Source organism: Lactuca sativa, chromosome 9, assembly GCF_002870075.4.
Source record: "Lactuca sativa cultivar Salinas chromosome 9, Lsat_Salinas_v11, whole genome shotgun sequence".
Lineage (NCBI taxonomy): Eukaryota > Viridiplantae > Streptophyta > Magnoliopsida > Asterales > Asteraceae > Lactuca > Lactuca sativa.
Genome location: NC_056631.2, coordinates 120431993 through 120504081, shown reverse-complemented (window position 1 = coordinate 120504081; position 72089 = coordinate 120431993). Strand labels below are relative to the sequence as shown.

The 72089-nt window shown below is 39.0% G+C and overlaps 3 protein-coding genes across 3 annotated transcripts; all 3 read right to left on the bottom strand.

Annotated features, from left to right (window-relative positions):
• Positions 1-639: 639 nt before the first annotated feature.
• On the bottom strand, positions 640-2036 carry LOC111896580 (delta(12) fatty acid desaturase DES8.11). Its single transcript, XM_023892550.3, has 2 exons — positions 2026-2036; positions 640-1912 (listed from the first exon to the last, which is right to left on the bottom strand). The coding sequence occupies exon 2, from the start codon at positions 1888-1890 to the stop codon at positions 754-756; it is 1137 nt and encodes a 378-aa protein (XP_023748318.1). The 5' UTR covers positions 1891-1912; positions 2026-2036; the 3' UTR covers positions 640-753.
• A 40154-nt stretch (positions 2037-42190) lies between these two features.
• Positions 42191-44294, bottom strand: LOC111896567 (uncharacterized). Its single transcript, XM_023892535.1, has 3 exons — positions 44185-44294; positions 42908-43249; positions 42191-42839 (listed from the first exon to the last, which is right to left on the bottom strand). The coding sequence occupies exons 1-3, from the start codon at positions 44292-44294 to the stop codon at positions 42191-42193; spliced, it is 1101 nt and encodes a 366-aa protein (XP_023748303.1).
• A 6819-nt stretch (positions 44295-51113) lies between these two features.
• Positions 51114-52605, bottom strand: LOC111896578 (delta(12) fatty acid desaturase DES8.11). Its single transcript, XM_023892547.3, has 2 exons — positions 52458-52605; positions 51114-52356 (listed from the first exon to the last, which is right to left on the bottom strand). Exon 2 carries the CDS (start codon positions 52332-52334, stop codon positions 51198-51200), a length of 1137 nt encoding a protein of 378 aa, XP_023748315.2. The 5' UTR covers positions 52335-52356; positions 52458-52605; the 3' UTR covers positions 51114-51197.
• Positions 52606-72089: the final 19484 nt, after the last annotated feature.

Here is a 72089-nt window from a genome sequence, read left to right as displayed (position 1 = left end):
ACGGATGGCAAAAAATAAATACGGAAGAATGTTGAAATCAGAGAATGAACTTGTAACATCCTTAAGTTTTGACAATATTTTACTAGCTAGATATATATTATGAAGTTATTATAAATTATTCCATCTACTAAGGTTGCAAATTAATATCTATTGTATATTTGGTGTAATATTATTATTTATGTTCTTATAAAATCTACCTTCCAATAATGAGAGATTTTGAGAACCAAAATATAAAATACCTTGAATAAATTACACTATGACAAAAATATATAAAAATGAAGATAAAAGTAAAACCATCTAAAAAGTATATTTATAATTTTTCAAAATATTATATATTATACATTATCAAAGAAAATTAATTTTTTGTTAAGTATATATTGCATAACAAATCTTCAACTGAAATAAAAGTATTAGACGGATGTATGTGTAAACAAATTATTTATCATGAGTGTACGTGTGATAATAATAATTACAAATTGTACGCAAATGTAATATTCATTTTTGTGATAATAATTAACTCAGTATAATCTAAAATATAAGACCGGGATCCATATGTGTATGTAGGTGAAAACGATCGGGATAACGATTTTAAAATTTTTGAATAATCAATTAGTAACACCTTTGGATATAAATAGTAAACGATGAACTTATTTTATTATACAAATGGCCTGTGGACGTATATAATTGGAATGTTTTCCAACATACGGTACATATAGCTAGTAATTTAGAAAGTAATATGATATCAGCAATCGTTCACATTTTATGGTACCAAAATACACCTGTGTGTTTGTTATCTTCATCAGGCTCGATATAGATGCATTCTTTAGCCTCTCTCCACATTGCTTTAAATATTGGAGTCCTATCGATCTTATAGTACTCACCCAAAACTGGAATGATAGCATCCCTTGCCTCCTTTGCATGATAATGTGGAATGTACGAAATCAGATGATGTAATACGTGAGTGTGTGTAACGTCATGGAAAACCCTATTCAGGAATCCGAAGTCCCTGTCAATTGTTGACAATGCCCCTCTGATCCAGTTCCATTCACTTGAATCATAATGGGGCAAAGACAGATGGGTGTGGTGCAAATACGTAATGATAACGAAAAACACATGCACTCCTACCACTGGAACTCCATATATACAGGCTACCCAAGCAGCTCCTTTTGTTGTTACAGCAATCTTGATTGCATAAAACACGGCAAGAAGACCAAGATCTGATAACAGAACCTGAATTCGCTCGCGCTCGGTGAAAATTGGACTCATGGGATCAAAGTGGTTGGCAAACCTTCCGTATTTCTTGCCAGAAATATTAGTTAAGAGGTATAAAGGAAATCCTAGAGTGAACCTAAAAACCAAAGTGAACACTCGACCAGGTGGGTTGTTCAGAAGTTTTGAGTACCACCTGACTTTAGACTTGCGTTTAGGAATGTAAACTTCATCATTATCAAGAGAATTTGTGTTGGCATGGTGATTTCGATGGCTATATTTCCATGAGAAATAAGGTGTCATGAGAGCTGAGTGGAGGATGAAGCCGACAGTGTCATCAATCCATTGGTATTCGCTAAAGGCATGGTGACCGCATTCATGGCCGATGACCCATAAGCCCGTGAGGATGCTTGCTTGACAGAACCAATAAACCGGCCAAGCTAAGTAGGCCAAAGGAGCTGGAAGAAAAGGAATATATGTATTTGCAAGGAAGTAGAAAACGTAGGCAACAATCAGATCGTGAACAACATAGTAAGATGAACGGATGACGGATCGCTTGAAGCAATGGGCAGGGATCGCTTTCTTTAAATCACTTAATGAAAACGGTGGATCAACTGGGACACGTTCCAGGATCTTTTTACCATCAAATGGATCGTTTGACATCCTACCACCTGCACCCATGTTGTTGATAGATATGATTAACCTGCAAATGTAAAGAGTATTGTGAGATTTATGTAAGCTAAACATAGAAAGAGTTAATTACAAAAACCTAAAGCTCGTGGGAAAACAAAAAAGTCCTATATAGAGACAAGTTACGTTTGAGATCTCTTCACCTGGTAATACACTGATACTGTCTTGGGGTCGGACTGCTACTTATTTATAGTCAGGATTAATTAAAAAAATTATCGCCTCACTTGACCTACTGTCTATTTACCATTATTTCATTGTTTTAGTAACTTTTACGGTTTAGGAGACGACCATTCCAATTTGGCGGCTTTAAATACTAGACGCATTAATGTGTAAATATTTAAATATATAGATTCTTAGAGGTTATGTGACAGTCCATATATATACCACACGCATTATGCATGTGTAAAAATTTGTATATCTAAAACAAATTATTATTTATTTATAGATAATCCAAATGATTGTTAGTTGTAGAAATATTAACTATTTAATTTTATATCGTCGAAAAGCATTCATATAGACTTGAATGCGAAGAATATAAGTAACATCCATCTAGGTAAATAAAATGTATTGTGCTTCTGTATTAAAACATAAAAGTTTTATATAGATCGGTGTAAATTCTTTTTGGATGGTAAAAATAACTTTTTCAAAACAATATTTTTATTTATGTTTTGTTTTTTTTGGGACTTGCCGTTTAGTTTGAAAACAACAATACGAATCTATAGCGAAGACATATATCCTCACTATTATTGTCATTGCTTAAAGAAGGGCTACGCCGACAACATGTCGTTGCCATAGCTTTTGCCAACATTGACCATGATTGTTTGACTTGAAAAGTTGTGCCGATGACATACGTCGCGACAGATTCAGTAGGAAGGACAAATTTTTTTTGCGATCTTTTGAAAACCTATGCACTTACCACGACGTGACGTTTTGGATTCCCCCCATGGATCTAGAAGACTTGTTGAACACATGATAAACACAAAGGCCACGACGTGTATATATAGAAGTCATTATCTTCCGAAAACTCAACTTTTTTTGGAGCTATTATTGTCCTTTAAAGGCCAAAAACACCCTTTGAAGCTTGGAGTTGCAGAAGGTCGATCATATATTGGATTCGTGAGATTTGAGGCAATACAACTTCCGATTTCGTTTTTCTTGTTTAGTTTAATCATGAATGCTAATTTGAATTTCGTTTTTCTTTGTTTACTTGTTAAAATCATGAGCTAAAAACCTATGACTTTCATTTAGTTTAGATTGCTTGACTTTTTATGGTTTGATTTGTAGTTTGGATGATGTCTAGCTAGTTATTTGTTACTTTAGCATCTTAATATGACTATAAACAGTCCCGACTTAACCGAGATGCTAGCATTATCTTATTTGATTTGGTATTATGTTATTTTTCCTGTGTCTTACGAGTAGGAGTGTTTTTATCGTTGGGTTTTATTTGTTTTGTTTTGTTCAGAGTTGTTTTGTCCCTTTTTGGTTTATAGTTGCATATCAATGTGTGGTTAGATATGCTAGTTCACTATAAACAGAGCTCTGATACCAACCTGTCATACCCCCGAACCAGACGGCGAAAACGTCCGAGGGCTCGCGTGACTTAAATTGAATATCATCACAATGAATATACATGAATCATAACATAAACATCACCATGCATCAATATATTACAACTGAAACTGTTCACATCAAGTACATTGTTTTAACATTATAATTTCATACATAAATTGTTTGATAGTTTTTAAAAGCAAAACACACTGATATACTTGACACTTATTCCTCAGCATACATGTTACCTGATAATACAAGTTATTTTGAAAACGGTCAACATATGGAATATTGGTGAGTTCATAAGCATGTTTGGTGTGAAAATGTTTTGTGTAGTTTGAACGAAAACAACCCAGAAAATCCGATATTTTCTGAAAAAACCATTGTTTAGTAAGCAACAAATGGTTTATATGTTTGTTTTCATTTCATTTAAACCATGGAAATATTTTCTCCATAATGATAATGTAAGCATTTGATTATCTTTTGGACTTGGTAACTCTTACAACTTAAAGCTAATTGATTTTCACAAGATTTTATGCTTCATTGATCTTGTGACTTCAATTAAGGAAATGTGTTAAGAGCTCCTCTAACCATTTTTATTTCTAAGATGAGTTGAGGCCATTTGTGCTTATGAATTGCTATAGCCAAGTTAAACCAATTCACAAGTGTTATTCCATTAAGTCTAATGATAAGTGAATTATATCATCCATGAGGTGTACCCCAAAATCAACCAATTCCACTTCTTTGAATTTAATCCAATCTTTTACTTGTTTACTTCTCATATTTTCAACCTAGCTAGTTTTTAATTTTTGTCAAACAATCGAAAGAACTAAACACCCCCCCCCCCCCATTTTATTTTTGTTGTTATTTTACAAAGAGATTTTTCATAGAGTTATAAATTAAAAAAATCTCTGTGGATTCGACCCCTTTACCACTATACACTATTTTAGTGTGTAATCTTTAGGGTTATAAATTTTGTTGGCCTCGACAACCACCAAATTTTGGCGTCGTTGTCGGGGATTGGTTTATTTTTAATCAATTTGTTTCTCTATGCCCAAATCTCAGCGTACAGGTGACTTGATTTACAACCCAGAAATCAAAAAAAGAAGCAAGGCATTTGGCGAAGGAAAAATGAGTTGAACGTGGACAAACTTCTAACCCCCATGGGGACCCGGAGGTTGAAACCGCTTCATTAAGTGAAATAGAACCCGATTCTAGTCCCGACCCTCGCCAAGAAATTCCCGAAACACCACCTCTACAACAACCCCCCCCCCCCCCCATTATTGAACCAATTGCAATGGAGGATGGAGGAGAAGTTCCCGAAAGAACTTTGAGGCAAATGATGGAGACCGATGTTACACAAACTCCAACCGGTATCAATTACCTGGTTTTGGAAGGAGGCTCGGAGTTGAAGTCAAGTTTAGTCAATCACCTACCAACTTTTCATGGATTGGAGAACGAAGACCCGCATAAGTACCTGAAGATGTTCCACATTATTTGCACTAGTATGAAGCCACAAGGGTCAACCAATGACCAAATCAAGCTAAGGGCATTCCCCTTTTCATTGGCCGATAAAGTAAAAGATTGGTTATTCTATCTTCCACCGGGGTCGATCAACTCATGGACCGACATGGCAAGAGCTTTCCTTGATAGGTTCTATCCCACTTCAAGAGTCTCAAGTCTTAGAAATGAGATTTGTGGAATCCGCCAAGGTCAAAATGAGACTTTCCATGATTATTGGGAGAGGTTCAACAACTTGTGCTATAGTTGCCCACAACACCAAATTCCGAAACAACTCCTCATTCAACACTTTTATGAGGGATTGTTGCCATTTGAGAGAAGACTAATTGATGCCTCAAGTGGTGGAGATGTCTTTAGTAAAACCCCACAACAAAAAAGACAACTTTTCAACACCATAGCCGCGATTTCTCAACATTTTGGCTCGCGCTAAGATATGAAGAGAGACACACAACACAAAGTCAATGAAGTGGGAACATCAAATCTCAAGTCTCAAATCAAAGATCTAACCTCCATTGTCCAAAAGCTAGCCATGGGACAAACTCCACAAGTGATGGTTTGTGGAATATGTGCAACAATGGGACAGCCTACGGATATGTGTCCCATTCTTCAAGAAGATGCGGAGCATGTGAATGCCACGGGAGAGTTCCAAAACTACCACAACAAACCATCCGGTTACCAAAATGCATATAATTCAAGTTGGAAGCCAAATCCCAACATGAGCTACAACCCAAGACCATTGCCTCAAAATGCATTGGTTAGACCATCCTATCCACCACCACAACCTCATTACCAACATCAACAACCACACTATCAACCCAAACCGCACCCTCCACATCATCATTAATAACCTCCTCAATCTCAACCAAGTAGCTCCGGAATGTCTCTTGAAGACATTGTCAAATCCCTAGCCACTAGTACCCAACAATTCCAAAAAGAGACAAGGACTAGTATCTCAAACCTTGAAGCACAAATGGGAGATATAGTTACATCCATAAGCAAGTTGGAATCCCAAGGTAAAATCCCTTCTCAAACCGAAAAGAACCCAAATGTCAATGTGGTGACCTTGAGAAGCGGCAAACAAGTCGGAGCCCCAAAGAAGACTACTCCTCTAGTGACACCAATAACCACTCACCCACCGTTCCCCTCCCGACTTGCAACTTCAAAGAAGAATATGGAGGAGAAAGAGATCTTGGACACCTTCCGAAAGGTGGAAGTAAACATCCCTTTACTTGATGCAATCAAGCAAATCTCGAGATATGCAAAGTTCTTGAAAGAACTTTGTACCAACAAGAGGAAGTTGAAGGGAAATGAGAAAATTTTGATGAATGAAAACGTATCTGCGGTTTTACAAAGGAAACTTCCACCCAAGTGTAAAGATCCCGGAATGTTTATGGTCCCTTGCAAGATTGGAGATGTCACCTTTAGTAGTGCTATGTTTGATCTTGGTGCCTCTATCAATGTCATGCCTTACTCGGTGTATGAATCATTGAATGTCGGACCCTTAAGCGAAACCGGTGTCATAATATCTCTTGCGGATAAATCAAGTTTCTTTCCTAGAGGTGTTTTGGAAGATGTCCTAGTAGAAGTAAACCAATTGGTCTTCCCGGCGGATTTCTATGTGATTGACCTAGATGAACAAGTATCCTCAAAATCGGGTATAATCTTACTTGGGTGACCATTCTTGAAGACGGCTAGAACAAAGATTGACGTGTCTGCGGGAAGCTTGACAATGGAGTTTGATGGTGAAACAATAAGTTTCAACATTTATGACGCTATGAGATATCCTAGTGATGTTTCCTCCTTGTGTTTTGTTGATGTTATTGAACCAATGACCCAAGAGTTGTTCGAGTTGTGTGATGATGACATGTTGGAGATGATCTTGAGCAAGGGGTTTGACTGTGCAAAATTAGCCAAGAAATTGAAGCTTTACTCACTAGACCCCAAAATTGAAAGATTAGTCAATAATTTGGAAATCAAGAAGACCACCCAATTTAGTGTGAAGCAAATTGAGTTACCTCAAAGTCACACGAGATTGCCACCCTCCCTTGTCCAACCGCCCGAATTAGAATTGAAGGTCTTCCCTCAACATTTGAAGTACACGTACTTGGGAGACAACGAGACTCTCCCGGTCATCATTTCAACTCACCTAACCAACTGCGAAGAGGAACAACTCCTAAAGGTGTTGAGGGAACATAAAGAAGCAATGGGTTGGACGATTGCGGATATCAAGGGTTTGAGTCCCTCGACTTGTATGCACAAGATCTTAATGGAGGATGAATGCAAGCCAAGTAGAGACGCGCAAAGAAGGTTGAATCCGCCAATGATGGAAGTTGTGAAGAAAGAGATATTAAAGCTTATTGATGTAGGGATGATCTATCCAATCTCGGATAGCAAGTGCGTGAGCCCGGTGTAAGTCGTTCCAAAGAAGACGGGAATCACGGTGGTCGAAAACAACAAAGGTATGATGGTCCCCACCCGTGTGCAAAACGGGTGGAGAGTATGTATTGACTACCGCAAGCTCAATGCAAGCACACGAAAAGATCATTTCCAATTACCTTTCATTGACCAAATGTTAAAAGGGTTGGCTGGGAAATCTCATTATTGTTGTCTCGACGGGTATTCCGGTTTTCACCGAATCCCGGTGGCACCGGAGGACCAAGAAAAGACAACATTTACATGTCCATTTGGTACTTTTGCATACCGGAGAATGCCATTCGAATTATGTAATGCCCTGGCCACTTTCCAACATTGTATGGTTAGTATCTTTTTGGAATACGTTGAAAACATAAATGAGGTTTTTATGGATGATTTCACAGTATATAGCAACTCTTTTCAAGAATGTTTGACCAATCTTACAAAAATTTTAAAAATATGCATTGAAACAAACTTGGTTTTGAATTTTGAGAAATGTCATTTCATGGTGAGTCAAGGTCTCATTTTGGGTCACATTGTGTCTAAAAAAGGAATTGAGGTAGATAAGGCCAAAATTGATGTTATTCAAAGCTTACCTTACCCGACTTGTGTTCGGGAAGTTCGTTCTTTTTTGGGCCATGCAGGTTTCTACCGAAGGTTCATCAAAGATTTTTCAAAGATAACAAGACCAATGTGTCAACTCTTGCAAAAGGAGGTTGATTTCGAGTTCAATGAGGCGTGCAAAGAAGATTTTTGACAAGCTCAAGGAGTTGCTTACATCCGCTCCCATCATGCAAGCACCAAATTGGGATCTCCCTTTTGAGATCATGTGTGATGCAAGCAACTATGCGATAGGCGCCGTTTTGGGTCAAAAGAATGGGAGGGCCTCCCACGTGATCTATTATGCATCAAGGACACTAGACAATGCTCAAAGCAACTACTCTACCACGGAGAAAGAGCTATTGGCCATAGTGTTTGCCTTGGAGAAATTTAGACAATACCTACTTGGTACCAAGGTCATAGTGTATTCGGATCACGCAGCACTTAAGTATTTGATGACGAAGAAAGATGCAAAGCCGAGACTCATCCGGTGGATCCTACTGTTACAAGAATTTGACGTGGAAATCCGGGACAAAAGTGGATGCGAGAACCTCATTGCCAATCATCTAAGCTGGATCACTTCAAATGAAACCCCTCTCCCGTTGCGGGATGAGTTTCCAGATGAGCATCTCTTTTCCCTTACTCAATCTATTCCTTGGTATGCCGATATCGTTAACTTTTTGGTCACAAAAAGGTATCCCAACACATTCACACGTGCTCAAAAAGACAAGCTCAAAATTGATGCAAAATACTATGTGTGGGACGAGCCTTATTTGTGGAAACATTGTCCCGATCAAATCATTAGGCGATGTGTACCCCAACAAGAGCATCAATCTATATTGCAATTCTATCATGAATTTGCTTCTGGGGGACACTTCGGACCTAGCCGAACCTTGAGAAAGATTCTTGAATGTGGGCTATTTTGGCCAACCATGTCATGCGACTGTTATTTGTTTTGAAAAAGTTGTGAGCGGTGCCAAAAGACGGGAAACATTTCGCGAAAGAACCAAATGCCCCAAAATCCAATCCTTGTTTGTGAAAATTTTGATGTATGGGGGATTGATTTCATGGGTCCATTTCCCGTCTCATTTGGCAACGTTTACATTTTGCTCGCGATTGACTATGTTTCTAAATGGGTTGAAGCCAAAGCCACAAGATCGGACGATGCCAAAACGGTTATCGAGTTTTTAAAGTCTAATGTTTTTGCGAGATTCGGTGTGCCTAGAGCTTTGATTAGTGATCGAGGGACGCATTTTTGTAACAAGATGATGGAGGCTCTATTAAAGAAGTACAACGTGACCCACCGTGTTTCGACAGCCTATCACCCTAAAACGAACGGTCAAGCAGAGGTTTCAAAGTGAAGTGAAGAGTATACTTGAGAAAACAGTGAATCCCTCAAGAAAAGACTGGAGTTCAAGGCTTGATGATGCCTTGTGGGCCTATCGGACTGCGTACAAGACCCCGATAGGAATGTCTCCGTTTAGGTTGGTCTTTGGAAAGCCATGCCATCTTCCCGTGGAACTGGAACACCGTGCATTTTGGGCGGTCAAACAATGCAATTTCAACATCGATGAGGCGGGAAAGTATAGAAAGCTTCAACTCCAAGAGTTGGAGGAGTTGAGAAATGACTCCTATGAAAACTCAAGGATTTACAAGGAAAGGACAAAGCTTTTCCATGACAAGTCCATTACCCGCAAACATTTCGAGCCGGGACATAGGGTTTTGCTTTATCATTCGTGATTGAAATTATTTCCAGGAAAATTGAGGTCAAGATGGATAGGTCTGTTTGTTGTGTTAAAAGTCTTTGAACATGGAGCGGTTGAAATTCAAAGTGAAGAAACGGGGAAAATCTTTAAAGTCAATGGGCATCGATTGAAACCTTTCTTAGAAGTCATCTAATTGGATGCCCCGGTGTACTGAAATCAAGAAGGAAGCACGTCTCGCCAAAGACGTTAAAGAAGGGCATTTTTGGAAAACTAAAGTTTTCATCTTTTGTAGTTCCGAATAAATGTCGTGGTTGGTTCATTTTTGGATTTAACATCTTTTCTTCTTCCTTATTGAGATAAAAGAATGTTGGAATTAAGGGCCTGGTGTTCGTAATGGTGAAAGAGAAAAATTTTTTTGGAATATGTTAAGCCAACACACGCGGTCCATGTGTACTGAAGCCTCCGTCCGCGTTTTTATTAACACGGACCGCGTGTGGTCCCTCAATCGTCCGCGTCCATTATCAGCAAAAAAAAGAGTATCAGATTTATCCACGTGGACCGCGTGTACTCAAGCCTCCGTCCGCTTGTTTATTAACACGGCCCTCGTGTGGTCCCTCAAGTGTCCGCGTCCAACACTCGAAAACAGAAGAATTCCAATCAAGTTCACGCGGACCGTGTGTTATCGGAAGCTTGTCCGCGTGTACCCGAGTCAGCGTCCGCGTGATGTGTTGACCAGCGTTGACTCGTTTTTTACCAGGTTTGACCGCATTTAACCCCACTTATACTCCAGCCAGCCCTTCCTTCTTCCCCACTTCTTCTTCTTCTTTTTCCCTAACCTCCATTAGAGAACCTCCATCTCCACCACTAAAGCTCACTTTCCCGTCAAACTACCGGTCAGAATTTCGCGAGACCACCGCCATTCTTCTCCAAATTCAGAGCTCTACAAACCCCACTAAAACAACGGTCCGATCGGTTGTTGTATCTCGGGGCGCCACCACCATACCATCGCCACTTTCCGGCTGATTTTCAGCCAACTCCGGCCACCTCTCGCGATTCCGACACCACCATTATACTCCTCTTGGACAAGACTACAAACCCCACCAAAAATATTTCCTAAAGCTCGCCGGAAAATTTCACCGGAATTTCAAGCCATTGCCGGATTCGTCGGGTTTTCGCGGTAAATTGCTTCTCCCGGGATATTAAACAAAAGCTTAAAGCTTGGGGTGGAGAGTTGCAAGATTGTCAAATCCCGAATTTTCGCGCGCAAACATTGAACTTTCTATAAAAACAAGTATTTTCTTTCCTTTGTTTAATTGATCAAGATGCATGTCTGTTCATATGCTATTGTATCAAATGAATTTAGGAATCACTTCTTGCTTTGATTGTTGAATTCCTTTAGAAGTCCATAGGAAGTTAGTTGGTGATTTGGATTGACATATTGTTTGTTGAAATTGTGTTCGTGTAGTGGTTATTTTTCGTGCAGGAAGTCCATGTATACATCTAGGAAGCGCCCGACTGCTGGCCGAGGCAAAGCCCCGTCAAGAAATCAAAGCGATGCTCCCGATGTCCCAAGGTTTCGGGATGCCAAGGCAGCCAAAAACTACACAAAGAGCTTGCCTAGAAAAGTTGCCTCTACCAGATTCGTGTGCAAGCCCACACTTATATCACTTGGGGTTCTCGAAGGGGTCACCCAATTGTTCCATAACATTGGGTGGGAGAACCTTCTCAACCTCATGGTGCACACTTACGAGCTCCCCACTAGAGAGTTTCTCGCCGATAGCGGGTACGACAGCGAAAAAAGGAAAGCCGCATTCCAACTTCTAGGGGACCAAAGGTACATCGATTTTGCAACGATAAAACGACATCTTGGGCTTGCCTTCTTCAAACACATCCACAATTTTCGACGTCCTAGCTGCTGAGTTCAATCACGAGACATTTTGGATGGAAATCACCAGGGGTATCATCTCGTGTACCGGTCGGGATAAAGCAACCTCTATCATCCACCCATGCCTCCGCATTGCCCATCGCATCATGGTGTGTACAGTTTTTGCCCGCAAAGAAGCCGACCAGGTCACCAAAAATGAGCTCTTCTTCCTTTGGTGTATGACGAGGCGTGAAAGGCCGCCAATCCTGGAATTTGCTTCATTCTTCTTCCACAAATGTGCCCACATGAGATCCAAGACGTCCGGTGATATTTGCATTGGGGGATTCGTCACACTTTTGGCTCGCGGTCTTGATATCGAGCTCCCTGATGAATTCCAGCCTATTGACAGCAAAAATCTTTTGGATGAGCGCGCCCTCATAAACATGCACCAGATCCGTTGCAGGAACAGGAGTAGCTTCACATGGTTTTGTCCTCAAAGGGTCCGGTATCTCGTTCTTTCCGACCCTCGAGTCACCAACTTCACCTTCCACGATCGCACTCAGAGGAGACACGTGAGGACCATCACTCAGTCAGTCAATGAGGATATGCTCCAAGATCAAGATGATGATGAGATGCCTATGGATGACGAGCCCGGTGATGAGCCCACCCATGGTCCTCAGCACGCCCAGCCACAAGCCCCTCCCGGGTACTACCCGCTTCCCCCTAATTTTGCCGAGCGGTTCGAGGCGCTTTGTGTCTCAAACCAAATCATGCCCCAACAAATGCACCATATGTGGGATGGCACCAATCCCAAAACCAATTCGAGAACGTCCCACTTCCGCCTCCCTATCCGTACCCCCAACCCACCCATCCTTACCCCCCTCCACCTTACCCTTACACCTACCCCCAATACCCATATCCTCCTCCCGATCCCCCGGTTTAGGTACTTTCGCCTCGCCCCAAGCATTGAGGACAATCCTTATTTCTAAGCTTGGGGTGGGGTACTCCTTTTTCTTTTTAATTTATCATGCATAGTATTTTAGTATAAATTGCATTAAAAAAATTTATTTTCTTCTTTTTCATCTTTTATTTTTGCATGACATTTAGCTTAGGACATTAGCATTCATGCATTTTTGTTTTCTGTTTATTCTCACCTCTCTTGGATGCCATGAAACAGGTTCATAGTTATTGTATCATTATTGGTCTAAGATCTTGTTGCTATCTCACCCATCGAACTGGGACCACTAGCTGCAGCTTGGGATTTCGTACTTGGGATCAGATGCTGGTAGCTTAAAGGGGTAAGTGATCATGGCCAGGTAGTTTTCATGAAGAATTATGCATACAATACTAACAAAAGTAGGATATACTATGGCACTGAATGTCTTACCCTTGCGGTCACTACCATCGAGAGGATCACACTTGATCATGTTAGAACCGTTAGGATGAAGCACTGGTGCTTGTCCCCGAGTAGAATCCATATCCGGCCTCTTTACATCACCATTTCTTTTTGCAAATTCCTTAGGATTTTAGAGAGTCTTTTAGTCCATACTTGGACATTTTCATCATTCAAGTTAAAAAAAAAATTATTACAAGTTTATAAAGGAGCTCACATTACATCTTTATGCTCCACACATGGTCATTTTCATACTTAGACCATTCGGATTATATTACTACCCTTTCGGTTCCACTTTCACACTTTTGGCAACCAATTTTGAGTAAAAGGGTTTTCTTGATTTCGATTGTTAATACATTACCTTCAAGTATGGTGTATCTAGTTAAACAAAAAAAAATTCAACTGCAACTATCTTAGACAGGTGGCCGGTTCAATTATTGAACAAATTTTCCAACATCTCGGTCATCCAGCGTTTAATATTCATTTATTTAGGATTGTATATTTGTATATAGATCTATTTGTTTCTTTTCGCAAATTGGTGATATTAGAGAGGCTGTTGAGTCGGATACTACGGGAGGTTCGGGCCAACACTAAGTGAGCCGATTCCTACAACGGTGCCCGAGCGATTAAACCTAGCTGCACATGAGAGAAGCCGGCAGACATGAGATCAGAGTGTGCACTTAAAGAAGAGTTCCACCTGAGCCCATCCAGTCGATTTCTCCCTACTACAGATGTTATTCATTGTATGCATGTTCCATAGAGGCTGCGACTGACCATCCCTCCTTACTCACTTAGAGGAGTTGTCCTGGCTGTTGTTTATGATCCCATTGTCATCGGATGAAAAATTTGTGAGATAGCAAAGAGATCAATTCTGACCATGTTGACTAACGATGAATAGGTTCCATGGCTCTATCCATTCTTTTTATTTTTAGGGTAGTTCGTCCTAAGTTCATTTTAGTCTTGTCTTACTTGAGGACAAGTAAGGTTCAAGCTTGGGGTGATTTGATAGTTTCGTTTTTATTACTTCTTTTCATAGTTTATTTTTAGTTAAAACCATCTCATTCTAGTAAATCTTCATGCATATTTTCTCTTTTTGTCATTTTTCTCCTTTACTGGGTGCTTTCTAGTCTTTTGAGCTTAATTGCAGGATTTACCGAAGACTATTTGTTATTGGAGGCTTAGAAGGGTGTGGGACTCATGGAGGCATGTGATTTGCTTGCGGACTTGAAGTGGTGCGATTGGGCTAGGTGCTTGCATAAAAGATGAAATCAATTTGGATCTAATTTATGGGCAAAGATGATGATGAGGCGGCGTGGAATCGAGATACAAGAAAATTTAAGGAGTATTGGGTCAATCATTAGAAGGCTTTGGAATGGAAAATGGGTCTTAAAGAGTTATGATTATGGGCTGAAGTTGAAGAAATGAAGATTGGGCTTAAATGCATGTTAAATGGCCCAAGTTTCACATTCAGCGTGACCCATGCGGTCCGCATGGGTCCATACGCGGTCCTCGTGAATTGTGCTGAGTTGTTTCCGGGTTTTGACTTGTTGACTCTATTTGTGGAAGTTTGGCGGGTAGCTTTTGGTCTCTTTTTGAATCCGGAAATTGGCTCTCCTTAGCTGGGGATTGGAGGCTCATTTGAGGGGGGGGGGGGACTTGAAGAACATACTCCATATTCTCTCTAAGAATCTTTGGAAGATTTGAAGAATATTTGGAAGATTAGTGTAATTTCCTTTCATCTTGCATCTAAGACAATGTTTGGTATCACTAAACTCTATTGTTTTTCTTTTACCTTGGCCATGCTTGGCTAAACTTTCATTTGGTTGATTAGGGTTTGACCCATGGATGATTATTTACTTTGAAGACTTATTATTACATTGTGTTTGAAGTTTATGGGAATGTTTTCTATTTAAACATCTTGTTGTGTTTATTTATCTTTGATCATGAGCTTGGATGAATGAATGCTTGTTTTTGGTGACTAATTTCTTGGTTAAGTAATGGATCTTCAAATTAGTAAGCAACAAATGGTTTATATGTTTGTTTTCATTTCATTTAAACCATTGAAATATTTCGTCCATAATGATAATGTAAGCATTTGATTATCTTTTGGACTTGGTAACTCTTACAACTTAAAGCTAATTGATTTTCACAAGATTATATGCTTCATTGATCTTGTGACTTCAATTAAGGAAATGTGTTAAGAGCTCCTCTAACCATTTTTATTTCTAAGATGAGTTGAGGCAATTTGTGCTTATGAATTGTTATAGCCAAGTTAAACCAATTCACAAGTGTTATTCCATTAAGTCTAATGATAAGTCAATTATATCATCCATGAGGTGTACCCCAAAATCAACCAATTCCACTTCTTTGAATTTAATCCAATCTTTTACTTCTTTACTTCTCATATTTTCAACCTAGCTAGTTTTTAATTTTTGTCAAACACTCGAAAGAATTAAACACCCCCCCCCCCCCATTTTATTTTTGTTGTTATTTTACAAGTATTTTTTACAAAGAGATTTTTCATAGAGTTACAAATTGAACCAATCTCCGTGGATTCGACCCCTTTACCACTATACACTATTTTAATGTGTAATATTTAGGGTTAGAAATTTTGTTGGCCTCGACAACCACCAGAAAGAGAGGGAGTTGAAAGGATGTGCATGGGAACATGAGATGAGTGCATCGAAGTCCAAAAAGGTGATAAAGAGGTGGTAAGTGGAAGTCAACTCTTCCTCCTTTTGAGTGGTTGGGCCGAGAATGGGCTAAGGAGAAGAATGTGTTGGGCCTTTTTGATTTTGAGTCCATAATATGGGCCTAATTTGATGGTTTTCGGCCCATTGACCCTTTTAGAGAAATTTACGACCCAAAATTCATCAAGTATGAGTTTTATGGCCCATTTGTTGGATTAGTGTCTAAGTCCATAACTATTTTGGTATGTACTTGACCCAATGGTGCATGGTCTTTTTGGGTTGCCTTCATGAAAGCAACTTGATAGGATGAATAATGGAGAGAAAGGATTAAATATGATTTATTAATATATTATGAGAATAATATATTAAAGGAGAAATCATATTGTTTAATTAATATTAGTCAAGAATTAATAAGAATTAAGTTTGTGACTAAAAGACATTAATTAAACTAAGGGACTAGAACTGTCAATTGTATGATAGTTGAGCTAGTGGAATCCATATTAAAGGGGTGGACGAATTCTATGGGAAACCCATAGAAATCGTTCCAAGGCCTTTAAGGAAAGCAAGCCATGGGTTGCTTAGGGCTTAAGCATCCAAATTAGGGTTCCTTGTTAGATAACCCTAATAGCCTCACTATTTAAAGAGCTCTTATGCCCCAAAAACGTGGTGAACTAATTTGTTAGGGTTTCCACACGTTTTTGAGAGCCTCCTTCTCTTCTCTTCTTCATCCTCTTGCTCTTGGTGTTTGTGAACCATTAGAGGAGTGACATTTGTGATTTTAAGCTTTCTAAAGTCATTACAAGGAAGATTTGATATTGTTATTGCTACATAACAATCAAGGTATGATCTAAACCCTAATTTATATGTTATATTGATTATCATATGCAAGATATAGGGTTTATAGTCTTGGATAGCTTGCATGTACAATAGAGAAAGCTAGATCCAAGCATTAGGGTTTGTATGAGCACATAGGATGTTCTTATGACTAAAACCCATCAGTGGTATCAGAGCCTTGATTGGTTTCTATTGTATTGATGCATTATGTGTTTATTCAAGTTGCAAAATCGATCTTTGGCTCATCTGCCTGATGAACACGGCGAGTCCCATTGTGGATTTTGGGATTTCTTGCTGTTTTACTCATAGATACTTGCCTTATCTGTTTAGATCATTAAAATCCGATTTTATTCATATTTTTGAGTATATCCTTGATTAAACAAAAGATAATTACCAATTGATTAGATAATAACTTCCTTATATGATTAAAGTTGATTATTTGTATTAATTGGGTAACTTATTTTGCAAGAAATTGATATTAGGTCAAATATAGATAATGATGAAATTAATTGTTTAATTTATATTATTTGTTATTTGATCCTTGTGTTGTAAAAAGTTTCAATTTTCCCCCCTTTAGGTTTTATAGTTTATATTTGAACTCAAAAGTTTTGTTTTGAAATTTAAATAGTTGAAACAATAATGTTTTGAAATGTTTCAAAAACTTGCCCTCAAGTTTTGGAATTTAAAAGTTGATTAAAAGGTTTAATTTAGGAATGTTAAATTCTAAAACCCTAGTATTGTTTTGAAAAGTTCATATCACACCCTTATGGTTTTATTAATTAATTAAGGTGTATAATTAAAAGAGGTTTAACAAATCCATAAAGTTTTGGTTTACAATTTAATTGAATTAAAAGTATAATTGTTAAATTTGACCACCTAGTACTTTAAAAGTATAAAATACACCCTATACTATATATAACATTAAAAGTCTAACATTATACATATGTATGAGTAAAAGTCAGTCTTACCGTTAGTAGGCCTCATTCACGAAGCTGGTCTATAAGGGGTGTTTAAGGAAATTGCCTATAAAATGGCGATTGAATGGGTATCCACTCTTACCCACCACACTCTTGACTAGTAGAGGGTCGTTAGCCGAACGGGTAGGATAAGACAGAACCTTCCATTATAAGTATAATGAGGTACAAAAGTAACTAAATGTTTTACAAAATTCCCAATCTTAGTTACTTTAGGCAAAAGTGAATTGATGCAATTCCATGAAATTACACTTTGTGCCCTTGCGAAGACATTAGTGGAGCATGTGTGGTTTACTGGCACACCAAATGGTTCTAAGCAAAGGTAGCAAAGGGTGACTCAATGTTTGTCATAGTTCGGTGGAGCGTGTGTGGTTTACCGGCACATCGAATAGGTGACGGTAACATGTGAGGGCACCATGTAAGTTCGCATGGTTATTGACACCCGCTTTGTGATCCTCGGCATCCCAGTCACAAACAAGAGGGGCATATCGAGATTTAAACATGCCATTGAAATGTTCAATGAATCTCAAAGGATCTAGGAGTTTTCATAAATTTAAAACATAAATTTCTTTTTCGTTTTTCATGGTGGAAATTAGTGAATCGTCATTCACTTACCTTCAAATATTCTGCAACTAGATTACGGCATCCCTTTTCTAGGTTGTAGCGTATTGTGTTGGGTCCTAGCCTTAGTATCTCATTTAGGTGATTTACTAAGGACTCAATCAATCAACTAACTTGAATTTGTTTTCTCCCGTTTTGTAGATGTCAAAGTATGACAACTATGGTCTTCCCAAATCCCGTGGAACAAACATTCCGCATGAAGATGATATTCCACGATTCGATCGAGGAACAAGAGATCATGCTTCTCTTCCTCCACCTCCTCCAATTATTCTCCCTAACCCACAAGTTCGAAGGCTTGAAAAGTTCAAGCTCACTCAAGCCCTTTAGGCAAGTAAACATGAAGAGGGAAAGTCGGTGTGTGCACACGTCCTAGGGATGAAGTCACACATTGATAGGTTAAGAATGTTGGGATCCATTGTCTGTGAGGAGATGGATGTTGATTGGGTTCTTCAGTCACTCCGTAACTCATATAGTGAGTTCGTAAGAGAGTACTATATGATGAACTGCGACGTGACCCTTATAGATCTCACCTATATGCTTATTGCTGCTGAATCAGCAATGGTTTGGCGCAATGGAAAAGCAAAGTTGATTGGTGAATCTGCCTTCAAGACTTCTATGGATATAGAAAATGGCAACAAAAGACATGCTATGATCGAAAAGTTTGATCATAAGAGAAAGGCAATGTCTGAAGTAGTTCCATGTCCTGTTCCAAAAGAGTCAATTTGCTTTTATTGCCAAGAGAAGGGACATTGGAGACGAAGCTGCCCTATTTACCTAAGAGATCTAAGAGATGGGAGAGTCAAAACGTATGGCTCTGCTTTAGGTAAAATCCATTGACTAACTCTTTTAAGCTCCTATTCTAGATTCTTAATACATAATGTGATAAGATTACAATTGATGTTTTGTAGGATCGAAGAAAAGAGAGGAAGCTTAAGGGAAGAAGTGAGCAGAATCTAACCGTGAAGGAATGGATTTCGATCGCATTACATGAAGATTAGATTCTTGAGCTTCTACTTAGAGTTAGAATTAGATTGCTAAGAAAGATGTATTAGCATAGTTTTTCAATGAATTGCATTGTAAGGACAAATTTTTCCGCAATAAAATAAATTTTGATTTTATATTATTTATTTATCCTTGCAATGGCGTGTATGAAAAATTGATGTTAGAATGTTACTATTATTAGCAATAATGGATTTGATTCTTAATTATGTTATTTGTGGAAATGTCGAAAATTTACCGAATTGGGAAGGTTTCTCATCGACCAAGTTTCAATTGGACAGAAACTTGGAATCATGCAACTTGGTTGCACGATGAATGAGAAATTTCATATTTGGAAATTAGACTAATTCATTGACAAAGTGTCGAGTGAAGGACTAGGAGATCGAGTACACAAAGTTGTGTGCTGATCAAGTCCACCACAAAAATAATAAAGATATTCGTCATGATTTACAAAAGGTTTAGTAAATGTGATTATACTTACAAGATTAAGTGTAATTCTAAATTGATTGAAAGAGTTTAAATCAATAGCAGAACGAATAAGAAGAATCAAGAAGGCAGAAAGATAAAAGTTTCTCTATTCTAAGAAGAAGGGAGAGTACCTTTTATGCTTTATGATATGTCTTAATGATTAAGAACCATATCTCAATTGATCCTCTAAGTGAGTCTTAGTGAAATTGTATGTCTAAGAAGAGGAATAGAGAATTGAAGAAATGGTTAAATCAGAAAGTCAATCATACTTCGTTCCAAAACAAGTCTTAGAGTCAAGATTGTGATATTGAGTGACAAGTATTAGGAAGGTTTATAACATTCATCAAATATGGAAAGTTGTGATGTCTTGGATAAGACAAAGACCAACTAGGACCAATTTATGAAGTGTTCTGATAAAAACTACACTAATTCTTGAATATTTGTTTGTCAATAAATGTTTATTGACAAGAGAATCTTATATGTCAAGGAGTCAGTGGGAGTCTTAATGATCTTGAAAGGTTTCAAGAACAAATCAAAATAAACCTTATCGATCATCACTAGCACACGAGTTGAGGTTTACAACCTATCGTGCGGACACTATATTGTTTCTGTGTCGTTCCAATTGAGTTAATTATGCATGTGAGCCCTATGAGTTCTCATTTGAATGCATAAAAGGCAAGGACCTTGATCAATGAAAAGTACATTGATAGGAAAAGGTGAGCTTCTTAACCACTTGGAAGACATGGTGGGCAGCTATGCTACCGTAAGGCAAGAAATCAAGATTAAGAAAGTTCGGTCCATATGAGTTTGAATTTGTCGTAAACTTTGGGTTTGACAAATTCACATGGATATGAACACATACACCATTAAAATCTAAGTGTCATAAGATTCCCACCTTCATGAAAATGACTGTGAGGAAATGCTTTCACTAAGGAAGATTTTGAGAAGATAGTGATTGTGAAATTGTATTCTCGAATTCGATTATGGTTACGGTATCCCTTTCCATGATTTGAATTTTGAGATTTGGCAATTAGTCTGAACTGTTTAGACACACATATGTGCTATCTATGGCAAAGGTTTATAAGTTTAAGAAGCCTTGATAAAAGATTATCAAAGCATTGGGTATTAGAAATATGAACTTAAAGAAATTCAATAGGCATTGTTTTTGTGAAAGTTAAGATGGTTTCTGAATACATGTCAAAGCTAGTGGGAGCATAAGTGTTATGTTTATAATAATCATCTTGATAGTGGGAGCATAAATGTTATGATTTTATGATTATTAAGGCAACTATTGCAAGTTAGCAATATTAATTATAGAAAACAAGAGTCATACCTTGCAAAGTTGTAAGGGTTGAATAGTTGTTTTGCTATAATTAAGGGAGAGAATATTATGCTTCATTTCAAATCTAAAGGCTTAGGTTGTGGAATGTTAATAAATTTAGTCAAGGATACATAGTGTGTTCTCAAATTTCGATTATGATTACGGCATTCCTCTACATAGTTCGAATTTTGAGAACGTAGCACATAAAATATTATGGTAGAAGATTGATAAAGTATCAAATCTTTATGTAAGACATTATGCATCGTGTCCCATACGCTTCGGGTATAGGATCGATTGCAAATGCTATAATATTTAACCATTCTAAAATTTTCCAAATGTCTAGCGCATTTAGAGGGAAAAAGGACAAGAATCGGTTTTGACTAAGATAATTAAACAACTATCAAAGGACAATCCAAAGTTCGACGAGGATTGGTCGCTTGTGAGTAGTTGGAAGTATAGTATTGGATGGACCATATCGACATTATTATGAATAGATAAGATTCTATTAAGAATGAGTTGTCCTATGGAAAATATGGAAACGTGTCCATATTGGGAATTGAATATTGAAAATCTATGTCTAGATTAGAAACTTTTATGCAAAAGGATGTTCAAAGGAATGTACTTTGAGTGAGAGACATCATATCTAAGGAATTGTATTGTAACAATCTCCGATAGAGGACTTTGCAATTTCATTGGCAATAGTCATTGTGACTTTAGTGCAGTGACGTTACAAAAGGATCGTTGCATAAAATGTTAGAATCTAACATATTCCATAAGTGGCAAGAATTTGATATTCTTTCACTTGTGAAAAGGATTCGGAGTTGTGAAATGAGTGTGATTGGAAATGTGTTCAATTTGATCTATTTCACAAAGTAAGAACCATAGGTAAACATTGTGTGCATGCTAGGAGCATGGGACAAGTGTAGTAATAATTCGAGTAAGAAGTTGATTACCTGAAACAACAAATAATGAGTAATCGATATGGTGATAAATAAAAGGTGTTTTATTTATGCTCAAAGGTTTGAGGCCATATAGGATTAGTATTATTCTTGTGTTTCACTTTGCATGTTTTGACTTCCTGAATAATTTAATTGGTTGAGAACAGCCAAATTATTCGAACGGGCCACAGTCGTTCATATGTTGGAAGTAGGTATGAATGAAGACTGTCATGAATTGGTGTGTGGAATGTCTAAAGAGTATTAGACATAAGCAAATGTTTGCTGCAACGTTCATGAGTGCTTATGAATATGATTTGAGCATTGGATTAAACCCACGCTCACTTGGATCACTCCATGAATTATATCACAAGCGATTGGTGAGACGATAACATCTTATATTCTTGAAACCGAGATGTGTCAGTAGTATCTTGCAAATCGGTTGCACATTGATAATATGTAAACGCACCAGTAACTTGGTGTTATAAAACATATTGTTGTGTGTGATTCGGTGAGTGAGTGAAAGCGAGCATTGAATCAAAGTTTATCCGTTCCTTTTATCCAAAGTAGGATAAAAACGATATCTTTGGGCCCCTCGATGATTTAGTGATGACAAACGTAAATGCTCGGCCGGGATAGGGCTAATTTGATTTGTTCAATTAGTCAGTCTTCATAAATCGGAAGTCGAGAAATAGTATAGAAAGACTGATTAGAAATCATGTCTTATACGATATCTAGAATGGAAGAATATATGATCCCTTATCTAAAGGACACGCGTATCTGATAGGATCAGAGTTGACAGTGGCTTTGGAAAGCTACGATTGTAGATCAGGATCTGAAGTCATACGCATAATAGTTATTAGACTTATCTAAGTTGGAGACTGTTGGATTAGTGTCTAAGTCCATAACTATTTTGGTATGTACTTGACCCAATGGTGCATGGTCCTTTTGGGTTGCCTTCACCAAAGCAACTTGATAGAATGAATAATGGAGAGAAAGGATTAAATATGATTTATTAATATATCAAGAGAATAATATATTAAAGGAGAAATCATATTGTTTAATTAATATTAGTCAAGAATTAATAAGAATTAAGTTTGTGACTAAAAGACATTAATTAAACTAAGGGACTAGAACTGTCAATTATATGATAGTTGAGCTAATGGACTCCATATTAAAGGGGTGGACGAATTCTATGGGAAACCCATTAGAAATCGTTCCAAGGCCTTTAAGGAAAGGAGTCCATGGGTTGCTTAGGGCTTAAGCATCCAAATTAGGGTTTCCTTGTTAGATAACCCTAATAGCCTCACTATTTAAAGAGCCCTTATGCCCCAAAAACGTGGTGAACTAATTTGTTAGGGTTTCCACACGTTTTTAAGAGCCTCCTTCTCTTCTCTTCTTCATCCTCTTGCTCTTGGTGTTTGTGAACCATTAGAGGAGTGACATTTGTGACTCTAAGCTTTCTAAAGTCATTACAAGGAAGATTTGAGATTGTTATTGCTACATAACTATCAAGGTATGATCTAAACCCTAATTTATATGTTATATTGATTATCATATGCTAGATCTAGGGTTTATAGTCTTGGATAACTTGCATGTACAATAGAGAAACCTAGATCCAAGCATTAGGGTTTGTATGAGCACATAGGATGTTCCTATGACTAAAACCCATCACCATTAGGGCTAATTAGGTTAGTTATGGCCTAATAAGGTCCATTAGGGTATTTTATTTCATTCTAGGCCCATTATGGCCCAAAATGTTAAAATAAATGGAAGTGAGTCCAATTAGAGCCCATTTAAGAGTTTTAAGCCCAAAATAGTCAAATTGGAAGCTTATTGGCCCATTAGGCCCAATAAGGAAATCCTAGTCCATAATGGACTTAAATTGGGATTTCTAGGGTTTCCAATTCTTTGTTGACTATTTGAAGTGCTTGCATAGAGCGTTTGATGGAAAATTCGTTGTTATTGAATAAGCATCATACATGCTTTCACATTTTTGGTTCACAAAGGTTGTCATTGTTGTTGTTACAGGCATCCAAATTCCTAGTTGTGACATCATCCCCCCGTTAGAGGAAATATTGTCCCGAAATTCTTTCTAAAGGTAGGTTTAAGAATGCTAGAATAGGTGAGGGTACTTCTGCTTCATTTGGTCTTCTTGTTCCCATGTGAATTCAGGCCCACGCTTGGCGTTCCACCGTACCTTCACAATCGGTATGCGACTTTGATTAGTACGCTGCACCTCCCTGTCCATGATTTCGATTGGTTCCTCGACGAACATGAGATTCTTGTTGATTTCTATTTCTTCAAGGGGAATGACGAGGGTTTCATCGGACAAGCACTTTTTCAAGTTTGAAACATGGAATACAAGGTGTACACTGCTGAGCTCAGCGGGCAGCTGCAGTCTATACGCCACTGGACCGATTCAGGCAAGAATCTCGAAAGGTCCAATGTATCGTGGATTCAGCTTTCCCCTTTTTCCAAAACGAATAACCCCTTTCCAAGGAGAGACTTTTAACAACACCCGATCCCCGACTTGAAACTCCAAGTGCTTTCGCCGTTTATCAACGTAGCTCTTCTTTCGGTCGCGTGATGCTTGTAGTCGAGCCCTGATTTGAACTATTTTCTCCGTTTTTCGCTTATGATCTCCGGTCCCGTTAACGCATCGCCTGGTGTCTTTCCTCTTACAAGCTGGGTGTCACCTACCTCAGCCCAACACAATGGTGATCTACATTTACGTCCATATATCGCCTCGAAAGGAGCAACTTTGATGCTCGTGTGGTAACTGTTGCTGTATGAGAATTCGATTAAGGGTAAGTGGGTATCCCACGACTTCCCAAAGTCTATCACACATGCGCGAAGCATGTCTTCAAGTGTCTGAATGGTTCGTTCACTCTGACCATCCGTTTGCGGATGGTATGTAGTGCTCATGTCGAGATGTGTTCCTAGTGCTTTTTGAAGTGATTGCCAAAAACGTGAAGTGAATCTACTATCTTTATCTGAAATGATAGACACTGACACTCCGTGGAGTCTCACAATTTCCTTGACGTATATCCTCGTCAACCTCTCCATCTTGTAGGATTCTTTTATTGGCAGGAAATGAGCGGATTTCATCAATATTTCGACTATTACCCATATGGTGTCCAATCCATCTGTTGACTTGGGTAATTTGGTCACAAAGTCTATAGTAATCCTTTCCCATTTCCACTCGGGAATTATTGGTTGCTGTAATAATCCCGAGGGCTTCTGATATTCCACCTTTACTTTAGCGCAAGTAAGGCATTTGCTAACATAGGTGGAAATCTCTGCCTTCATGTTAGGCCACCAATAGTGTTGCTTAATATCCAAGTACATTTTGTCTGAACCCGGATGGATAGAGTATCGTGTTTTGTGGGCTTCATTCATGACTACTTCTCTGAATCCCCCAAGTTTAGGGACCCAAATGCGGTTCATGAAATAATATGCTCCGCCCTCTTTCACTTCGAGATTCTTTTCCATTCCACGTAACGCTTCGCTCGTTCTGTCTTCCGCCTTCATGGCATCTGACTGGGCTGTTCTGATTTGCGAGGTCAGGTGGGATTGGATGGTTATCGAGAGAGTTTTCACACGACGATTCGAGTATTCTATCCTACTCAAGGCATCAGCTACCACGTTAGCCTTTCCTGGGTGGTACTTGATTTCACACTCATAATCGTTTAGTAGCTTAACCCATCTTCGTTGCCTCATGTTCAACTCGTTTTGATTTAAGATATATTGGAGGCTCTTGTGGTCCGTGAAAATGGTGCACTTTGTAACATAAAGGTAGTGCCTCCATATTTTCAAGATGAAGACCACAACTCCCAATTCCATATCGTGGGTTGTATAATTCACTTCATGTGTCTTTAGTTGTCGGGATGCATAAGCTATCACCTTCCCACGCTGCATGAGTACACATCCTAAACCCTGATTTGATGTGTCGTAGTAAACTACAAAGTCTTCTGTTCCCTCTGGTAGCGATAGTACCGGTGCATTGAAGAGTGCTTGCTTCAAAGTTTGGAATGCAGCTTCTTGCTTATCTGTCCATTCGAAGAGTATGCCTTTATATGTAAGCATGGTGAGTGGCTTGGCTGTCTTAGAGAAGTTCAGGATGAACCTTCTGTAATAGCTTGCGAGACCTAAAAATTCACAAAACTTCTGTGGGTGTTGTTGGGACTACCCATCCTTCGATGGCTTTGACCTTAGAAGGATCCACGTGTATCCCTTCTTGACTAACAACATGACCCAAAAAGTTCTCTCTACGGAGCCAGAACTCACACTTAGAGAGTTTTGCGTATAGCTTCTCGATTCGCAAGGTTTCTAGGATTTGTCGAAGATGTTGGCCATGCTCTTCTTCGCTTCGAGAGTAAACTAGAATTTCGTCAATGAAAATGATGACAAAGTTGTCGAGGAATGGTCGGCAGATTCGATTCATTAGGTCCATCAATGCGGCAGGAGCATTCGTTAGACCGAAGGGCATTACAACAAATTCATAATGTCCATAATGAGTTCGGAAAGCGGTTTTAGGAATATCCTCTTCCCGAACCTTATGTTGATGGTACCCAGATCGCATATCTATCTTAGAGAAGTAGCTTGCGCCCTAAAGTTGGTCCAATATATCGTCGATTCGTGGGAGTGGATAGCGATTTTTGAAAGTGAGCTTATTTAGTTCCCTGTAGTCAATGCACATCCTAAAGGATCTGTCTTTCTTCTTAAAAAAGAGAACTGGAGCTCCCCATGGTGAGAAACTGGGTTGGATGAATCCTTTGTCCAAAAGTTCGCTGAGTTGGCTGGATAATTCTTGCATCTCCGCAGGAGCCAATCGGTAAGGCGATTTGGCGATGGGAGTAGCTCCTGGCACAAGGTCAATTCGAAACTCGACTTGTCTTTTTGGGGGTATCCCCGGAAGATCTTCAGGAAAGACATCTGGGAATTCACAAGCTACTGGAATTGCTTGGATGTTGACCTCTTCCTTGGATTTATCCACTATATGAGCCAGAAACGTCAAGTCCTTCCTTCGCAGATACTTCTGTGCCTTAGTGCACGAGATAAGGCGAAGGTTCGCACTGGTTTGTCTCCGTATATAATTAGGGTTTCGTGATTTGGAAGGTGAAGGCGAACGACCTTCTCGTGACACATAATTTCAGCATGGTGGGGGCTTAACAAATCCATGCCAATAATCACATCCAAACTCCTAATGGAAACAGGCATTAAGTTTATTCGAAAGACGTGTTGGTTCAAGGTTAGGGTACATCCGATATAAATTTCCCCAGTGGATTCTGTTTTCCCATTGGCCATTTCCACCGTAAAGGTTTCATTGAGCTTCTGGGGTTGTTTTTTTTAACAAGTGCTTAAATTTATTGCTCACAAAACTTCGTTCTGCTCCGGTATCAAATAAGATGCATGCATAAGTGTGGTTTAGGAGAAACGTACCAGTGACAACAGTGGGATCCTGAACCGCTTCTTCCTTTCCCATGGTCAGCACTCTTCCTATTCCTCCATTCCCGGGGTTGTTGTTGTTGGGGCATTATCGACGGTAATGCCCAATCTATCCACATCCATAGCAGGTAGGGCTTGGTCCTGCATTGTTGCCGCTGTTGTTGGTGTTGTTGTTGTTGCTGCGGTTGTTGCTGTTGTTGTTTCCTTGCCGCTGATTTTGGGGAGGATAGGTCCTGCAATATTTTGTTGTGTGACCCTTTCGATTGCAGCTGGTGCAATGCATCTCTCTGCATTCTCCATTATGATGGATACTGCACTTGTTGCACTTTGGAAGAGTTCCAGAATACTGCCTATGAGCACTTGGGGCAGCTGAGACTGGAGCATGTGGTATGGATGGAACTTGGGTGGTTGCAGCATTGACTGTCACTGTTTGTTGCTTCTTGGAAGATTCCGAGCCCTGACTTCCTTTCCTCTTGTTGTTCTTTCCTTTCTTGTTGTCACTTTCCTTCTTTCGATCAGCCTCCACCGGCTTCTCACCTTTCTTGTTGTTGTGGTCGTATAGTTTCTTGGCCAATCTCTTGGCACTGTCGAAGGTTTCGGGATTTGCAGCTATCACATTTCCTTAGATTGGGGAGGTTAGTCCCTAAATGAATCGTTCGATTTTCTTTCCCTCCGAAGTAATCATGCCAGGGCACAACAGAGACAGTTTGCTAAACCTCGATATGTATGCGTCAATGTCGGAATTTCGGACGGTGAGATTCCACAACTCTTATTCCATCTTCTGGATTTCACCTTGCGCTTAGTACTCGACCATCATCATTTCTTTCATCTCTGCCCATAACATAGAGTTGGCTACGGGAAGAGTCATGGCTTCTACGTGTCCGTTCCACCAAGTGAGAGCTTGATCAACGAAAGTGCATGCGGCAAACTTTACCTTCATTTCCTCAGGTATTGCGCATATCTCGAACACCGATTCCATCTTCTCAATCCATCTTTTCAGAGTTAACATTCCCCCAGTGCCATTAAAGGTTCGTGGCTTGGCATTGGTGAAGTCTTTGTAGGAGCATGCCTTGGTAGGTCCTTGATTCATCCCGTTGTTTGAACTTCCAGCCCCTTGTCCATTGACTCCTCCATTGTTTCCTTGGTGAATTTGTGCCACTGCTGTGGTGACTGCAGCAGATATAGCTGCCTGGAATGCGACTGAGTTAACTTCGGGTGGGGTTGGCCCAGGGTTTCCGCGGGATGGTCGTTGATGCATCTTTCTGTCATGGAATGGAAAGATGTTGAGTCCCTGTGGTTTTTGTGAGATTGAGGTCCTATAAACTAGGTGTGTGGCACGAACTTAAGTAATTTCACAAATTAGCATACAATCATGGATATATAACACATAGCAGATTACAACATCACAGCAGAACACATAAAATTTTCCATTAATATTATCCGCACTTTGATACATGAAAATTTGCTCAAAAGAGCATACATAAGTGGTGCAAGTTCGGCAGCGTAACGACTCTATGAGTAGTGTAATCACTTAAACATAGAGTCGATAGTACATAGAAAAGATCATAGTACTAGTAAGGTAAGTCTACTCCTAACACTCTATAGGCGCCCTATGACTGCAGGGAGGTCATATATCGAAGTGTTGTGCCAACAACTGGGCCATCTCAGTCATTTCTCCAATGACTTCATCCCTCTCGTGCTCAGCTTGCACTGCTCATGCTTCCATGGCGAATAGCTGTTGCCGCAGAGCAGCAATCTCATGTGACGCCCCGATCCTCAGGTATTAATTAATTAAAAATTTATGGATGAAGCTCTACTCAACGAGTTGGTCGACCTACTCGTCGAGTAGCAGCGGGGTGAGAACACGTGTTTAGTGACCTACTCGGCGAGTAGGAGCTGGCAGATGAAATCCTAAATCCTAGGGTTTGCACCCCTATTTAAAGGAGCCTCAGCCTCCTTTGGGCCTCCTTACAGTCTTTGAGAGCCCTTGAAACCCTAATTCGTGTGTGTGTGCTTTGGTGTGGGTTTGAAGCTTGGAAAAGAGGATCTTGGAGGAAGGAAGCTAAGAGTGAAAAGGAAATTGAAGCAAGAAAGGAGTAGGAAGCGGGTTTTGCCTCAGTTAGCATCGCTTGAAGGTATCAAAGTGCCATTCTTACTTCTTTTTCTTCCCTTTTGTTGAGTTCTAGGGCTTTTTATGGATTTTCAAGTTGGGATGTTGAGCTATGGGCTAGATCTGAAGTTGTAACTTCAGATCTGGACCCTCCTTGGATGCTAGAGTCATAAAGTTGCTGTATTGGTTGTGGTGGAAGTCCCTCTTGGACTAGAAGCTCCATTAAGAACTTAAAATAGACATATGGAGCCTTTACAACCATGCATGCACGTAAAGTTTGCAACTTTATGTGGTAAGTATGCCCTAGAAGCTTGGATCTATGATTTGGAGCCGCTGCATGGCTCAAAACAAGTCTGTATGGAAAGAGGACTGGATGGACTCGACGAGTCGCAAGAATGAACTCGACGAGTCACATGAAGATGGTCATTGAACTCGGCGAGTTGGATGAACAACTCGGCGAGTCCGATGAAGATCACCATAAAACTCGACGAGTTGAAGAACAACCCGGCGAGTCGGATGGATTTTCCCTAGGATATGCATGCGTGTGTACCCGTCGAGTGGCAAGGAGGAAACTCGACGGGTGGCCTTAAGGATTGATCAGGAATCGAAGGAACTCGACGAGTCACTCCGATGACTCGGCGAGTTGGATGTGTTCCATGGACTCGGCGAGTGGAATGCGTTAAATATAGTTTGTGGCGTTGTGGTCATACTTGAGACAAATATGGGTAAGTATGGAAGGTAGTAGGGGCCCATACTACTGAAAGCACAGGAGCCATATGCATATCAAGTAAGTCACAAACCCTAGGGATTGAGGGTAATTGGTCTGTCATTATATGATTTGTCTGAGTCATTGAGTGTGTTTGCAGTATGGTGGTGACAAGACGAGTCGCTTCGGGATCCAGATCCGAATCAAGATCAGGGTCAGGAGACGGAGGATTGGAGGTGCCGGTAGCACCTGAGCCCGTGGTTCAGATATGGACTGAGGAGTTGAATGCCCGGATTCGGGAGATCATGCATGACGAGATTGCTGCTGTATTCCGAGCATAGCTGCCAGAGATGTTTGGGTTGATTAAGACCGTGATGGTCGAGTATTTTGATGAGCGGTATGCCGCTCTAGCAGAGACTGCTGCCTCTGCAGCCACGTCGGCTGTAACTACTGCAGGGGTTGGAGGAGGAGGAGCCGACAGGGCTTTCCAGTATTGGGACTTCGACAATACGAAGCCCCCGACATTTGATGGTACACAGGATGCTACTCGGGCGACGAGGTGGTTATCTGACGTTGAGGGATGTTTCTTCATGTGTTCATTCCCTGCTGACCAGAAGGTCAGGTGTGCCCTAAACCTGCTGAGGCTTGGGGCGAAGGACTGGTGGAGGCTGACAACTGGGTTGTATACTGATGATCAGAGGGCTGCTATTACTTGGGAGCAGTTCCGGGATATGTTTCGCACCCGCTACTTTCCGCGCATGGAACGGGAGTGACTTACTTGCTCATGAGTTTTTGACCTTGAGACAGGATGGGGAGTCAGTGATGGAGGTTACCTGGATGTTCACGGAGAGGGCTATGTTTTGCCCGGAGTTTGCGTCGGAGCAATCTTAGATGACCCGTTATCTGAGTATGCTTAAGACGAATACACGACAGTTTGTGGCTACACAGCGTTGCGATACCCTTCTGGATCTTCAGGAAGCCGCGTGGCGGCGTGAGTTGGAGATAGAGCTGCAGATGAAGGAGCAGCGTCAGGCACCAGCACAGTTTCAGTCGGCGCCTAAGCGGTCTAAAACCGCTAATACACGGTCTGGGGGTCATCAGAGCCGCACTTGTGGAAAGTGTGGCAAGGCTCATTCAGGTTTTTGTCGAGCAGGAGGTGGGTGCCACAAGTGTGGCAAGGAGGGGCACTATGCCAGGGACTGTCGTCAGTCCGCCCCTCCAGCAGATATGAGGATTTGCTTCCATTGTCATCAGGTTAGTCATGTGAAGACCAACTATTCGCAGCTCGCCGCCAAGCTAGCGTAGGGTGCCGCGCCAACTACTGTGAGGATTGGAGATGGGAGGCCAGTCAAGATGGAGCCTCCGAAGGCTCAGGGTTGCGCCTTCCAGCTCACGGTCGAGGAGGCCAAGGCAGCACCGGATGTGGTTGCTGGTATGTTTTTATTGTCTATCTCAGTTATTGTATTTGTACTATGCTTATTGGTTGTGCCTATGATCAGGTACATTTTTAGTAAATTCTTTGCTTGCTTTGGTTTTATTTGACTTGGGGACGAGTCGGTCGTTCGTATCTCATACCTTCTCTAGAGGGTTCAGTGTGCTGATAGATGATCTTGAGTGTCCGTTGCAAGTTTCGATCGCCAACGAGCACGGGGTTTCTGCTTCTTCGGTCTACCGAGGATGCGAGTTGGAGATTTTCGGGGTGTCTTTCCCGATAGATTTGATTCCTATCCCCATGGGGATGTATGCATGATTGTAGGAATGGATTGGCTTAGTCGTTTTGGCGCCATGATCGACTGTGAGGGACAGCGGGTACTGGTTCGAACCCTAAGTGGGGGAGAACTGGTAGTATATGGTGAGGGCACCAGGTCGGGATCCGGGTTTTGTTCGGCGGCCAGGGCTTGACAGTATATTCAGCACGAGTGTGCCGGTTATTTGGCGTATGTGGTAGATACACGGGTTAGAGAGCAGCTTTCAGTTTCAAAGGTCCCTGTGGTTAGAGAGTTTGTTGATGTGTTTCCGGAGGAGTTACTCGGAGTGCCTCCGGTGAGGCAGGTTTAGTTTAGGATTGATCTAGTGCCATGTGCGGCCCCAATAGCCAAGTCACCGTACCGTTTGGCACAGCCAGAGATGCAGGAGCTATCATCTCAGCTGCAGGAACTGTTGGGTAAGCAGTTCATTCGTTCGAGTAGCTCACCCTGGGGAGCACCGATCCTCTTCGTCAGGAAGAAGGATGGTTCGCACAGGATGTGCATTGACTATATGGAGCTGAATAAGTTAACGGTGAAGAACCGTTATCCGCTCACGAGGATAGATGATCTTTTCGACCAGTTGCAGGGTGCATCTTGGTTTTCCAAGATCGATTTGAGATCAGGATACCACCAGGTCAGGGTGAGGGAGGAAGACGTGGAGAAGACTGCGTTTCGGACTCATTATGGTCATTACGAGTTTGTGGTGATGCCGTTTGGACTCACCAACGCGCCATCATTATTCATGGATCTGATGAACCGAGTCTACAGATCGATGCTCGATCGCTCAGTCATTGTGTTTATAGATGACATCTTGGTGTATTCGAAGACCGAGAGCAACATGAGGAGCACCTCAGGGAGCTGTTGGAGGTGCTGTGACGAGAACGGCTTTATGCCAAGTTCTCGAAGTGTGAGTTCTGGTTGCGAGAGGTTCAGTTCCTTGGACATCTCTTTAACCAGGATGGGATTTTGGTCGATCCGGACAAGGTGGTGGCGGTTATGCAATGGGAGACTCCGAGATCTCCCTCAAACATCAGGAGTTTTCTGGGATTAGCAGGGTATTATTGGAGATTCATTCGTGATTTCTCCAAGGTTTCCGTACCCCTCACTCGTCTAACGAGGAAGGGAGTGGATTTGCGGTGGGGCCCGGAGCAGCAGAGGGTGTTTGAGACCCTCCGACAACGGTTATGCGAGGCGCCAGTGTTGACACTCCCCAAGGGAGTGGAGGATTTCGTGGTATATTGTGATGCGTCCATCACAGGCTTAGGGGCAGTCCTCATGCAGAGGGGGCGAGTGATAGCTTATGCATCACGACAGTTGAAGCCGCATGAGACGAGATACCCCACGCACGATCTTGAGCTGGGAGCGGTGGTCTTCGCTCTCAAGATTTATAGGCACTATCTGTACGGGGTCCGTTGTACCATATACATTGATTATAAGAGTTTGAGGCACATAATGGATCAACCAAACTTGAATATGAGGCAGCGCAGGTGGCTGGATGTAGTCAACGACTATGATTGCAAGATCCTTTACCATCCTGGTAAAGCGAATGTGGCTGTCGACGCTCTGAACTGCAAGTCAGCTGGGTCTTCTACCCCAGCCAGATGTATGAGGATAGCGGTGGATTCCCCGCTGGTGGGTTTGGTCATGGATGCTCAAATCGAGGGTATGAAACCGAAGAACTGGAAATTGGAAAGAATTAAGGGCGAAAGCGCCCGATTTTTTCAGGATAGCCGCGGGCTATATATCCCATATGGTCGGGTTTGGGTTTCGATGACCGGAGGAGTTAGGCAGACAGTAATGGAGGAGGCTCATAAGTCTCCTTGTTCTATTCACCCGGGGGCTACCAAGATGTACCGTGATTTGAGTTTGAGTTATTGGTGGCCTAGTATGAAGCGAGATATCGCTGGGTACGTTGAGAGGTGCTTGCCCTGCAGGATGGTCAAGGCCGAGCACCAAAGGCCGCATGGTAAACTGCAGCCTCTGGAGATTCCCATGTGGAAATGGGAACGGATCGCGATGGATTTCATCATGAAATTGCCAAGAACGGCAAGGAGATTCGACGCTATATGGGTCATCATGGATCGATTGACCAAGAGTGCCCATTTCCTAGCTATACGGGATAGTTCGTCGGCGGAGAAGTTGGCCGACCTATACGTCCGCGAGATTGTCTCTCGCCATGGGGTTCCAGCTTCCATAGTTTCCGATCGGGATGTCCGATTTACTTCCCGTTTTTGGCAGAAGTTCCACGAGGAGCTAGGTACGAGGCTGCATTTCAGTACAGCTTTCCATCCGTAGACGGATGGGCAGAGTGAGGTAGACCAGTCAGACCCTCGAAGATATGTTGAGGGCATGCGTCATTGATTTCAGTGGGAGTTGGGATTCCTACCTACCGCTTGCAGAGTTCGCCTACAAAAACAGTTATCATTCCAGTATTGGTGCCCCGCCTTTCGAGTTGTTGTATGGGCAGAAGTGTAGGACCCCAGTCTGTTGGGGCGAGGTTGGGCACAGGGTGATGGGTCGGACAGAGGTAATTCTGCAAACTACCGAGATGATACAACAGATTAGACAGCGGCTGCAGACCGCTCAGAGTCGATAGAAGAGTTATGCTGATCGACGCCGATCTGAGTTGGAATTTCAGGTGGGTGATATGGTTCTCCTGAAGGTTTCACCCTGGAAGGTTGTGATCCGTTTCAGGAAGAGGGGAAAACTGGGTCCCCGATACATCGGGCCATTCAGGATTGTTGCCAGGGTAGCTTATAGGCTAGAGCTTCCGGAGGAACTTAGTTGGATCCACATCACATTTCATGTTTCGCAATTGCGAAAGTGCATCATGGACCAGGAGGCGGTGGTATCGTTGGATGACATTCAGGTCGATGAGCGCCTAAACTATGTGGAGAGGCATGTAGCTATTCTGGAAAGGAAGAAGAAGATTCTGCGGAACAAGGAAATACCTTTAATAAAGGTGCAGTGGGAACATAGGAGGGGATCCGAGTGGACGTGGGAGCCGGAAGCGGAAATGCGCGAGCATTACCCGACATTGTTTTCTTCAGCGGACTTCGAGGGAAAAGTCTAGTTCAAGTGGGGGAGAATTGTGAAGCCCCGATCCTCAGGTATTAATTAATTTAGAATTTATGGATAAATCTCTACTCGACGTGTTGGTCGACTTACTCGTCGAGTAGCAGCGGGGTGAGAACACGTGTTTAGTGACCTACTCGGCGAGTCCACTATTGGGACTCGGCGAGTAGGAGCTGGCAGATGAAACCCTAAATCCTGGGGTTTGCACCCCTATTTAAAGGAGCCTCAGCTTCCTTTGGGCCTCCTTACAGTCTTTGAGAGCCCTTGAAACCCTAATTCGTGTGTGTGTGCTTTGGTGTGGGTTTGAAGCTTGGAAAAAAGGATCTTGGAGGAAGGAAGCTAAGAGTGAAAAAGAAATAGAATCAAGAAAGGAGTGGGAAGTGGGTTTTGCCTCAGTTAGCATCGCTTGAAGGTATCAAAGTGCCATTCTTACTTCCTTTTCTTCCCTTTTGTTGAGTTCTAGGGCTTTTTATGGATTTTCAAGTTGGGATGTTGAGCTATGGGCTAGATTTGAAGTTGTAACTTCAGATCTGGACCCTCCTTGGATGCTAGAGTCATAAAGTTGTTGTATTGGTTGTGGTGGAAGTCCCTCTTGGACTAGAAGCTCCATTAAGAACTTAAAATAGACATTTGGAGCCTTTACAACCATGCATGCACGTAAAGTTTGCAACTTTACGTGGTAAGTATGCCCTAGAAGCTTGGATCTGTGATTTGGAGCCGCTGCATGGCTCAAAACAAGTCTGTATGGAAAGAGGACTGGATGGACTTGGTGAGTTGCAAGAATGAACTCGACGAGTCACATGAAGATGGTCATTGAACTCGGCGAGTTGGATGAACAACTCGGCGAGTCCGATGAAGATCACCATAAAACTCGACGAGTTGAAGAACAACTCGGCGAGTCGGATGGCTTTTCCGTAGGATATGCATGCGTGTGTACCCATTGAGTGGCAAGGAGGAAACTCGACGGGTGGCCTTAAGGATTGATCAGGATTCGAAGGAACTCGACGAGTCACTCCGATGACTCGGCGAGTTGGAATGTGTTCCATGGACTCGGCGAGTGGCCGAGTGTACTCGGCGAGTTGAGGTCAACATGGACTGTTGGGCATGACTAAGGACTTTAACCTTGATCAGGAATCACTAAGAGGTTATGGGGTGTCTCATAAGAGTGAGAACTTATGAGTATATTATGCTATGGTTATTGGTGGTGGAGCCAGTGTCAAGTGATCTGATAGTTGGAGTTTGCATTTCGAATCGACATCTGCAAGGTGAGTTATCCTCACTATATTGATAGGGTCTAAGGCACCAAGGCCGACCCTTTATGATTTACATCCTGGTCTAGGATGGTTGCTTTGTTATTGCCATGTTAGATTTCATCCTTGTTTAGGATGGATGTTATGTGATTGCTATGTTAGAATTCATCCTGTTTAGGATGGTTGTTATGCTAGAGATCGGTTAGATCGGTCGTCATGGTATGCTACATATGATTCTGATATGTTAAATCGAAATCAGGATAGATAGTATGATATGCCTTTATGATCCGTAACGATTGTTATGTTAGTGGCCTGTTAGGTCGATGCTCTAGTTACAAGTGAAACTCTATGATTGATGGTAATTGAGATAAATATGTTTGCTATGTGTATGTGCCAGTATATGATAGTATGCGTACATGGTTAGTTACTGGTTGGTTGGGTTGAGGCGGTCCTGCTTTGTGCTGAAGGCCAACACACCCTCCAAGCGGTTCGGGGAGACTGTAGGCCCACGCGGCGGACCAGTCATGCCGAAGGCTTGGGATAGATTCACACAGACTGTAGGCCCAGTAGGGCGGACCAGTCCGGCCGATGGCCCAGTATGTATGCTGTTTGATTTATCGCTATGGCTTTGGTTTCTGCCAGTGTGGTATTGGTATTTTGGGGGTAGCTCACTAAGCCCTCGGGCTTACAGTTTTTCAGTTTATTGTTTCAGGTACTTCAGGATAGCGGGGGAAGGCAAAAGCGTGACCGTACCACTCCTCATCCTTATGATCTATTTTGGGACACTCTGATGATAAAAGAATTGGAAATGTTTTGTAAAAACAATTACTATTTGACTCCTTTGTTAGTGTTAAAAGTTTAAATTTAGCTTAAATTTTATGGATGTTACATCTCAGCTTCTGAAGAGCGATTCTTCCTTGCGGTATTTCCTGGTGGGGTGGGGTGGTCCTGCTGCGCCACTCTGACAGGTAATGTGGCAGAGTCCTCGCATGAGTCTTGTCCTTCCTCCATGTCACCATCAGTCTCATCAAACTCGTAGTCAGTGTCTGTGTACTCGTCAGGCCCAATGTCGTGTGCTTCTCCCTTGGGCTCGTCCTCGATCATCCCGTGGGCCACTAGGGCCTAATAGAACTGAATGCCCTGCTACTCCCCTTCCATAGCGACTGAGAGGAGGTATATGAAGAAACTATTATCACTCCTAAGATGTTTCAACCATAACTGTTTGACTTGAAAAGTTGTGCCGATGACATAAATGTTCATCGCGACAGATTCAGCAGGAAGGACGGTTTTTTTTTGCGATCTTTTGAAAACCTATGCACTTACCACGACGTGACGTTTTGGATTCCCCCCACGGATCTAGAAGACTTGTTGAATACATTATAAACACAAAGGCCACGACGTGTATATATAGAAGTCATTATCTTCCGAAAACTCAACTTTTTTTGGAGCTATTATTTTCATTTAAAGGCCAAAAACACCCTTTGAAGCTTGGAGTTGCAGAAGGTCGATCATATCTTGGATTCGTGAGATTTTAGGCAATACAACTTCCGATTTCGTTTTTCTTGTTTAGTTTAATCATGAATGCTAATTTGAATTTCGTTTTTCTTTGTTTACTTGTTAAAATCATGGGTTAAAAACCTATGACTTTCATTTAGTTTAGATTGCTTGACTTTTTATGGTTTGATTTATATTTTGGATGATGTCTAGCTAGTTATTTGTTACTTTAGCATCTTAATACGACTATAAACAGTCCCGGCTTAACCGAGATGCTAGCATTATCTTATTTGATTTGGTATTATGTTATTTTTCCTGTGTCTTACGAGTAGGAGTGTTTTTATCGTTGGGTTTTATTTGTTTTGTTTTGTTCAGAGTTGTTTTGTCCCTTTTTGGTTTATAGTTGCATATCAATGTGTGGTTAGATATGCTAGTTCACTATAGACAGAGCTCTGATACCAACCTGTCACACCCCCGAACCAGACGGCGAAAACGTCCGAGGGCTCGCGTGACTTAAATTGAATATCATCACAATGAATATACATGAATCATAACATAAACATCACCATGCATCAATATATTACAACTGAAACTGTTCACATCAAGTACATTGTTTTAACATTACAATTCCATACATAAATTGTTTGATAGTTTTTAAAAGCAAAACACACTGATATACTTGGCACTTATTCCTCAGCATACCTGTTACCTGAGAATACAAGTTATTTTGAAACGGTCAACATATGGAATGTTGGTGAGTTCATAAGCATGTTTGGTGTGAAAATGTTTTGTGTAGTTTGAACGAAAACAACCCAGAAAATCCGATATTTTCTGAAAAGACCATTGTTTATAAAAAGGTGTGAAGATCCGTAAAGTGAAGATGTTGAACTTTCCCGGAAAACCCGATGTTTTCCAAATAAAACATATCATATAACGGTTTGAATGGTTACTCATCACGTGAATGACTTTGAATTACCTTGTTTACTTGGTTTACATTGGATTTATTTATGTGAGTCGTTATAACCATGCATGATAATGACTAGTTCGTCTGTCTTGGCACTCTGGTGAACGCCGGAATTGATCTTAAGATTTTGTCACCCTAGACTGGCCGAGTCTAACTGTAGCGAATAGCTGAGGTGTGGGGGAGTCACCCCCGTATAGATCTATACACAAACTCTCGCTCTCCTTCTAGGAGACTTTGATTATAACTACAGACTACGACTGGCACACGTTGGTGCCACACGTTATTACTCACTAAATTCCAAATTGAATTTGATTACTATTGTTTATCGACCTGTATTTGTTTACTTTGATTACACATAAGCCTAACAAACGAAAAGAAGAGGAAATACAAAGCCCTGCTACTTTCGTGAGTTATTTTGGACTATTGGGTATTCGAAGGACACGTTGGCCTAGTCCGCATTCGATTACTTGGACCTTACTAGAAATGATAATGGGCCACTAAGGCCCAATAGCACATAGAAGCCATTGAGGGTCCCTTAAATATGAAATCGGGTCATAAAAGGCCCAATAACATTTATAATTACCCCTTGGGCCCAAAAATCATGTTAATGGGTCACAAAGGCTCAATAAACATGGTTGGAACTTTCAAGCCCAAAGAATTTAATGTTTACTTGTTTTGAGTATAGTATAGTTGTCGGAATGTTTCATTGAACAATTGTTAAATTTGTATCGATACGAGACCGATATTCGGAATTTATGTATATTCATCTTGCCATTTTTCATAAGTTGTGGTTTGGTATTTTTTTTTTTACCCAAATATCTTAATAATAAAATAATTGACTCAAAATATTGGTTTGACCATTTCAGCCCTTCTTGGATAAAAATGATAATTTTAGCCCCTTATATATATATATATATATATATATATATATATATATATATATATATATATATATATATATATATATATATATATATATATATATAAAGACATTTTAGGCCCTAAAAACCATTTTCTTGTCATTTTTGACCCGTAGATTTCGTTTAAGTTGTGGTTTTAGCTCAAAATTTACTTTTGTCAGTTTCTGCCTTTCCAGAAAAGTATTTTACGGCTAAAGTCCAAACTTTTTGCAACTTTTACAATTTTGACCCAAAATCCAAAAACTTTACATTTTTTTATCCTTTTTGGTAAAGAAAAGCATTTTAACCCCTGAAAAGATTTATTTTACCCTTTTTATCCCCTATTTTGAGAAAAATTTCATTTTACCCCTTTGAAAATCAGATTTTTTGCAACCTTGGGCTTAATGGGCTGAAAAGCCCAAACATTTGCCCATTGAGCTATTATTTACATTTCAAGTCCTTTGAAGAGCATTATTATCACAAAAATATTTATTTTAACTGTTTTGACTCTTTTGACCCTCAAGAAAACCGTGAATAGTAACTTTTCACACAACTTTTGTTTATTTGACAATTTAAGCCCAAAAATGAGTTTTATGTTGCAATGTTTTTATAATAATCTTAGAGATTAATATTTTGACTTATTTAGTGTAATATAACTTGGATCATGTTTGATTTCCTTCTTATAGCATAGATCTCGAGATTTCTCCCCCTTTTGGTTACATATTTTCCACAAAAACACATACAATCACACATACATGCATAAAATCATACATGGCACACACATACACATAGATCTACACATTTTACTTGTATTCTCCCCCATGAAACTAGTAAAAACCGAAAAAGAGGGGTATGAACTCACCTTGAGTTTGTGGTTTTGGTTTTGATGAAGAATAGAAGAATTTTGATGCTATTCTCAGCCTAGCAAGCTTCTTGGAGGATTTTTGACTTAGATGTGTTCTAAGATGTAAGATCACGAGTTTGAATAGATTAGGAGGAGATTTTTGATGGAATAAAGTAGTTAGATCATGGATTTAAGCACCAACTTACCTTAGATGATGATTTTTGTGAAAATAATCTCCTTGAAAAGCTCCTAAATCTCGAAAATTTGATGAAGAAGAGTGAGGATATTCTTGAGAGAGTTTGTTTCAAAAAGTTGGATGAAATGTGTGTGTGGGTGTGTGTCTTCGGCTGAGAGAAAAAGAGAGAGGAGAAAGAGAGAGAGTTGAAAGGATGTGCATGGGAACATGAGATGAGTGCATGGAAGTCCAAAAGGTAATAAAGAGGTGGCAAGAGGAAGTCAACTATTCCTCCTTTTGAATGGTTGGGCCGAGAATGGGCTAAGGAGAAGAATGTGTTGGGCCTTTTTGAGTTTGAGTCCATAATATGGGCCTATTTGATGGTTTTCGGCCCATTGGCCCTTTTAGAGAAATTCACGGCCCAAAATTCATCAAGTATGACTTTTATGGCCCATTAGGGCTAATTAGGTTACTTATGGCCCAATAAGGTCCATTAGGGTATTTTATTTCATTCTAGGCCCATTATGGCCCAAAATGTTAAAATAAATGGAAGTGAGTCCAGTTAGAGCCCATTTAAGAGTTCTAATCCCAAAATAGTCAAATTGGAAGCTTATTGGCCCATTAGGCCCAATAAGGAAATCCTAGTCCATAATGGACTTAAACTGGGATTTCTAGGGTTTCCAATTCTTTGTTGACTATTTGAAGTGCTTGCATAGAGCGTTTGATGGAAAATTCGTTGTTATTGAATAAGCATCATACATGCTTTCACATTTTTGGTTCATAAAGGTTGTCATTGTTGTTGTTACAAGCATCCAAATTCCTAGTTGTGACACTATTCAACTTATGTAATTGTTTGTCCAATGTGGATGTAAACAAATCTACTCGATAAAAATGTTCAAAAGTAAACTGATTATCGTTTTATCGAGGCCGATATCGAGTAGATGTATATGGAGCTTTCATATTCGGCATATGATGTTTATCACAAATTTTTTTTACCTGTTCAAGTAAAGAATCCCATCCGTTGTTCCTGAAATCATTTAGACTCTCCTTTGTTGCTGAAACTAACTCCATGGCATTAAGAATATATTGGGATTTCTTTTCTAGAGCTTGAGAAAGTATATCAATTTTTCTCATTACTTCTTTCATCAAGTGAAGAATAAACACAAACTCAAACGATTTCAGGTAACAATAAGCTGCATCAGCATCTCCGCGTTGAGAATAAGTAGCAGATACATCATCAAATTATTCCTTGGAGAAAAACACGAGTACAATCAAACATGTTAAGCAAACTGCAAACAAAACGAAAATGAGAACCCCAACGTGTATCACCAGCTCTTCTTAATGTCCCAGCTTGATTCTATCCTTTACCTGATTCGATTTCACTAAGTTCCAATAAATGTTCAATCTTAGTTGCCTTTGCCTTCTATAACTCATCATGACGCTTACTAGAAGCACAAACTACATTAATTGTAAAAATTAAGTTTGTAAAAAATTAGTGTATAGGAATAATTTCCCTTGAAGCAGCCACCAATGGTAGTTGTAATCTATGAGCAAAGCAATGAACATAATACACATAAGGACAATCTTAATGACAAGTGCTTGTAATCCGTTCCATTCCCCTCTCATATTACTAGCACCATCATAACCTTGGCCACATATTTTACTAACATCAAACTGATAGTGGAAAAGTTATCTCCACATATTTGTTTTCAAGGTTAATGATAACGTATCCCTAAAATGAACCAAATCCAAGAACCTTTCCCGTATGATCCCTTCTGCATCAACAAATCTCAAAACTATGGCAATTTGCTCTTTTTTAGACTCATCTAGTGACTTATCAACCATGACATAAAAGTATGAATCCCCTACTTCACTACGAATATGCTTCCTAACTTTATTTGCAATAATACTAAGAATTTCTTTTTGAATATCTCCAGAAGTATACTTTGAATTATAAGGAGCATTCTCTAATATAACATTTGCAACTTCATCATTATAAGATGCTAGAAGTTGAAGTAGTTGAAGAAAATTACCTCGACTTTTGGAATTAGGCATTTCATCATGTCCTCGTAAAGCACAAGCTTGGAATGTCAACCAACGAACTGTGTCAATTGAAGCTTTTAATCGTAAACGGTTCTTTAATATTTGTGCTTCATTTTGCTTCACTATGATATTTTCAATGTGTGTTGCTTGGTTCATCAAGTCTTCAGCAAATGTAACAACATTTCTATGTTGTGAACAACCAATGTGCTTCAAGAATGCACATTTTTTCCCATCATTAACTTTTTTCCAATTGTCAAATCCTTTAACAGTAAACTCATCATAACCATGACACACACTTGGTTTATCATTAAATATAAAAAAATAAAACAATAAGAAGCATGTGTCGTTGGAGAATACTCTAACCAATTAGGGAAAATGTTGAACCAAGAATATTGGAATCTATGAGGACGTTTCTTTAAACCTTTAGCTTGATATTCTTGAAAACGTATTTGGAAAGGTCCTAAAGTCATATAAGCTCGTCTTACTTGTTCCCTTAAATTAACTGAATATTTCCACATTTGTTTTCGCTTAGCAGGATCTCTTTCTAGATGCTTAAGATCTACTTCATTATGATTTGATTGTGTAGCTTCAGCAATATCATTCTCTTGTTGATTTTCATGTTCTTGCGGTTGCGACTCACTTGTTGAAGCTTTGTGGCATTTACTTTGTTGATTTTCATTATGTGTTTCTCCATCATCATTCTTTCTTTTAAAAAAGAATCAATGGTTTTCATCTTTCCCATGAAATTGTAAGATTTGTATCATTGTATCTGTAATAATCAAAATTGAAATCATAAGCTCATAAACCAACAACCCAAATTCTGCAAAAAAATCTTATTTCTACAAATCTTGTTTCTGCAAAATTTTGCAAAATTCTAAAATCAGTTAATTAACAATTCTCCAAATTCTCCAAATCTTATTTCTAAGAAATCATTCAATTAACATTCTAACAATACTCCTAACAATCAGAAATCTAAATCAATTAACTAACAAAATAACGAATAACAATTGTAGATAGTTAAGCACTGAATGAGTTTCTGATTTCTAAGAAAAATAGATAATTGAGATTTTGATTTTTGCATTCTGGAAAAAAAAAAAACAAAAACATGATCATCAATTGATTCCAGGCTTCCAGCAAGATTTTAGAACTTCAGACTTGGAGAATAACTAAACAAGGCAACCGTGATCAGTTTTATTTAAATATCACTAATCTTCTGATCAGCAAGACAACAACAGCATGACCTCAAGCAACAACAATAGTGAATGCAGGGTTCAGACTTCAGACGAGGGTAAGGACGAATGAATGAGAATGACGATCAGTTTTTTTGTTTGATTTGGAATATTGGAAAGCATAGGAGGGGCCAAAGCCCTATTTTTTAATTTCTATGCCTAATATGGATAAAAATATATGGGCTATTTGCACTTCTAACAAAAAAATCAGGGGGGCCCACAACCTCTCTTGGCCCTTTATATACTTCGCCCCTGTAATCATATATTGAATTGATTTAATAAACCAAATTAATCAATCAGTTATAAGTCTAATTTAACTCAAACCGAACGCTAGTGAATTTGTTAATTTGTCCGCCTGATCACCGTATGAATGAGCTTATTTTTTAAATGATTAAGTTAGTAAAGATTAACTTGTTCATCTTAGGAAACGATAACCAGCGAAACATTAATCCATTGCACTTCCATAAATCAACCATAATTGCAAGTATATCGAAGCTAAACAAAAGTCTCCCAATCACCATGGTTAAAATCGTCTTTTGTGTTTCTTGCTTTTAATTTAGTTTCTGCTTCATTAGTCGATAATAGTTAGTTTGGTTAATTAAGTTTCTCGTCTTGGAAAACTAGAGAAAACCACTTTTTATTAATCAAATAGAAATTTAGGTACTTAGTAAATAAACTTAGCTAAACATTATGTTCTCTTTGTTTGATACCCGACTATTGTGCTATTCTATTTTCAACAAGGTACACTGTCTTAGGGTGTAATAATTAGTTACATTAGTAGGTTTAACTAGTGCAAAATTATTTACGCATCAAGTTTTTGGCGCCGTTGCCGGAGAACGGTCAGTTTTTAGTTAATTTAAATCTGTTATTTTCTTAGTAATTTTTCTATCTATTTTCTTTTAATTTTTCATTTAGTTTTTTTTTCTGTTTGACTTACCACGTCGTGGTTATAAGCACCACATCGTGGTATCATAACAGTTTCACCCTTACTTTTTGTTTTGTTCTTTTTGCGAGTTTTTTTTGTTTCAGTGATTTATGACCCAAGGATCAAAGACATCAATCATACCACCGTTTGACGATCCCGAGTCAGTATCCCATACAAAGAAGACAACCAAACTCGGAGAATCAAGCAAAAGAACACTAGAAATCGAATTCGAAAGTTTTGAGAAGTCTCCTAACAAAAAGGAGTCAGTTTACGAGCTAGAAAGCGAACAAGAATCCGACAAAGTAAGCAAACCAAAAGTCAACATGACGGACATTGCCAACATGACGATGGAGGCATACAAGAAACGGATGCGTGAAGACAACAAACCGGGATTTGTGCAACCCACACTTCGCAACACGACCAACTTTGAACCGAAAGGACACATACTTGCTCAACTAAAAGACATATCATTCCATGGGAAACACAAGGACGCCTACAAGCACATTGATGAGGTCAATGACATCGCCGACTACTTCAACATACCAAACATACCATGCGAAATAGTTTTGCTAAAAATGCTCCCCGTTTCTCTTAAGGGTATATGAAACGATTTGGTAAAGGCACTCCCTCCAGGCATAATAACAACATGGATGTACTTATAGAGTTAGTAATACCTAGATTGTAACTTGTAAATCGGTTATATATATATATATATATATATATATATATATATATATATATATATATATATATATATATATATATATATATATATATATATATATATATATATATATATATATATATATATATATAGACACGGTTAAGTAAGTTGCATGTTTATTAAATGGATGTATTACATACTCGGATAAATATAATGTGGGCTCAATCCTTAATTAACATATGGACTAGTAATTGTTAATGGCTCGCGAACTTCGTTATCATTATATAATTAAAGAATATATATTCACTGATATTAGTAAATATGGATCAAAACATATGGTATCTAGGTGATGAAAATTCGTTAATGAAAACATGATTGGTATAAACATTTATCAGAAATAAAAACTCAATGATTATCGTGTGAAAAGTCATTTACCTCAAATAAATGCCTTAATAATACGTTGGCAAAAATTATATAAAATATTAGGATGGCGAGCTTCAAGTAAATTCGAACAAGAATTTTATTATACTTAGTCACTACCCTAATGCGAGAATGAAATACTACAAGTATACTAAATCCTAGAAGTTATTAATATTACAGTATGTCGTTTTCTTAAACGAAAAATGATTATAATAATATAGTAAATTCCTAACAAGAAATTATAGGACTACGATGAAATTATCGACCTATGTTCCTAACAAGAAATTATCGACCTATGTTCACCTTTAGAACCCACCATATTCGGGTATCCCAAGATGAACTATTTTATTCGGTAGATTCAAGACCGAAAAATTCCTAATAGAAACCCTCCGGTTTATAACTAGTAATCCACATAGAATGACGAACGACAAGTATAAGTGTCATACTATTGATCTTATACAGTTAGACCCCTTGCCTGAAGTTGCTAGCTACAACTACGTCTAACGAAACAAATTTTGGCTTTGACGTTAGTACGATTGAACATTACCTCATGTTATAACGAGGTGAATGACTTAAGCATGCCCTATAATGCAGTCGGTACAAAAAGTGTAGTGTCACATAAATCATTATATAATCTTGGAAATTCCGAACACTATACGAAAATCAGAATATTAAGCACTTAGGGATCAATTACCCCACGATTTGGTTAAGAAATAAGGAAAATAAGAGGAAATTACCTTATTAATCTCCCATTGGTTTTCAAACGACCTGATATAATAATGATTAAGATACGAAAAAATGGGCATCTAAAATCTTATTAATTACTAGTTCTTGTATGATTTACGGGACAGTGGAAAAAAAAGGGAATATGACTTGTTAAGGTAATTAACTTTTTAGAATGTTCATATTTGGGTAACTATCTTTTTTTGTACACATCTAGGTAACAAACTTGTTGGAAGTGTTCACATATGACCATTATGACCTGCTATAGCAGGTTAAATCCTAGATGTGAACGCTTTCAACAAGTTCGTTACCTAGATGTGTACAAAAAAAAATAGTTACCCAAATATGAACAAAACGAAAAGTAAAAATTAAATTACACGAATGGTCCCTGTGGTTTGGGAGAATTTGTGTGTTTGGTCCCTAACTTTTTTCTTTTTAACTTGGATGGTCCATATTGTTTATTTTTGTTGCGCGTTTGGTCACTGTCTTTCTTAAAAAGACTATTATACCCTTATTAATTTAATTTTTAATTAATTTTCTTATTTATGTATTTATTTTTTACATATTTAAAAAAATTAATAGACCCCACATATTTGTATCTCTCCTCGGATGAACCCTACTGTTTATTTTTTAATTAATTTATTTTTTTTTAACTCGGATGGTTCGTACTGTATATTTTGTTACGGTTTTGGTCCCTGTCTTACCTAGAAAGACTATTTTGCCCTTATTAATTTATTTTTTAATTAATTTTCTTATTTATGTATTTATTTTTTATATATTTAAAAAAATTAATATACCCTACATATGTGTATTTCCTGACCGTAAACTTGAAACCAGATTTGAGAACTTTAAATTGAGTCTTACCGGTCACCATCACATCTCTCATCGTCCCCAACTTCTATTTCTTTTCCATCTTTAGTAATATCGACGTCTTCACCATCCTTCGTTTTTTGGTACTTCAACTCTGGCGAAGCAGCACCATAACCTACTGTTTCTTCATCTTTAGTAGGTTGTTGTGTTGATTCGACGGAGTTAAATGACCGAAAAAAGAAGGGATGATGAAGACGTCAATATCACTAAAGATGGAAAATAAATAGAAGTTGAGAAGGAAGAGAGATGGGATGGTGAGGAGATACATATATGTGGGGTCTATTAAATTTACTTAAATATAGAAAACATAAGTACATAAACAAGAAAATTAATTAATAAGGGCACAATAGTCTTTTTAGGTAAGACAGAGATCAAGATCGTAACAAAATTAAACAGTAGAGACCATCCAAGTTAAAAATAAATAAATTAATTAAAAAATAAACAGTAGGGATCATCCGAGGATAGATACAGATATGTGGGGTCTATTAAAATTTTAAATATGTAAAAAATAAATACATAAATAAGAAAATTAATTAAAAAATAAATTAATAAGGGCACAATAGTATTTTTACGAAAGACAGAGACCAAACATGCAACAAAAGTAAACAATAGGGACCATCCAAGTTAAAAAAAATAAGTTAGGGACAAAAAACACAAATTCTCCCAAACCACAGGGACCATTCGTGTAATTTAATTTTTACTTTTCGTTTTGTTCATATTTGGGTAACTATTTTTTTTGTACACATCTAGGTAACGAACTTATTGAAAGCGTTCACATCTAGGATTTAACATGCTATAGCAGATCATAATGGTCATATGTGAACACTTCCAACAAGTTTGTTACCTATATGTGTACAAAAAAAAGATAGTTACCCAGATGTGAACATACCGAAAAATTAATTACCTTAATAAGTCATATTTCCGAAAAAAAAAAACTATTGCGGTGAAAATTGGTCATTTTTATGTCTTGTAAAAGATAAAAATTCTCATTTTTTTATAATTATCTCTTTACATAAAAATATATTATTATATATGGAGTCAAAACTTGTTGATCTCATTAACAAACTTATTGACAGGAAACTAAGACAAAAAATCCATATGAAGAGTATGGAACCATCAACTTGTGCTTTTGTTATAAATTATGTTTTATGTCCTCTTTTCACGTCAATTAAGATTTGTAGTGAATCATGTAATAAAGTAATATATAGTTATGTTGTGTGTAGTGAAAAACTTTAAGTGGTTTTGTTTAATGTTTAATATATGATATGTTTATGATATTCGATTTACGTCACTCGTTTGACGATTCCGCTGTCGGCTGGGGGTGTGAAAGATTTACCCCTAAATTATTTGAAATTGTTCGCATTTTACCCTTATGACCGGTTACAACCCGTCATAAGGGTCAATGTGAACAATTTCTAATTATTTAAAGATAAATCAAGCACAAAAAAATCAATGACTAAATATGACCACAGTTGAAAGTTCGTTACTTCTAAAGTTACTATCACATTGAAAAATAATGACATTGATACTACATCATATTGACAATTAATGGTCACATAAAACAATTTCTCATTTAGTTCAATACGATTTCAATTAGATAAAGTGATAAACAAGATAAAATTTATAGTTTGGATAACCATTTTAATTTCTCATTTAGCAAACCAATGAATTATTTTATTACATAACTAGGTTATAGACAGTGAGAACCACAGTTACATAAATAATTAATTTTTTTATAGTAAAGACTCATAATAATTAATTAATTATTTTCAATAAATTATTAATTAGGAAATTTAAGTTTTTTAGTTAGTAAAATTATAATCGTTGATTCAAATAAATATTTGATTATTTTTCAAAATGTATGAAACAATTTTTATTTGTTAATTAATGAAAAAAATTATGATATTATATAATGAAATGTTAAATTGATCATAAAATTAAAACAAACACAATAAATAAAGTAAATTAAAATTGGTATAAAAATAATAAGAAAATTAAATTGTTGAAATAAACCTATATAAATAAAAAGGTATAACAAATTACAAATAAATGAAAATTGGATGTCTATAACAAACCAAATCAATATCTTGACTATTATCTATTTTTATTAAAAAAACATATTAAAAATAGAAATTATTTTCTTTAAACTATGTCATATACACATTAATTGTTATTATATCGTATCTAGTGAATATTATTATATAAAAAGTATAATATCCTATATTAGTTTAAACTATCATTTATATAACTCATTATAAAATGGCCAAGGTAGTACACATATTCAAACATTATATAGTGCACCTCACTTATTATATTTTTTGCCGTATGCACTTTATTTGGAAAAAGTTAGACCAAGCTTCGATAATAGTTTTTGTGATTATTATTTAATACAGATTATTATATTTTTTAGTATTATTATTATTAACTTTTGTGATTATTAATTAATACAAAAAAGGGATTTAAGATTATACATCATATTTGTTAATTATGAAAGATATTACAACTCTGAAAACTAAAATATATAACTTCAATACATTTCTTTTCAAAGTTGTAGTGTTAAAAATGTGTGTTCAATAGGGTGCTAGAAATGCATCATTTCGGATTTCAATCTACAAAAATGAAAATTATAGTCAACATGGCATCATTAAGGCATTAAAAATTAATCCAAGACCTTGACAAAAAAGAAAAAAATTGTGAAAACAAATATTTTTAATACATCATAAAATTAAGTGAGATATTAGTGTTTTCTTTTAACCAACATGTATGAGATTTTAAATTTTAAAACAATAATAAAGAGCCTCAACTCCTTTGTTGATTGAACGACAAAGAAAGGAAATGTTCTTTTATATATATATATATATATATATATATATATATATATATATATATATATATATATATATATATATATATATATATATATATTAGTTTATAACCCATGGAAACCACGGTTATAAAATTAATTGAATTTTTATAATAAAAACTCAAAATTATTAATAAATTATTAATTACGAGATTTTTTAATTATATATAATTATAATCATTGATGTAAATAAATATGTGAAATTATATCACTTTATAATTTGTATTAATTTTATTTTAATTTTTATTCTAATGTTAGTATTTTAATGTAATTAAAGTGGGAAATTTAAATTTTGAAATTTGAAATGAAGAATCAATAGGTTGACAAATGACATGCATTAATTAGAAGATATAATAGGGTGACACATGACAAAAAGAGAATAACATATGCATTAATTATAAAGCCTAATTGAATGATACATGTCAAAAGAAAAATAAAACTATTCTTTTATTAGAATAGGGATATATATATATATATATATATATATATATATATATATATATATATATATATATATATATATATATATATATATATATATTCTATTTGATGTTAAGGGTGGATGTGGGCATGATAAAAACTATAGGAAAATTTACATACAACATCAAAAATTTGTTCTGATAATCAGGACATATTTCATCAGTAACATACAACATTAATTTTTATTTTTATTATTTTTATTTTTTAACAATTTTAGTGTACGACTTTGCAATTCCAGGATATCGGGAAAATAAAATGGATTATCCGAGCTAAGTTTTATCTGAACCGGTAACAAAGATACACTCTTAGTAGGAATCGAAAGCTCATGTGACATAAGCAACTACTCTTCTATTTGTGTTAAAAAAATGTAAATTAAGAGAAAAATACACATGACATAAGAACTAATCTTTTATTAATATAGATAAATAGTCCAACAACATAAGTAGTAAATGTAATAATTTAAAAGCGAAAGCAAATGATTACATTTTATGGTACCAAAATACACCTGTGTGTTTGTTATCTTCATCAGGCTCGATATAGATGCATTCTTTAGCCTCTCTCCACATTGCTTTAAAGATTGGAGTCCTATCGATCTTATAGTACTCACCCAAAACTGGAATGATAGCATCCCTTGCCTCCTTTGCATGATAATGTGGAATGTACGAAATCAGATGATGCAATACGTGAGTATGTGTAACGTCATGGAAAACCCTATTCAGGAATCCGAAGTCCCTGTCAATTGTTGACAATGCCCCTCTGATCCAGTTCCATTCACTTGAATCATAATGGGGCAAAGACAGATGGGTGTGGTGCAAATACGTAATGATAACGAAAAACACATGCACTCCTACCACTGGAACTCCATATATACAGGCTACCCAAGCAGCTCCTTTCGTTGTTACAGCAATCTTGATTGCATAAAAGACGGCAAGAAGACCAAGATCTGATAACAGGACCTGAATTCGCTCGCGCTCGGTGAAAATTGGACTCATGGGATCAAAGTGGTTGGCAAACCTTCCGTATTTCTTGCCAGAAATATTAGTTAAGAGGTATAAAGGAAATCCTAGGGTGAACCTAAAAACCAAAGTGAACACTCGACCAGGCGGGTTGTTAAGAAGTTTTGAGTACCACCTGACTTTAGACTTGCGTTTAGGAATGTAAACTTCATCATTATCAAGAGAATTTGTGTTGGCATGGTGATTTCGATGGCTATATTTCCATGAGAAATAAGGTGTCATGAGAGCTGAGTGGAGGATGAAGCCGACAGTGTCATCAATCCATTGGTATTCGCTAAAGGCATGGTGACCGCATTCATGGCCGATGACCCATAAGCCCGTGAGGATGCTTGCTTGACAGAACCAATAAACCGGCCAAGCTAAGTAAGCCAAAGGAGCTGGAAGAAAAGGAATATATGTATTCGCAAGGAAGTAGAAAACGAAGGCAACAATCAGATCGTGAACAACATAGTAAGATGAACGGATGACGGATCGCTTGAAGCAATGGGCAGGGATCGCTTTCTTTAAATCACTTAATGAAAACGGTGGATCAACTGGGACACGTTCCAGGATCTTTTTACCATCAAATGGATCGTTTGACATCCGACCACCTGCACCCATTTTGTTGATAGATATGATTAACCTGCAAATGTAAAGAGTATTGTGAGATTTATGTAAACTAAACACAGAAAGAATTAAATACAAAAACCTAAAGCTCGTGGGAAATTAAAAAGAAAAACAAACCTATAGAGACAAGTTATGCTGGAGTTCTCTTCAGTAGGTCTGGCCTTGCTTCTTTTTATAGTCCAAGAATTGCAAAAAAGTTATCGGCTCACTTGTCCTACTAACTATCTATCATTATTTCATTTTTCTACTAACTTTTACTCTTTAGGAGAGACCACCGTTCCAATTTGGCGGCTCCAAACTTTTACATGTGCAGATGTTATGTGAAGATCAAATTATTATTTATTTATAGATTATAGATAGTACAAACTATTGTTAGTTGTAGAAATATTAACTATCTTTATATATGATTTGTTAGTTGGGGCTTCATCTTCTAGTTTGAAACAATTATTGCAATCAATATATATATATATATATATATATATATATATATATATATATATATATATATATATATATATATATATATATATATATATATATATATAAAATAAAAGAATAGTTTTACTTTGCAACATTAGAGTTGTTGAGGCATTTACTTTATAGTTCCCTACGTGTCATTTTCTTAGCAGTTTTCGGGTTTTTTAAATTTTTTGCATTAATTCATATTATCGATCGACTTGCATCCCACTCATTTTGACTATCAATAAAGATCAATTTATATCCCTACTTATCGGAAATCTCGATCAAATCAAATTTAAAATCGATGATGCTCTCCGTTAAGATTTTGCCTCCAAATCAAACCACCAAACCCTAAGTACAACATGGTTGATGTTCTTCAAATGGATGCAATAAGAAAGTAGCTACATGTGCTGATTATAGAAAATCGGAATGGAGATGCCACTGGAAGTACTATGATGGTGATGCATGTCGTCTTTTCTTGGTCGGTCATTACCTTCGTGAACTCTTTCAAATCCTTATATGCAAACCAAAGTGTTTTCTCTGTTTTTTTTTATCTGACATACGCAATTCATACTCATAGATTATGCGTTTTGATATGAATGTTTTATTTTTTGGATAAAACTTATTTGTTTATATTGACTATACATTGAACCACACTTAATAATTAAGTTGAAAATTGAAAAAAATATTAGGATATGTTTGTTTATATTTTGGCTATACATTGAACTACACCTAAAAACCACCACAATTGTTGTTTCCCACTATATAGTCCACAAATTTCTCATATTTTGCCAAATTTGAAAAACAAAGGTTGAGCACGTCTATTTTCTCCAAAATAAAAGATCATCCACAATGATCTATACTTGCTAACATCATTTCATTCCATCGCCAAGTTTTTGAAGGTCCTTTCAGACTCTCATTACTTGCACACACAATCAAAAGGAGATGAAAATACAGTTTTATGTTTTAAAATAAGTAAACATGAAAATTAAGGCATTAAGTTACGATAACTGCGATGAAACCTTAAAAATTTACAAAAAAAATGCAAAACAAACAAATACACACACAAACATCTATAATGGAGGAGGGAGTCATTTCCTTCCAACCCACTGAACCTACTGTCACATCAATTTTTGTCTCTTCTTTTTTTTAATCTTTCCCAACTCACAACACACAGAAATCCTATCTTTCTCAACCTACTCAATTATAAATAAATACAAAACAACTAAGGTACAAGAGAAAATGAGAGAGAGAGAGAGAGAGAGTAGAGAAAGAGAGAGGATGAAGTGGGTTAGTGAAACCTATTAAACAACCCGTTGAAGAGGGAGTGGTATTGGCAGTAACTCTATTCCTAATTAAGATTTTACCTTGATTGTTTTGTATTTTTTTTTTTAAATTGAATGTAATGAGTGGGTTGAAAAAGATAGGGTTTCGATGTGTTGTGGGTTGGGAAATTCAAACAAAAATGAAAGAAAAAAAAACGGATGTGGCAGTGGGTTGGGAGGGAATAACTCCCTCCTCACTAAAAACACAAAAATTGTTTCATACTACATATCACCAACATTTTACCCAATGGTTACAACAGCCAAAGACAAAAGTCACTCAAATTTATTGATTTCAGTGTCTCACATATGCCATCATTAAGAGTCTATTGTTTCTCAGCCAAAAATGGCGTAACCTGTTGCTCGCTAGATGCATTTTCTTGTTTAATCCTTTGAATACACACAACTACACTGTTGGTGATTTAATATCGTCAATATTATTTAAGTGTAATATGATTAAATTTGTTGAAAAAAATGATTTGACACTACAAGAAAAACACGATTTTGCTACGGAAGGAATCCGTTGCGAAAAACTGAAATTCCCTTGCACAAGACGATTTCCTGTGGAATTTGCAACGGCCCATTTCCGTCCCTAAAAACATCGTAGCGAGGGTTTGCATCGGAAACGATACTTCTGTCACAAATGTGACAATGGAATGAAATTCGTGGTAGATGGTATTCCGTAGTAGGATTCCGTCACACAATCCGTGGTAGTTATTCGATCACAAATTTTGTGGTGATGATTCCCTAGCAACTTCTGTGGTGGTGAATCCCTAGTAAATTTTATGGTGGTCATTCCCAAGTAAATTTTGTGGTGGTGATTCACTAGCAAATTCCGTGGTGGTGAATCCCTAGCAAATTTCGTGGTGGCCATTCCGTAGTAAATTCCGTGGTGATAATTACGTAGCAAATTCCATGGTGGTGATTTCGTAGCAAATTATGTCGTGTTGAATCCCTAGCAAATTTCATTTGATGACTTACTAGCAAATTTCGTGGTCATGAATCCCTAGCAATTTTCGTGGTATATTATATACCAGATTCCATATGGACCGATGGACAATTGATTTATAAATTATATGCAAATTATTTTGTAGTAATATATGAAAAACAAAAATAACAAAAAAATAAAACCATTATATCATAAAATAAAACAATAATTATTTATTACATGGAAAAAAGCAAAGTTGCTAATCTAAAATAAATACTCTACAATAAACATATATCAAGCTACTACCGTTGTTGTTTTGTGAAGACATTAATAAGATCCAATGTCGTTTGAATTTGTTTTTCAAGATGCTCGACCCTTGCATTGTTTTCTTCTTGTTGGGCGTTCATCATTTCTTTAAGCTCTTCGTTTTGTTGTTTTTGTTTAGCAACAAGATCCCTCATTTCTATTTCATCATTCTTTCGGAATGTAAGATACATTCGTTTTACTGTTCCTATTGGGAACCGCCTTTGCAAAAGATCCTAATCCATAAAGTCTTTTTTTTATCATGACCAACAACAACAGCATAAAATAGTTTGTCCTCCTCAAATTTAACATCTTCAACTTCCAACTCTTCCCATTTTTCTATATACGATGCCTACAAAATAAAAATAATATAAGTTAAAAGATATCAAATTTATGAATGATATTATGGACTAGCTAAAATATAAAAGTTTAACACTGAAATGGATATTACATGAATTTGTCTATCTTTTTCATTTGTGAAAGTGACTCCATCGTGATTCTTCGTGTGTGTATACAGGAACAATTCACTATGGGGTGGATCACATCCTAATTTCTTCTTCTGCATAAATACCATATAAAATGTCAAATATAAAGATAAACATATATATAAGCATTGATACAATGTACCATTTAAAAAATTACCAAATCAGAATCTATCTTCAAATGACTTGCGGATCCAACATTATGTGTAGGTTTTGCTACTCCATCAGCTACACCGTTACGCCTATTTTTCTTGTTCTGTTCAGATTTTAGCTTGTATTGTTCTATATTCCATTTTAATTGCCAAGAGTTCCAGACTTCCTGTGGAATATGAGCTGGTTTAAAGCCATGTTTGTTTCTTTTTGGGCTCCACATGTTGAAGAGATATTGACCATAACTTTCTACCGCTTTCCTTGCCCAAGCTTTCCTCACTAGCGATTCTATTGTTTCATCCCAACAACATTTTTTCTATACATTAACAATATAAACATAAGTTTAAGTGTAAATGTTTACCAAACAACAATTTATCACATATAGTTAATCACCTGAAACTCCTCCCAATATAATTCGTGCATTTCTCTTCTTACTTTCCCCCAAGCGTACCCTTTTGGATCTACTCTTTGTTTAAAGGACTGACTAATAAAATGTACACAAGGGCCTGGTGGCATTAGCTACAAGTAATCATGTGATGTGTTAAGTTATGAATTGATATGTATGTGTAAACCTAAAGTTTATACATAGAAAAAGTTGTAATTAAGATTTGATTGGTAACTCATGTTTTTTTTCCAAACATGAACAGTTAAACGTCCATCCCGTCCATAATCTTCAGAGGAATTGTTTTCACCTTCTACACTTTCCACAGCATATCCATTCATGGTTGGTTGTGTTGGTGATGGGGTAGATTCTGGGATAGGTGTTGTTGATGGGGTATATTCTGGGTAGGTGTTGGGATATATGTATATGTTGAGGATGTGGTAGTTCCTTTACTTAAGGAGGGTGTGGTATTTACTGTAGTTGTGGAGGATGGTTGTGTAGATGTAGGTTTTGAGGTTTTGGTAGTAGATATAGGTGTTGATGATATCGTAGTGAGTGTCGGTGTTGAGGATGGTTTAGATGATGTAGGTGATGAAGTTTTGGTTACTAACGTAAGTGTTGAGGATTGTATTGTTCCGGTTTCTGAAGTTTAAGATGTATTTTCTAAGGACGATGTGGATGTTGTAAGTGATGCCGAGGAAGTGGTAGTCATGGTTGACGTTAATGATTTAGGTACTAGGGTAGATGTTATAGGTGCTTTGGATGTAGTTGCTGGTATTGGGAAGTCGATTTCATCATCTTGTAATTGTTTGTTTATGAATTTTGCAGTTGAAATCCTGTTGCGTTTCATAACCTGTGGTGCAATGAATTTAGTTGGCTTCACACCGGATGCTCCTTTAGCTTTTGAGTTCAACATCTTTCTTTCTTAAAAATTAACAAAAAACTGTAGTCAATACCAACGTATTAAATATGATAAACTACTGATGTGAAGAGAGAAACAAACAATAAAAATAAATTATATATGAAGGCTTACTATGCATGCAAACTATTGAATACAATCAAAACCAATTTACTTGTAATTTAAAATGATAGTATACATGAAGATAATCAGAGAACAAGAAATGATCATCACGATAACAGTAAATTAAATAAAAATAAATTTTAGATGAGTGACAACCTATATCGCCAAAGTCAGTGCACAAACGTATAATGAACAAATATTTCGATCAATTAGCCGCCGGAGATGATGATTACAGAAAATGTAAAGCATATTTCTAATCAGTAAACTTACCCTAATATGCAGCATAATCGTGTGTAGGTTGGAGGGAAAGGAATTGCGAAATATTTTGCAGCTCTGCTAATGAAAAATTCGAATTGTGCTAATTACTGCTAAATATTTAGTAATTCAAATTTATTAAAGTAGTTCCATATTGATAGATAGGGTATATATATGTAGCTAACATCAAGAAAGAACATAGACTAACAAGATGTTCATAGTATAATTTTAATTTAAAATTGTAAACAAGGATTAAACATTAATAAACTATACATCTTTATGCTTTTATGTTTAAACCAAAATTTATATATAAAAGACGTACAGGTCATGTCAATATATATGGTAGTTGCTTATGGTGTGATGGTATCACCCATGGATGACCTATGGGTCATTGGTCAACATGGTAGTTGCTTATGGTGTCCATGGTATCACCCATGGATGACATATGGGTCATTGGTCAACATGGTAGTTGCTTATGGTGTCCATCGATGACATACGAGTCATTGGACAACATGGTATTTATTATGGTGTCCATTGTATCATCCATGGATGACATATGAGACATTGGTCAACATGGTAGTTGCTTATGGTGTAACATCCCCCTCTGGCACGTATCACAATATTGTCCGCTTTGGGCCACTCGGCACGAGGACTTCCCAGGGGGTCACCCATCCTGGTACTACTCCCGCCCGAGCACGCTTAACTGCAGAGTTCTTATGGGATCTGCTGCCCTCACGGCTTTAAAACGCGTTGTGACAAGGAAGGTATCCACACCCCTTTATAAGGATATGTTTCGTTCTCCTTCCAAGCCGATGTGGGATCAGATCTAACCCACTTTCACCCCCCATTATAGGGTTCGACGTCCCTGTCGAACACATCGACCCGTGCCCTAGCTCTGATACCAATTGTAACAACTCAAATTTTCATACAAATTTTTTTTTCATTTTTAAAACATAAATATTTCCATTAAAAAACAAGGCATAGACAGTTTAATTACTCAGTCAATACAATTATTCAAACTCCCAAGATCATGAGACATTCTTTAGTGTGTATCGATCATGCCGGCGCCTTCCCACGGTCCTCGCTAGTACCTGAAACACATACATACATAACAACTGTAAGCATAAATGCTTAGTGAGTTCCCCAATATACAACTTACGCACATACGCCTTCCGGCCCGGACCATTTGGTCCACATAACATTGCCTTCCGGCCCGACCTTCCGGTCCATGTGTCTCAGGGGACTTCCGTCCCTGCTGGGTAAACCTTCCGGCCTTACCCACGCCGACCTTCCGGTCCATCACACATCATATCGCCTTCCGGCCCATAACATACATAGCACATATAACATATAACATACCACATACAGCATACATATCACATAACATACCCGACCTTCCGGTCGCACAGTCAACCCTTCCGGGTACAGTATAGTGAGAAGACTCACCTCGTAAGTGCTGAAAGCTAGCAACTCCTGAAATCACTCGCGCGCACAAACCAACGAGTTACAACCCTCCTATAACATTATATAACTCATTAACACTCACATCATCTAAGTGTGACTATCCCTAAGAAGTCAGACTTAGGTCAACTCTGGTCAACGGTCAACGGTCAACTCGACTGGACTCGGCGAGTACCATGGCGACTCGGCGAGTCTAGTCGTCCTCACAAAATCCTGAATATTCCCTTTCTACTCGTCGAGTATCCCTCTTGACTCGACGAGGTCCTCATGGAAGAATCGCGGGGCCACCCCGACTCCACTCGCCGAGTCTGATGAACAACTCGGCGAGTCCCAGTAATTCTTCAAGCTACTCGCCGAGTCTGAAGAACAACTCGGCGAGTCCATGCCATGCAGACGCGTAACTGCTTCCTGAGATAGGTTTCGTCCCGAAGTACACATTCATGGGACCTTCTGGACCTCTAAAGGTCCTAATACAAGACTATAGTCGTGGGATAACAAGGCATTACTTCACTAAATCACTAAATGGGTTCTATAAACCCTAATTTCATACATACATCAAAATAACAGATTTGGTCCGAGTTATTACCTGGAATCGCACTCTCTGTGTCCCCCAAATCTCAGGACTCAATCCTCCTTGATATTCCTTTAGCCAAATCCTTCTTCTTCTTGCCTAACCACTTCTTCCAAGTTCCAAAGCTTTCTCCCTTGCTCCAGGCGTCCACAGCGATTAGGGTTTCTCTTAATTGACCAAAAGACTGAAAATGACGGCCTAAGAGGCGTTAAATACGATCCAAACTGAACGGTTAGGGTTTCTGCTGAACAGCGTCGACTCGCCGAGTCCATCTCTGGACTCGTCGAGTCCAGTTGCGGACCCGCGACCAAGTCCGCGATCCTACTCGGCGAGTCTAGGCTCCAACTCGCCGAGTCTCCCCCTTAAATCACCCCAAAAACATAATTTAATAATACCTGGGATTCCGGGCTGTTACAATTAAAGTGGGTTAGATCTGATCCCACATCGGCTTGGAAGGAGAACGAAACATATCCTTATAAAGGGGTGTGGATACCTTCCTTGTCACAACGCGTTTTAAAGCCGTGAGGGCAGCAGATCCCATAAGAACTCTGCAGTTAAGCGTGCTCGGGCGGGAGTAGTACCAGGATGGGTGACCCCCTGGGAAGTCCTCGTGCCGAGTGGCCCAAAGCGGACAATATTGTGATACGTGCCAGAGGGGGATGTTACAAATGGTATCAGAGCCTTGGTTTGAGGGATTCGGGTGCACCTTCGGGGGTAACTGAACTCAAACCGAGGATTTGAGGAAACTTTTCAAATAAAGGCATAAACTTTTGTAAACGAGTTTTGTGGTAAGCAAGAAAGAAGCAGTGTGTACGATCAGTCAGCGCCCGAACGGTAAAAGATCCCCAAAATACCTTACAATATTATACGATATGAATTGTTATGCATGCTAGAAGACTAGGTATTCATGATAGGACTAGAGTGGCCTGATTTGTGATGCCTTAGTCTAGGGAAGTTGCCTATATGTGATGCTTTGCTAGTATGCGGGTAAATAGAGCGTACCAAAAGTAGAGTACTCACTATCTGGTGTTTGGGGAGGAGGACTTGGGATGAACATTGATGCGGTGTGGTCGGTAGTATTGGGCCCGTACTACCGAGGACACCGAGTCAGTGGGAGACCCAAGTAAGAATCCCTGGATATCTGGGACTGAGTAGGGTTGCGTGTCGAGTACGATTATACTCGGTAGAATCTCTGATAGTTTTATGTTGTATTTCAGAGATATCATGGTTAGACCGCGGCACGGGGCAAGTTCGAGCGGTATGAGTGACGAGGATATTCGTCAGATGATCCACGAGGAGGTGGCGGCGGCGATCCGGGCTGAGATCCCGGAGATGTTTGGGTCTATCAAGACCACCCTGATGGAGACGTTCGACGAGCGGTACGCCGCATTGACTGAGGCTGCAACCGCTGCAGCTACCGCAGCTGTGGCCGCTGCTAGGCCACAGGGGGGTGATTCATTGCTGTTCCGAGAGTTCAGCAACACGAAGCCACCAGAGTTCGATGGGACGCAGGATCCGATTGCTGCGATGAGGTGGATCGCAGATATAGAGGGGTGCTTCTATACTTGTTCATGCCCGGAGCACCTGAGGGTACGGTTCGCTTTGAACCAGCTCCGCCTGGGAGCGAAGGACTGGTGGAAGTTCGTGACAGCGAATTTCACTTTGGCAGAGACTACAGCGGTGACATGGGAGGGGTTTACTGCCATGTTCAGGGATGAGTACGTTCCCCCAGTGGAGAGGGAACGATTGGTGCAGGAGTTCTTAACCCTCAAGCAGGGTACCGATTCTGTTGCGGCGATTACACGGAAGTTTCATGAGAGGGCGATGTTTTGCCCTGAGCTGGTGTCCTCAGAGCAGGCTCGGATGAGCCGATACTTGGGTGTCTTGAGGAGGGATATTCGGGAGTTTGTGTCAAACTCCACTTACCATACTTTTGCTGAGCTTCAGGCGAATGCCAGGAAGCGTGAGATCGAGTTGGAGACCCAGGCTAGGGAGGAGGCCGAGTCTCAGCGGGTGGATCGGCGACCGGCTCAGTTCCAGCCGGCAGCCAAGCGGACCAAGTCCGCTGATTCGAGGACAGGAGGTTCGAAGGGTCGCACTTGCGGGAAGTGCGGCAAGAGTCATGATGGAGTATGTCGATCTGGTGCTTGCTACAAGTGTGGCAAGGAGGGGCACATTGCTAGGGAGTGCCCCAAGGGATTTTCGGTTTGCTTTCATTGCAACCAGACTGGCCATAGGAAGGCTGAGTGCCCTCAGCTTCTTCAGGGATCTGCACCTGCTGCCGGAGTTCCTGCGACTCGACCGGTGAAGGCCGAGGCCCCGAGGGCTCGGGGAAGAGCCTTCCAGCTGACAGCGGAAGAGGTCCGCGCTGCGCCCGATGTTGTGGCAGGTATGTTGTAATTCATGTAATTATTTTAATGTCAATATGTTATGCTTATGTTATTATGCGCGTAGGTACTTTCCTTGTGAACTCTGTGCCTGCCTTAGTGTTATTTGACTCGGGTGCGAGTAGGTCCTTTGTGTCCTTGGCCTTTAGTCAGCATATTGGCGTTAGTCGTGAGTCGTTGAGTCGACCTTTGAGAGTCTCTATAGCTGACGAGAAGGTGATTTGTGCTACGGAGGTTCTTCGGGGATGTGTACTAGAGATTTTCGGGGTTGGATTTCCGATTGACCTGATTCCTATCGCGATGGGGGATGTCTGTGTCATCGTGGGCATGGACTGGTTGAGCCGGTTCGGCGCTGTCATCGACTGTGAGCGTCAGTTGGTGACTATACGAGACCCATGTGGGGGAGTTCTTTCGGTATACGGCGAGGGTACCCGTTCGGGATCAGCTTTTTGTTCGGCCGCTAGGGCGAGGCAGTGTCTACGTCAGGGCTGTAAGGGTTTCGTGGCGTATGTGATGGATACGCGGGAGGTTTCTGAGAAACCGAAGTCAGTTGAGGAAGTTCCGGTGGTGCGCGAGTTTTCAGATGTCTTTCCCGAGGAGTTGCCGGGAGTACCGCCTGTGAGGCAAGTAGAGTTTAGCATCGATCTGGTTCCGGGGGCAGCGCCTATTGCCAAGGTGCCCTATCGTCTTGCACCTCCAGAGATGCAAGAGTTGTCCTCGCAACTCCAGGAGTTGCTGGGAAAGGGATTCATTCGGCCGAGCAGCTCGCCATGGGGAGCACCTATTCTGTTCGTCAAAAAGAAGGATGGTTCACACCGGATGTGCATTGATTACCGGGAGTTGAACAAGCTAACGGTCAAGAACCGTTACCCGTTGCCGAGGATCGATGATTTATTCGATCAGTTGCAGGGAGCATCTTGGTTTTCCAAGATCGATCTGAGGTCAGGATACCATCAGGTGAGAGTTCGGGATGAAGACGTCCAGAAGACAGCGTTTAGGACGCGATATGGACATTACGAGTTTGTGGTGATGCCTTTTGGACTCACCAATGCCCCGGCTGTATTCATGGATCTCATGAATAGGGTATGCAGGCCGATGTTGGATCGGTCGGTGATCGTATTTATCGACGACATTCTGGTGTATTCGAGATCGAGAGAGCAGCATGAGGAGCATTTGAGGGAGGTCCTTGAGGTATTGAGGTCGGAGAAACTTTATGCAAAGTTCTCCAAATGTGACTTCTGGTTGCGGGAAGTCCAGTTTCTAGGACATGTGGTTAATCAGAAAGGGATATTGGTCGATCCAGCCAAGGTTGAGGCGGTGATGAGTTGGGAGGTGCCGAAGTCACCCTCTGAGATCAGAAGTTTCCTTGGGTTGGCAGGGTATTATCGGAGATTTATCAAGGATTTCTCCAAGATCGCAGTGCCACTCACCAGATTGACCCGGAAGGGTGTTACGTTCTCATGGGGGCCCGAACAGCAGACCTCCTTTGAGACACTTCGCCAAAGATTGTGCGAAGCCCCGGTTTTAGCTCTTCCAGAAGGGATGGAAGATTTCGTGGTATATTGCGACGCGTCGATTTCGGGATTGGGTGCAGTGTTAATGCAGAGGGGTCATGTGATAGCTTATGCGTCGAGGCAGCTGAAGCCTCATGAGGCGAGATATCCCACGCATGATTTAGAGTTGGGGGCAGTGGTGTTCGCTCTCAAGATTTGGCGTCACTACTTGTATGGAGTCCGATGTACGATATACACGGACCATAAGAGTTTGAAGCATTTGATGGATCAACCCAACCTAAATATGCGTCAGAGGAGGTGGTTGGATGTGGTCAAGGATTATGATTGTGAGATCCTGTACCACCCAGGCAAGGCTAATGTGGTAGCCGATGCATTGAGTCGCAGGGCGGAGAGCACTCAATTGCGAGACGTATGCTTGAGACTGACTGTGATGACTCCAGTATTGGACGCCATTCGTGGGGCCCAGGCGGAGGCCGTGCGACCAGAAATGCAGAAGAAAGAGCGGGTTGTGGGGTTAATCTCAGAGTTTGTCAAGGATAGTCGAGGCCTTATGACGTTTCAGGGTCGGATTTGGGTACCGTTCGTAGGCGGTACGCGTACTACCTTGATGGAAGAGGCTCATAGATCGAAATTCTCGATCCATCCTGGTGCTACAAAGATGTATTTGGATTTAAAGAAGGAATATTGGTGGCCCTGTATGAAAAGGGACGTGGCATGGTTCGTTGAGAGGTGCTTGACCTGCCGTAGGGTTAAGGCTGAGCACCAGAGACCGCATGGCAAGTTACAGCCATTGGAGATCCCCGAGTGGAAGTGGGAACAGATTACTATGGATTTTATCACCAAATTGCCGAAGACTGCTAGGGGAGTTGACGCAATTTGGGTGATCATGGATAGGTTGACAAAGAGTGCACACTTCCTTGCCATCAGTGAGAGTTTTTCGGCGGAGAAATTGGCGGAGATATACGTGAGAGAGGTGGTATCTCGGCACGGGGTGCCGATCTCGATTGTGTCAGACCGGGATGTGCGTTTTACTTCCAGATTCTGGAAGAAATTTCATGAGGAGCTGGGTACTAAATTGCATTTTAGTACCGCATACCATCCCCAGACAGACGGTCAGAGCGAGCGGACAATTCAGACACTGGAAGACATGCTCCGAGCGTGTGTGTTAGACATCGGGGGTAGTTGGGATGCGTATTTGCCATTGGCAGAGTTTTCCTACAACAACAGTCATCATTCGAGCATTGGTATGCCGCCTTTCGAGCTGTTGTATGGTAGGAGGTGTCGGACTCCCATCTGCTGGGGAGAGGTGGGACAGAGAGTGATGGGCAGCACGGAGATCATACTCCAGACGACAGAGCAGATTCAGCAAGTGAGGCAAAGATTATTGACTGCCCAGAGCCGACAGAAGAGTTATGCAGACAGGCGCCGATCCGAGCTTGAATTTCAAGTCGGCGACTTCGTTCTCCTGAAAGTCTCTCCTTGGAAAGGAGTGATTCGGTTCAGGAAGAGAGGCAAGTTGGGGCCCCGGTATATTGGGCCATTTCGTGTGATTGCAAGGATAGGTCGGGTAGCCTATCGGTTGGAGTTGCCAGCGGAGTTGGGTCAGATCCATGACACTTTTCATGTGTCGCAGTTGAGGAAGTGCATAGCCGATGAGTCGGCAGTAGTTCCATTGGAGGATATTCGGGTGGATGCGAGCCTGAATTACGCGGAGAGACCAGTGGCTATCAGGGATCGGAAGATCAAGGTTCTGAGGAACAAGGAAGTACCTCTGGTGTTGGTTCAATGGCAACACCGTAAAGGATCAGAAATGACTTGGGAACCGGAGCGCGAAATGCGGGAGCAGCATCCGGAACTATTTGCAGAATGAGACTTCGAGGGCGAAGTCTAATCCAAGTGGGGGAGAATTGTAACAGCCCGGAATCCCAGGTATTATTAAATTATGTTTTTGGGGTGATTTAAGGGGGAGACTCGGCGAGTTGGAGCCTAGACTCGCCGAGTAGGATCGCGGACTTGGTCGCGGGTCCGCAACTGGACTCGACGAGTCCAGAGATGGACTCGGCGAGTCGACGCTGTTCAGCAGAAACCCTAACCGTTCAGTTTGGATCGTATTTAACGCCTCTTAGGCCGTCATTTTCAGTCTTTTGGTCAATTAAGAGAAACCCTAATCGCTGTGGACGCCTGGAGCAAGGGAGAAAGCTTTGGAACTTGGAAGAAGTGGTTAGGCAAGAAGAAGAAGGATTTGGCTAAAGGAATATCAAGGAGGATTGAGTCCTGAGATTTGGGGGACACAGAGAGTGCGATTCCAGGTAATAACTCGGACCAAATCTGTTATTTTGATGTATGTATGAAATTAGGGTTTATAGAACCCATTTAGTGATTTAGTGAAGTAATGCCTTGTTATCCCACGACTATAGTCTTGTATTAGGACCTTTAGAGGTCCAGAAGGTCCCATGAATGTGTACTTCGGGACGAAACCTATCTCAGGAAGCAGTTACGCGTCTGCATGGCATGGACTCGCCGAGTTGTTCTTCAGACTCGGCGAGTAGCTTGAAGAATTACTGGGACTCGCCGAGTTGTTCATCAGACTCGGCGAGTGGAGTCGGGGTGGCCCCGCGATTCTTCCATGAGGACCTCGTCGAGTCAAGAGGGATACTCGACGAGTAGAAAGGGAATATTCAGGATTTTGTGAGGACGACTAGACTCGCCGAGTCGCCATGGTACTCGCCGAGTCCAGTCGAGTTGACCGTTGACCGTTGACCAGAGTTGACCTAAGTCTGACTTCTTAGGGATAGTCACACTTAGATGATGTGAGTGTTAATGAGTTATATAATGTTATAGGAGGGTTGTAACTCGTTGGTTTGTGCGCGCGAGTGATTTCAGGAGTTGCTAGCTTTCAGCACTTACGAGGTGAGTCTTCTCACTATACTGTACCCGGAAGGGTTGACTGTGTGACCGGAAGGTCGGGTATGTTATGTGATATGTATGCTGTATGTGGTATGTTATATGTTATATGTGCTATGTATGTTATGGGCCGGAAGGCGATATGATGTGTGATGGACTGGAAGGTCGGCGTGGGTAAGGCCGGAAGGTTTACCCAGCAGGGACGGAAGTCCCCTGAGACACATGGACCGGAAGGTCGGGCCGGAAGGCAATGTTATGTGGACCAAATGGTCCGGGCCGGAAGGCGTATGTGCGTAAGTTGTATATTGGGGAACTCACTAAGCATTTATGCTTACAGTTGTTATGTATGTATGTGTTTCAGGTACTAGCGAGGACCGTGGGAAGGCGCCGGCATGATCGATACACACTAAAGAATGTCTCATGATCTTGGGAGTTTGAATAATTGTATTGACTGAGTAATTAAACTGTCTATGCCTTGGTTTTTAATGGAAATATTTATGTTTTAAAAATGAAAAAAAAATTTGTATGAAAATTTGAGTTGTTACATATGGTGTCCATGGATGACATACGGGTCATTGGTCAACATGTAGTTGCTTATGGTGTCCATGGTATCACCCATGGATAACATATGGGTCATTAGTCAACATGGTAGTTGCTTATGGTGTCCATGGATGGCATACGGGTCATTAGTTAACATGGTAGTTGCTTATGGTGTCCATGGATGACATATGGGTCATTGGTCAACATGGTAGTTGCTTATGGTGTCCATGGATGATATACGAGTCATTGGTCAACATGGTAGTTGCTTATGGTGTCCATGGATGATATACGGGTCATTGGTCAACATGGTAGTTGCTTATGGTGTGATGGTATCACCCATGGATGACATATGGGTCATTAGTCAACATGGTATTTGCTTATGGTGTCCATCGATGACATACGACTCATTGGTCAACATGGTAGTTGCTTATGGTGTCCATGGTATCACCCATGGATGACATATGGGTCATTGGTCAACATGGTAGTTGCTTATGGTGTCCATGCTATCACCTATGGATGACATATGGGTCACTGGTCAACATGGTAGTTTCTTATGGTGTCCATGGATGACATACGGGTCATTGGTCAACATGGTAGTTGCTTATGGTGTCCATGGTATCACCCATGGATGACATACGGGTCATTGGTCAACATGGTAGTTTCTTATGGTGTCCACTGATGACATATGGGTCATTGGTCAACATATATCATTTGTGTCAGTTGTGTATTAAAATAGAAATTGATTTTTCTTTTAATTATGACTTTTGACAAAACTACCCTTACTAATTAAATATGAGTCATTGTATGTATTAGGACAATTTCGTCATTTTATAATGAAACATCTTCTAGGCGCCATAATGTTTTCCGACGAAACACGTTGTTTCAGTTCTTCACTCTTATTTCAGTCACTTGCAAACAACCCCAATTTCAAAATTCCGACAGGCAAAAAACCCTAAAATCATTTTCGCAGAATCGTTATCTTAGTGAAGGTTTATTATTATGGAAGCCAGTACTTCTTCGAAGATGCAATCAATAAATCTAAGGAAATCGCTAACAGACATGCCATTGGAAGTGATGGAGAAAATAATAGTCGACTTGGGAAAAAATTTAGCAGTCGAGGCTTTCAGGATGAAGAGTGTGTAAGTTTTGTCTTCGATCATTCTATTTCACAAGTGTATTTGAGTTGTCTTTACATTTTGAAGTGAATGTTGTGTTTCATTTGCAGTTGCAGATTCTTTAACGAGGCTGGAAAAACGGATGAAGTATATAAACATATGGAGGTAGATGGATTACGATTTCGTGGTTGGTCGGACCAGAAACATGCAGTTGTCAACAAATGCATAGAGATGAGAAACCCAAATATTATGTTCAGGAATTGATTGATACGTTGTTATATATATGCATAGTATTAATTAATTTGTTTCTTGTTTTGCATTACTTTAACTAGAAATTATGTGTTTAATTTTTTTTTTCAGATGAAGTTATTTTTCTTAGAAGTTGATCATGAAGGGAAAACGATGCTTGAAGAAGCATCTGCATTGGGACATTTGGATTCAAAATTTTTCCTGGGAATGATGGTGATGGCTGAAGGGAGACATAAGAAGCAGGAAGCTTTGGACATGTTGAACAATGCTTACCGCAGAGAAAAAGGTAAGTGGAATCTTAGAGCAACTTGTTCTAAGGTTCTTCTCAACTTAAATAGGGAGGGGAGGAAACATGTACACTTCCATGGCTTCCATATAACTTGTGCAATATATAAATCTGTAATTAGTGTGCCATACACTTTTGTGAATGGATACAAATGGGTGTTTTGGTGTGAAATTTGTTTGTGGGATGCTTGTTTCGTTACGTTTTCTAGGGAGGTTGGTATAATATATGAGTAGTTTGTTGATATGTACTTTCATATTATGACAATTAATGCTTAGTACATTCTTTTGGTTTAATATACGAATATATAGTAATTTACTTGATAAGTAATTACTTGATGTTGTTACTTGATTAGTAAATATGTTGTGTTGTTAAAAAGGGACTAAAAGAGTAATAGTTTGGAATGATGTTTGATTAATGTTTGAATAATGTGTTTTGGACTTTCAATATTTGTGTTTATATTGTATTGTGATTATAGTTGTATGTAGCAAATGTTTGTTCTTTCCTAGTATTAAATACATATAAAATACAATTGTAAATGCATAAACATACATGTATTTTATTTTGGATTTGGTAATTTGGTTTAATATTAACTAGTGGAGAACTCATGCTTTGCATGGGGTAAAATTGCAAAGGAATAAACATAGAGACTAAAAGTGGCAACAAAGAAAATGTATTGTGGCTAAAATTAAATTAAAAAAAAAAAGTTACTATAAACATATGGACTAAAAGTGGCAACAAAAGAAAACTATTGTGTCCAAAATCTAAAATAAAAAAGTTTACTGCTAAAATCTTGTTCCACTTTTAATATATATATATATATATATATATATATATATATATATATATATATATATATATATATATATATATATACATGGGTATATACTAGTAATTTGGTGAAATGTTAATATAAATGTATTACATTATGGATTATGATATATATGTTATTTTTATCTTTTTCATTTCAACAATCAAAAGTCCACTGTTACCTAGCTATAAATGGTTATAATATTTGAATAATGTATTTTGACACAAATACCCTTAGTATTCACATATTTGGAATGATTTCAGGGGTAATTTGGTCTTTTTGCACTCTAAATTGTTAAGGCGCCATCATACCTCTTACGTCACGCCGACGTTCTAGTTCTCCAACCATTTAGAACATCTCAACTTTTTCGGACGATAAATCTGCATACAAACACTAAAACCCCCAAATCATCAAAGGACAATCGTTCTCAAAAACGATTTTCTCTGATAATAAAGACTCTTGTACTCCTCTCGACCAGATCAACATAAAGTAAGTTTTTTTTTCTATAACCTGTTACACTGTCTTTCATAGTTACGCTTAATTTAAAAAAAATTGAAATCAACTACTCCAATGTGTATTTTGTAAGTAGATTGTCGAATACCAGAAGTCCCCGTTTATTAGATAATCTCCCACTAGAGATTTTGAGTCAGATATTTGTAGTATTAGGGGAAAAATCTGCGAAAGACATCGTCTCTGCAAGACTTTGGTAATTCTCAATAAACATCAACTAATGAATGTATATTTGATGAAATACAACTTTATTTATTTGTTATTTACGTTGTATTTAAATTTTTGAAGTTCAAAGATGATGTATGAAGCGGGGGTGATCCTCAAGTGTACAGAACAGCATGCATTGACTTGTTTGAAGGAATGGGTTCCAAAAATCTGAAAGTTGATTTATTTATACACACATGTACATTGTATAATAACATTGAAGCCATGTTCAGACATGGAATTGTACGTGTAGTTTCAGTAATTATATGTAATCTATACCACTTGTTAATATTTAGTGTCATTGAAGTTATATATTGATATTGTTATTCTGTCAACAAGATGAGTGTTTCTATTATGGCAATTTTGATTTAGGATTGACTTTGTTGAGACAAGCAACAGATGAAGATCATATTGAGGCAATTTATTTACTTGGAATGATCTAAATTTCAAGAGGGGCTCATCAATGTGATGAAGGTATGTATATATGGTATATATGTAAATTACATTATATATAGTTAATTAAGGCATGTTTGTAATTTGGGGTTAGTATTTAGTTGTGTTTTATTGTATAATATTTATTGCTGTATTGAAAATAATACATTGGATTAATTGATGGATATTTTAATGTGTAGGTTTACAATTACTTGATGCCTATTTTGGCTGGGCAGTTCCGGATGATGGGGAGTACATGGGTGTTGTTGATAATGCCAAAGAGTTGTTGTGGGCTGTTAATGTTGTTCATAGACTTACAACGAATAACATCACATTCCAATGTGAAGACCCACGTCATTCTGTTAAAGGTGCATTTGCAATAGGCCATGAAAAGGATGGGGATCGACAAAGATATTGCACGGTTTGTCATTGGGATGTAGAGTATGGTAGGTTTTGTATATTTCTTAAAAATATAAATGGTTGATAATAGATTGGACATTGAATATTAGTGTTCAGAATGTATTGTATATGAAGGTATATACTACTATAATTTTATTTTGGTTTTATGTTTACATCATTCTGTTAAAAGGGCATTTTAGTTACTTTTGCTTGCTATGTTGTTTGAGTAGGAAAAATTATACGTAAAACTCATGTTATTTTTGTGATGAAGTATATTTAGTGGAACTAAAAATAAGTTTGTATTGAATTCGTTATTAAGGAAAGTAATCTATATAGTATATACTTTAACATGCCCGGTTTTAAGGGTGTGCAAGAGGTGCCACCGCACAGGCCCCGGAAAAAATAGGGCCCGAGTTTTAATAAAATTATGTGGTTAATTAGTCATTATTTACTATGTTTTTCAAGAAATTATACACAACTTGATTAGCACAACTGGCTTAACCGCGCCCTTTTCTAGCATAAGATTAAGTTCAAGTCCACTTGCCAGCAATATCTACTTTTATAATTCATTTTTACACTTTTAGCCATTAGTTTATGCCACATATTACCAATTCTAAAACATTAATTTCATTCAAACCATATCTTACAAATTCCATTGATCATAATAATAATTCATTCATAGAATAAGAAAATTAATTAAACATACAACATGCCAACAAATGTCGTCCCAAATTGTTCCATAGCAAAACAAGCAAACGAAATCATATTCCATAGTAAAATTCCCTAGCAAACCAACGAATGATACTTACATAGCAAATCAACTATGGAGTTGGTTTCCTTCACAAACTCCGTTGCATAGTAACCACGATAATTAATTCCATAGCAGCAATACAACGGAAAGTGATTTCGTAACAAATGTCGTTGGAAAATTGCTACGAATTTTTGTTTCATAGAAATATCGGTAGCATAATACCAACGGATATGGAGTCGTAGCATTTTCCCTAGCAAGTCCCATTCTCGCTACCAGAAATAAAATCCATAGACAATGTGGTAGCAACATTACTATG

Bases quoted from the DNA above. Each gene is read 5' to 3' on its own strand.
- LOC111896580 (XM_023892550.3), bottom strand. From the start codon at position 1,890: ATGGGTGCAGGTGGTAGGATGTCAAACGATCCATTTGATGGTAAAAAG.
- LOC111896567 (XM_023892535.1), bottom strand. From the start codon at position 44,294: ATGGTGATTGGGAGACTTTTGTTTAGCTTCGATATACTTGCAATTATG. The intron at 43,250-44,184 runs GTTAATCTTTAC...CTTTTTTAAAAG, and splicing joins TCGTTTCCTAAGATGAACAA to AAAGAATGATGATGGAGAAA. The intron at 42,840-42,907 runs GTTAGAGTATTC...TGATAAACCAAG, and splicing joins TTCAACATTTTCCCTAATTG to TGTGTGTCATGGTTATGATG.
- LOC111896578 (XM_023892547.3), bottom strand. From the start codon at position 52,334: ATGGGTGCAGGTGGTCGGATGTCAAACGATCCATTTGATGGTAAAAAG.